General features: G+C 32.0%; 1 protein-coding gene across 2 annotated transcripts; it reads left to right on the forward strand.

Annotated features, from left to right (window-relative positions):
- Positions 1 to 8,564: 8,564 nt before the first annotated feature.
- On the forward strand, positions 8,565 to 60,081 carry LOC108914439 (growth arrest-specific protein 1). 2 transcript variants are annotated; one of them, XM_018720271.1, is made up of 3 exons: positions 8,565 to 8,804; positions 46,981 to 47,219; positions 58,681 to 60,081. In XM_018720271.1, exons 2-3 carry the CDS (start codon positions 46,986 to 46,988, stop codon positions 59,155 to 59,157), a joined length of 711 nt encoding a protein of 236 aa, XP_018575787.1. In that variant the 5' UTR covers positions 8,565 to 8,804; positions 46,981 to 46,985; the 3' UTR covers positions 59,158 to 60,081. The 2 variants fall into 2 exon arrangements, with proteins under 2 accessions (XP_018575787.1, XP_018575779.1); XM_018720263.2 differs by lacking the exon at positions 8,565 to 8,804 and adding an exon at positions 41,047 to 41,152.
- The last annotated feature ends 12,008 nt before the right edge of the window (positions 60,082 to 72,089 follow it).

Raw genomic sequence — 72,089 nt, forward strand, 5'->3', positions numbered from 1 at the left:
GCATCGTGATTGCGGGCCAATGAAACAGTTGAAGTATGAGAATTTTCAACAAGTTCTAATGCAATATCTAATTTCTTTTCCAAGTCAAGGTTTTAGTGGGATAAATATCAATAAATAAAAGAACACTATATTTTAAATCATTTCCAACGTTTCGGTGTTATTTTTCACCATCCTCAGGGCTCGAAATTTGAAGTGCCTTTTGTCCAACTTAACAGTTCTAAATATTAGGAAGATCGTATCTAGATACCTATATGTGTACTTATAATTCATGGAACAATTGCAATGTGGTTTTCTTTCACAGTAAAAATTGTTGTAATGTCTTAGGTACTGTTCAGCAGAATGACAGTAGAAAAATGTTTCTACTGTCATTCTAAAGTTATATTAATAAAGCGATTATTTTTCTGGAAATTAAATAATATGATACCAAAACTAGAGACTTAATATTTCGTCTAGTCTAACAAAACATTTTTTCTCCTATAATCACATACTACCCACCATCAAAGTTTTCAAAACAACGCTCTTCCCAGTAATTACCTTATTAAAACAAATTATTTCCATCACTTTATATCAAAGCATAAGGTTTTTGGAACGAAAAATACTTAATTACTAACACTAGTTCCCGTATCACACGTCAAGTCTTAATACGTACACATCAAGATTAAGTTTTAGAAGCAGCAGGTAATTCTTAGCCCGCCTCTCCGAATCTTAAATAAGTTATTAAGTTTTTGACAGGTCATTATCTAAAAAACAGATGGAAGGTATGTATAGATACGAAAGGCCAAGCTGTAATACTATTGGAATTAAAATAATAACTTGGAATGTGACTAGGATGTAGTGTATTATTTCTTTTTTTTCTTTATTTAAAAAATTAATGAAAGGATCAGTCAAGGGTTATTTTTTATCAAAAAGGTTTTGCCTATCCAAAAATTTCACCCTGATAGTCACTTTTTAACATATTATGATGAAAAATAAATAAGTAAATTCATTAATGGCTGAATATAGCCTAAATAAAATAGGTTTAATAAAATGCTTAAGAAATATTCATGAAAAATTCGCGTACATTTTTTATTATAAATAATAAAGTTTTAAATTGCACAGTTGCTTTAGTCCCACCAGCAATAATTAATTTTCTTTTTAGAAGAACTTAATTATATCCTACATTTATCCGTAGAGGGTATTTACAAACTTGATCAGTATTTCTTTAATGTCAGGTAGAATACTTTAAAGAAAAACATTTTCTGTAATTAAAATTGTTCATATCCAAAACGGTGTTTTAAATGAATGATTGTTAAAACTTATTGAAAACCTCTGGAATCGTACCTGGTTTACATGCTACATAAAAAGAGGTCAATAGTTGTGACTATGCACTTTTCGTCCAGTTTTTTCGTTGTAAACAAAAAGATTGCTAGTTCAATTTTAAATAATTATTGAGACTGCAAAACTTCAACTGCAAAAATCAAAACTTGTTGTGAACCTCTGATATCGTCCCCGATTTACATAATATATAAAAAGTTCAGAGCTCAATATTATACAATCATCAGTTCTATTTTAATTTTCAATAAGAAAACGTATGTCTTTTATTGTGAAAATTGGTAGAGAAAGTGTTTAGTAATTTATTTTGCTTCTTTTAACTGTGTTTTCTTTTTGTGAAAGGGCTGTGTGTTTTTGGTGTATGCATAAATAAGTGCGAACAAATATATCTAGTAAAATGTCTCATCAGTACAGTAACAATAAATTAATGGGCATGTTGGTAAAGTACCGAAAGGTTGATGAAAGCTTATCTAATATACAGAGACTATACATGTATATTCTATATAAATTCGCCAATAAACAACAACTACTACTACTAATAGTAAAAAAATCTTCCAGTCGAGTTTTCACACTTATTTGTTCTTCAAATATTCTCTGCAATAATGTAATCACCCTGTATTTTGCGGTAGTATAATAAAACTTACAAGTTTATGTTAAATCTGTAAAGTAAAAGGTCAAAAAGTCCCTATTGGGTAATGAAGGTGTGCAAGTCTTTCTCAAGAATATATTTTGTTTCAGGATAGATGTGAGATATAAGATTTCCTAGAAGTGACAAAGGTTTTATAAAGCGACGTCAGAAGTTATAAGAACTCACGTTTGTTTCAAGCAATTTACTTCTAACGGGAAATTGTATAAATCGTGACACGTTCTCTACACGCAAACATATATCTGATTATCATGGGAACCTTTAAAATAGACCCATGAGGTTCTATTCTATTTTGTTTTAAACATCAGCAAAAAATAACATAGATATTTGAGAACAACTTGCTCTCATGAAGTCTTCTTTAAGAAAAGCAGTAACTTTGCAACGAAAAGATTAAATTTTGTCCAACTTTTACCACTTTCAAGTTTCATGAGTTTCTTATCAATGTGAATAGTAGATCAAAAAATAACTGCAATAAAATGTAAAAGTAAATAACGTATATATTGATGAGATAAGAACTCGCAAATATTGCAAATATTTTCGAAAGCTGCTTAAGAAAAAACCGTATCATTATGCAAACACTTGTTGCATTTTCAAATGCACTGTAAACATGTATGTGCAACTTATTTTATTGCGTTGTAAATGTCAAGGTTATATAAAAAACTGGACAAAGAATTGAACCAGAACTAATTTGACTTCAGTGTTTACAAATTATGTTACATTTATTCAAAATGTACTCGGCAATATGTATTTATAAAATTATAATTCATGCAAATATATGAATGTACATGTAGCTGAAAATTATATTAAATGAACAGGTATTCATTACATTTTTTAACCACACTTTCAAGATGAAAAAGAGTAAATATTTTAGTTAGTCGGAGATTTACTTAAGCGAAAATGGTTGTGTACGTTTTCTATACGCATAGTTAAAATCTTTTCCATTTATTTTTAAATTGTCTTTGTTAAGTTTTTAAAAAAATAGCTTTTATCTATTTTCTATGTTCTAAAGAAATTAAAAAAATTCAAATTTTTTTTTCAAAAAAATCTTATGAAATGAAATGAATGTTTTTCGATACCTTCGAAATATAGGTACCTAAGCAAAAGTTATCTAACCCCACATACAAGATTCTTAACTGATGGTATTGCGAGATACAAATACTCTATGGGCTGCATGCCCCAACTAGCATTAAATTACACCAACAATATCTAGTAAATAGCTGGAAATATACCATTATTCAAAATAAAAGATAAAAACGATATTTCTAAATCATGATTAATACATAAACACATACTTGATGTAATGAAATTCTTAAATCTTTCTGTTGTAGCTATTTTTTACGTGTTCGTCTTTGTCAAGGGGGTGACGCTAGGCAGGTGGCCCATAGAATATGATTGTCGAGGATTATGCTCTAAAAATTCAGAAGAGTCGACGTTTCTAAGCATTACATCATATAAAAACTGTCATGAAATACATCTTCCCCTTAAAACTAAAATGTCAATATTGAATTTGATTATTAAATAATTATAATATATACAGGGTGTTCTGAAAAACACTAGCACAAATTCTGGGCCTGATGGAATTTCAAAAAATATTACAATTTGTTCCTATGAACCATCTTTTTCCGTTTCTAGTTTCGGTCCTATAATTATACAATAGTGCAAGAGTTATTACCAAGACAAAATGAAAATCCGAATTTTGTACGATCTATCCTTTTTACGGACTAAGCGACTTTCACTCGAACATAAGTGTTTAATAGTCATAATGACCATCTGTGGGCTAACGAAAATCCTAGGGCCAAAATGGAGTCCCATTTTCAACATTCACTTAAGGTAATTGTTCGGGCTGCCACGATGGGGAATCAGTTAATAGGATACCACATTCTAGATGGTAATTTAAAAGGCACCAAGTGTTTAGATTTTTTAAGAAATAGTCTGTTCGAAATTATTGAAGATGACTATTAGCAAGAAATAATTATTTCATGCATAATGGCGCTCCACCACATTTTACTCGAGTATGCAGAGAATGGCTTATTGAAAATTTTCCTGAGCGATGGATTGGTCAAGGTGCAGATGCTCCAATTCACTGACCTCCAAGGTCACCAGACCTTTATCTCCTTGATTATGTAATTTGGAGCCATGACAAACAAAAAGTATATATGAAATAGAAATAAATTCAGCAGAACATCTGAGACAAAAGATTGTTGATGTTTTCAACCATCTAAAAGACGATTTAGAACCTTTGAAAAATACATTGTTTTCATTACAAAAAATAATTCGTTTTTATATTCGTGACAATGGAGGAAATTCCGAACATTTATTCTGTTTTTATTTTCCTTAAATTTTAATTTTCTGTTAGTAATAATTAGTTATTCTTGTTATTTTTCTTTTTTTCAATAATTGTATTCAGTATGTGTTAAACTTTTCCAGAAATAAACTAATTATTACTTTTTATCATTACCATTAAAAGAATAACTTTGATTTTGAGTTTCATTAATGAAACTAATAGTAATAGTAACTAGGTACCAAAGCCTACTTGAAATAAAAACAATTTTTTGTTAGTAATAATTAGTTATTCTTGTTATTTTTCTTTTTTTCAATAATTCTATTCAGTATGTGTTAAACTTTTCCAGAAATAAACTAATTATTACTTTTTATGATTACCATTAAAAGAATAACTTTGATTTTGTGTTTTATTAATGAAACTAATAGTAATAGTAACAAGAACACCTTTTTTGTTTAGAATAAAACTTGCCACAACAGTAAGTGACAAAACGGGCAAAAAGATTAACCTCAAAAAAATTAGGACCTAAAATGTTCCCGCGGAGTATTGCACTGAACGCCCTGTATGATATAGCCAAATATTAATAACTCCAGAGCATTTAGCATCCCCTGAAACCCCACATAACAAAATTTCGGTCCATTCGGTAGAATTTTGTGGAAGATAGGACCGAAACTAGGTTCTAAAAAATTATTTTCAACGCACTGTATCTTGAAAACAGAAAAAGATACGCTCATGGTTCAAAGGTATAAATTGTAATAATTTTTGAAATTCTATCAGGCCCTGAATTTATGCTAGTGTTTTTCAGAACACCCTGTATATTGCTCTTACGACATGAAACAAGAGAACCTCTTTGAAATACTTCTTAACAATCTTTAATATCTACTAAGACGTTAAATTTTTGTTAAAAACTATGCATAAAAATGTTATGATCAATCATCATTAAAGACTATTCAAGAATTTTATTAGTAATAAGTTTACCAAATTAAAAAAAAATCGCTAAATTTAGAAAAGTTATGGCAAAGCATTAATTACAGCTTTGAGGATATGCAATTCTGTTAATCCCTAAAAAGTACAAAAAGAACACAAATCATCAGCGAAAAAAAGGATGTGTGACCATATACCTACTGTAATTTACATCATCAATAAACAAAATAAAAAGCCAAGGATCTAGTTTATAACCTTGAGTAATTCAATATGTGGTTAGGTATTTAAAAGATTGGCATCCATTATAATATAGGTACATACTGGAGTCTTCCAAGTAAGAAAATTTATTAATTCTGAAACCGATGCAAGTTTTTCAAACGAAATAAAATCACCAATACGATCAAATACTATAATCACCTGACCTCGATTGTCTAATGTGAAACGTCCAGAAAAAGTAAATCGAGGAAATAAGGACTCGTCAAACCTACTAATATTCAAACGTTCCTAAAATTAAACTTTATTTTTGTTTCAATTTACATTGATAACATTGATGATATATTTCTATTTCACTCACTCCAGATCGCCCTGTACAAAGATCGTTTCCTCGATTTCTAATTTCGTTACATCAGTGTTCCTCCTCTCATGCGTTTAGAAATAAGCTCTCTGCTCTGGTCCATTATGCCGCATGCTGCGCGCTGCAGGCACCCTCCATATGGCGAACACTTAACAATCAGAGAGAAGAAGATGGCAGGGCAGAAGAGAGACAACGAAGAATTACATTGTACTGTTTGTTGTTGGGGACATGGGCGTAGACAGGAAAGGGACAGGGAAGATGAGGAAATTGGAATGTCGTCTTCCTCAAATTTAATTGTCTGAATTTGACTCGATCAATAATGACTTATGAAAAAGAAGGAACGAAATTGTTAACGATTAGAATTTGTTTTAGAAAACTATGCAATAAAATGAGAAAATCCAGGATATCTTGTTACCTGATTAGAATAATTTTTTTGTTGGATTTTGGGAAACTAGCCTATTAGTGAAAATACATTGTAAACATTTTTTGCTATTTATTAAAATCGAACTGGAAAAATACAATGATCGAAAATTAACTTTAAATATTTATATGTGCATACATATACGTAAATTTCCATGTTTCAATTATTTTAACAGAAAAAATTATATGTATATGATTTATTTCTCTTCCAAAATTTGAATTTGTGTTATCACCGAAAATTTATCATTATTAATACATTATTGTTTTTCTATGTGGATCATTTATTAAAAAAAGCATATATAGCCTATTTTATTATTTAGAATTAGCAATTTACTTTTACCTTACTTTTCTTGATTTACTTAATGTATTTTTTGTTAAAATCGTTACTGTAATATTTTGAAGAAGAATATACACTTTTGATTTTAATTTAACTCAAAATTAGGGTTCCAAAGTTGCATGTCTGTTATATAGATGTCAAAAATGTGATAACTTTGATCGAAAATTCTTGAAACAGCTGATAATTATCAACAAGAATTTATAAATTAGTAGTACCCAAATAACACTATTTTACCAGTACTTATAGATTTGAAAGAAAACTGTTTCATTTTTATCCATGTTAATTTCAGTTTTGATAACGAAAACGGAGAGTTTTTCGAAACGTTTATTGTGTGTTATAGTGATTAATATGTAGTTGTTGGGTTTCTCAGTGTGAAATATTTCTGGTTAAGCAAAATTAAAATTATAAAATCAACCCATTAACTGATCTTTTTCGCACAAGGAGTTATCTGTTTAATTTTTTGTTCTTTCAGTGTAGAAGAACTAAATAAAAGGAGTGACTGAAAATGACACAAATAAACAATAAACAGAAAGGTTGAGCCATTTAATTTTGTTTCCTTTATTGAATTTCAATGTATTGTACGCAAAGAAAATTATCACCAAAGTAATGCATTATGATTTAGCTTCTTAATGGACTGGGGTAAAACTCAGGCATATCACAATAATGTAAGTAACATATATAACTGACGCAGAGAGTCAGTTATGTGTATAACAAAAATATAATTGTCTCAAAATCATAAAATAAAAAAGGCCTAAAAAGGTAATAGTGTTAAAAGAATAGCAAAAACGGAATTAATACAATTTCAAAATCAAAAATTGTAAACTCAAAATTAGGGTCATACTGCATACTATTTAATCTATAAATGATGAACCAAATATATTAATTCTGATAACAAAAACTTAAAATTTTTTGGAAAATTGATCATTTTTATCAATATAGATATCGTATACAGGTTCGGAAAGTCCCCATGGTATATCGGCCGTTACGTGAGAGCGATAAAGTAAGTCATAGAAAGCCGTGCGATAGATAAGGATGGTTACATTGAAGACGTTTCATAATCTGAATAGTCACTCCCACTTCTAACCCGAAACGGGCGGTGACTATTCAGATTATGAAACGTCTTCACTATAGCCATCCTTGTCTATCGCACGGATTTCTTTACTTTACTTTGTCGTTCTCTTGTAAAGGCAGATGGACCATGTGGATTTTCCAGCCCTGTGTATTTTATAAGTACTTACACAGAGTGTTTATAAACTTGGGGAGGATTCTTTAAAGTTATAATGCATTAATAATAAGTATTTTCAGTATTCAATATCATTGAAACTGCAAAATTAATAATAACTAAAATTGTTAAAATTTATTGAGAACTTCTGAAATCGCTCCCGAGTTACATACTTCATAAAAACTAGGTGAAAATTTGCGGTCGTATATCGCATGTCGTTCAGTTCTTCTTTAGTTTTCATTACCAAGTAAAACTATTTATTGTCTTCATCTTATTTTTACTGTGTTTGTGGTATAAGTGCGAATAAACATGCTAACACTGATGACAACTGCAAATTTTTATGTACAACGATGTCGCAAGACTTGTAAACAGTCGGTGAAGTCAGCGGTTCTAAAAAAGTTTTTATTGCATCAGTGTGGCAACTCAGTAGATATTTAAAAACAAATATTCTATTTGCAAAAATGTTTCTGTCAATCGAGTTTTCACTCTCCGAAATATTTTCCCCACACTCTGTATGATAACTTATTTTACTTATTTTTTTCATGTAACCAATTATTATGCAATACTATTGCTAATAAAATTGTAGGTAATATCTTCTTCGCAACAAATACACCAAGTGGTAAATATATTTCCGCCAGACAAAATAATTGTTCAATTACGCGGATGAACGATTCATTCACCTAGAAGCGATTGCGCGTTGTGTTCCGTTACGTAATATTAATTTCAGTGTACGCTACCCTCGTGCATTTTTTTGTCCACGCCCCTGTGTATATTTCAGGTACTCACCGGCTGTCAGTCCTTTCCTACACAACTTAATTCTGAGCTTGGGTTCAGATCGCATTAGCCGTGCTGGTGAGTGGACGTGCTTCGTTTGTTTCGTTGTTTACTTGTTCACTTTCGTTGTCGAGCTTTTCGGCGAGAGCTTGTGCGCCAACTTGATAAGTTGTGATAAAACTTCGCTTTGACGATTTTGTGGCAGTGGCTTTATTTAAATCCTGTGGGTTTTGGTGGTTTTCTCTAGAGGACGTTCATTTCCTCCGGCTCTCAAAGAACATGTGACAAGGGCCTTACTTCTTTTACTAACCAAGAGTGAGTTGTTTTAAATCAAGCCCTATTAGAAAAGTAGCTCTTCAGTTGGAGTCGCAAAATGTGTGAATAATTGTTTATAAGATAAAAGGAATAAAGAGGGATTGTTTTGTTTCTTATATTAATGGAATTAATAAAATTTTGGAAAATTTTTGAAGTTTTATACAATGTTCCAATTTATCGAAACCGGATCTGAAATTTCAGTAGAGGTTTTTATTTTTGATTAACGGATAAAAAAATTTGCACATTCTTTTTTAAAATCACTGTATTTACTATCAACATGTCTAAATAAAGAAAGAGATACATTTGTTTGTAGTTTTCCTAATACATTATTTTCAGAATGGTAACTTAATCTGAAAATAGGTTGAACTAAACTATTGTTGCGAGATAGTTTCTTTTGTTAAAATTAACATAAAAAATTGTATAAAAAACTACAAAATTCTAACCCCAAAAAAGTTTTGATTAAAATATTCCTGGTTTGTAATCAAACCACGCTTCTCAAACTTTCTTTATAGATACAGGGCGTTAAAGATAACAGAAAACGGTAAATCCTTAGTTTATGGGTAAAATCTCTTTTAATATTCTATATTCTATCAAGTATTACTCCCACAAAGCTTAGCCTGAGAGCAACAAGGTCAGGTCAAAGATTCCTAGCTAAGGCTAAGGGAGTCTGTAACTTACGGTACATATGCCACGACATAACATCCCGAAAAACCGTCGTATGTTAAATTTAAAAAGTTTTATTAATGTGTAAAATTTTATTAATTATTCCCTAGAGGAAAATGTTTTTACGCGAAGCATAAATTAAGCAATTTCTTAATAAAATCTTCCTTATTTAAATAACAAAATGGTGAAGTTCTTCAATGTTTATATTTAAAAATGAATTTCTAAGTTTGTTTTCATACACTCGAAAACAGTATGAAGCTTGAATTAACCTTTAGTCTCTTTAACTGAGAGGAATAATTAAGTAAACAATACAATATATGTATACAGGGTGTCCCAAAAGTGACGCCCGTCCTTATGGGTTTTTATTAGGGGGACAAAAACAAATCGAAAATCAAGAGTGAAAAATTTTCCGATTGTTTTTCTTTGCTGAGTTATTCAAAAAATTATTCAAAAAACTAAAAATAAACATTTGGGCAGGGTTAATAACTATTTATGTAGTTCAAAGCTGTATTTGCTGCAACTGTATGTTTTTAAATGAAAACTTACCATTGCCATTGCTGCATGACATTCCGTTAGCAGTTAGACGAATTATTGGTTTCAATATGATGGAGCTCTATCACATTATGGTTTACGAATATAAAATTATCTGAATCAAAACTTCCGGGACAGATGGATTGGAAGAGGTGGACCATGGCCTCCTGGATCACCAGATCTAAATCCCTTAGATTTTTCTTTTGGGGTTATTTAAAAGATTTATAGTCCGTATAAACGCTACTGTCGCGTTAATAGACCAAGAGATGCTACAAAGACTCCATGTTTCAATGTTGAATCGTGATAATCTTTTGTCTTGAAGTAGAAGGCAACTTATTTGAACACCTTTTGTAAAAACAATTTCTATTATTTAAGCACATTATGGTTTTAGTTTGTTTTATTATTAAAATGTTTTTCTCTATCCTTTTCAGGTTAAAATAATTCCTTATACTTACCCAGGTACAAACGACAATGGAAAACTATACTTGTCTAATATAGGTTATAAATTATATGTCTTGGGTCCCATAAGCACAGACCTCAGTTTTGAGACAAACAAAATGGATTTTCACTTTTTTAATTTTTTTATAATTTTTTTGAATAACTCGGCAACGGAAAACAATCTTCCACTCTTGATTTTCAATTCGTTTTTGACTTCTTAATCAAATCCCAGAAGGCGGGCGTCACTTTTGGGACACCCTGTATACGAGAATATATATTGTTCTATAAAATTTGTTTCTAATTTAAAATAATTTAGCTATTGGCGAAAACATTCTTTATTTATTTCCATCGACTTTTGAATTGCTCTAGAAACAAAGCTGTTACATTAAGTAGCTAAAACACTATGCTGCATTACTACGACACAAGTGAACCTAAACGTGTGGTCTGCTAGACTGCTAGCAGACTTCTCTACACACACAGCAGGTGATCACGTGACTAATTTGATTGGTTCAGCCAAGTCAGTTATTGTAAATGCACACCTTTAATCGTATATACTTCAAATATGTATACTAAAAACATAAAAGATTGAGAGTAATACGTTTTAAAACGCAAGAATACAAAAAAATAGCAATAAATCGTAAAAAGAAAATATGAAACCAAATATGTAATTGTAAATGTTCAATTCATTTTCTTATATAAAAGTTATTGCAAATATGTATAAAGTTTATGTAAATTTACACAATTTTTATCAGTGTAGATCCTGGGCATTTGCTCTCAAAAGGAAGCTCCGTAACCACATGTTTGCTTTAACGTGTACATACTTACCGCTCTTACTTATATTACATGAAAACAAACAGGTAATCCATTCAACAAGTAGCCTATACTAAAATACACAAGCATATGCTTTTCCTCGTGGTTGCGATTACCCATTGATATCCTTCCGCAATTGCGCTACATTTTCAAATATGGTTGCCGTGCGTAATTTATATTCCGCAGGGGCGTTGTAACACGATTATCTATTTAGAATGCGACTTAATGATTACAATTACTCACATATAATTTGCATCGTATCAAGGCCTTCATCATCGTAATCTTGAGGTAATTGTTGGGGGTACGGGATCGAAATTTGCAAGTTGTGTGTTTGTTTTCTTAATATTTATTGACAGTTGGAGAGCATTATTACAAAATGCAACAAATATGCATTTACTGGAAACTGTAAAACGAAAAATTCCATTTCCCTAATTTGTGAAAAATATAGGTTTGCGGTTTTACTTTAAAATTGCGGATTTGTTTAGTTTTGCAAACAACATTCATGGGATTTTAATGAACTGAAATACTGTAAAAGAGTGAGAAATATTATAGAAAAAAATGGTTATATAATAATTATAATATGAATAGCGAGTTCTTCCTAATTTAAAACAGACGCACATATCATTTTCTTCTGAATCTAAATATTTACGAGCATATTCCTCAAGGTTTCAACGCAGGTATCAACATAAAATAAAAAACAGGAGTTGTTGCAATTCGAATAATGTCAGAGTGTGTTTAGTTTTGTTCCATAAAAGTCTATGAAGGATTTGCTGCAAAATGTGGATTCAGACCATTAAAAAATATTAATTTATTGACTATTACTGAAAATTGCGTCTTGTGGTATTCAGTTTTTAATTTCTGAACTGAAAAATGATCAGTGTGGATTTGTTGCATTCTGAAATAATGCTATTCACAATCAATTAATTTTTATTGTATTCATAGCTCGAGCAATCAGAGCGACTTAACCTTTCAACGTAGGTACCTCTTATGTTTTCAACAGGTCGCAAATGGTAACTATTAATGGTTACAAATCTCCCCCCTACGTTGCAATGGCAGGTGTTCCTCAGGGATCACATTTGGGACCTTTACTATTTTTAATCTATATCAAAGATATCCGTCATTGTTTCAAATTTTGTAAAATTTTACTCTACGCAGACGATTTGAAAATTTACTCTCAAATAAATAATTCCGATAATTATACTGCCTACCAGGAAGATTTAAACTCTTTCTTTGGATACTGTAAATTGAACACACTTCAATTAAATTTAAGTAAATGTTTCTATATTTGTTTTACCCGTAACCAAAATATATACTCTAATAATTATAACTTTAATAAGAATATTTTAAATCAAGTTGAAGAAATAAAAGATCTTGGGGTTGTCTTTGACAGGAAAATGAGTTTTTCTTCACATATTGATTATATAACTTTAAAAAGCAACAAAATGCTTGGTTTCATTGTCAGATTTTGCAAAAATTTTAGGTCGATTTTTGCTATTAAATCTGTATATTTTGCATACGTGCACAGCATAATCATTTTGTATCTATTATATGTAGTCCTCAACATACATATAAGTCTCGACTTGAGGCCATACAGAACAGATTTATGCGATATTTACACTACGAGGAGAGTGGTGTGTATTCTTTTCATTGTAGCACGATGTTACGAAATCATTATCATATTATTTTATTGGAGAATCGAATAATTATTGCCGAAGCAGTATTTTTGTATAAGCTTCTTAATGATTTTATCGATTCCCCAGATTTATTAGCCTTGATCTGTTTACATGTACCACAACATGATTTTAGAGTAAACTGTTTCATGAGACTTTTTATCGAACTAATTCTGGTCAAAACTCTCCTATAAACAGAATATGCAGACATTTTAACTTATACTGTAGTACTCTAGATATTTTTCATTCCTCGCTCATTAGTTTTAAAAGATTTTTAAAGGGAACTATTATTGCAAATTAACATTTTCTATTATAATAATCTTTTATGTACTTTTATATTCAATTAGCTTTAAGTAATTTGGGGACATTGTTTTGGGCTATAAAGCCTGTGTTTGTTCCTTGTCCATAAATAAATAAATAAATAAACGTATCAAACTGAGAGAGGCGTCTTTATTTATTTACAATGTAAGTTGTAAAATAAACAATTTTTGCATAGAATTTGCAACTAAAATAAGTTCAGAAATTTTTCTTCTTTGTTTTTTATTTTAGATTTTTTTTCGGTTTTATTTTAAAAAAACATATTTATGAAGGCAACTCATCTGACTCATGTGTTTTGGTTTTTGCTTCTGGCATAAGGCTGACGTGGCAAAGTCGGTTACGGTTCAGTGGAGATAGGGAATTGGATGAATATATTCTGTGTCTCGGTTGAGAGTAGTCACACACATATCTGTTCATAATTAAATTGTTTACATTGTTGTTAATATATGTTATTAGTGGTATTTTCGATTATTATTAATTCTCCTGAGGACTTTTACCTAACAGTGCAGCGGCGGGATCGTGTTCACTGCTTTTCGAGGAGGCTGTACAAGGTAATACACGAAGTGTATACTTGATTGTTCTGTATGACTATAATGTGTATATATTTGGACGTATGTACGTATGTATGTATGTAGATTAAGGTTTAATACACAGGTTGTGTAGCATTTAATGTACAGGGTGTACATAAGGAAATATTTAACGTACAGGTTAAGGTTTAATACACAGGTTGTGTAGCATTTAATGTACAGGGTGTACATAAGTAAATATTTAACGTACAGGTTAAGGTTTAATACACAGGTTGTGTAGCATTTAATGTACAGGGTGTACATAAGTAAATATTTAACGTACAGGGTGTATGTAGATTAAGGTTTAATACACAGGTTGTGAACAAGTAATGTGCAGGATGTACATAAGTAAATAGTTAACGTGCACGGTGTATGTAGATTAAGATTTAATACACAGGTTGTGTAACATTTAATGTACAGGATGTACATAAGTAAATATTTAGCGTACAGGGTCTATGTAGGTTAAGGTTTAATGTACAGGTTGTATAACATTTGAAGGACAGGGTGTACATAATATGCATGATATAACAACTGATGTAACACAAGTCGTACATAGTGTCATGTAATGCGCATAGTGCACGACGAATATAGTGGATAAAATACTCTTCCGACTAATATTACTCTATTCACTGATACTGTAGTTGTTAATAATTATTCATGATATTTTTGACTGCATTGTGTACAGGGTGTATGCAAGAACTCTTTTTTGGAGATGTTAATTTGCCTAATTATTTCAAATGTGTGAGTCAAAACGACTTGCTTGGTACTGTCGTATGTGGTAGGTATTTATCTGGGATATTTTATCCTTTAAAGGTTGAACCATGGGCAGGCACCGGAGTCGTAGGAGTCAGTCATCTGAACGAAATAGCCGGAAGCGGTCTAAACGTGAGAATAGAACTTCAAAGGACAGAAGTTCTCGGCCAGAGCGGAGTGAAAAATCTAGAAGTCCGCACCGTTCTCGTATACACGGTTCACCTAAACCATGTAGCACCTCAACGGACACTAGACTGGAGCTCTTGGAACAACTAGTAACCAGATTATCAAGAGGTGACAGCTATGGTACTGACCATCGTGAACAACCTTTACGAAATAACGTTAAATCCGATTGCATCCCCATATTTGAACCTGGAAATTCCAACAATCAGTCTGAAAAATGGATCATGAAAATAGAGCAGTTAGCCAATATCAACGGATGGGACGAAAAAACTACTATCTATCACATGCAAAGTCGACTAGGGGGACTCGCAAAAAGTTGGTATAACGGTCTCCATTCGTATAACTTAAACTGGCAAGAGTGGAAATCCTTGATTACAACAACGTTTCCATCTCATCATGATTACGCAACTCAGCTGAAAGATATGCTTCAACGGACCAAGATGCCAAATGAGTCATGGGACAAATTTTATTTTAAAAAAATGGAATTGATACAGGCTTGTGAATTTACTGGAAGAACGGCAGTATCATGTGTGATTGATGGAATAATAGACCAAAACGTGAAAACTGGTGCTAAGGCAGGGAGGTATTTGACACCAGAAGAGCTATACTCTGAATACCTTACAACCCTCCCTTCTGGTTCAGGTACCCTCAATACTTCGAGTCGATCTACATTCAATGGTGCAAACAGAAAACATTTTACACACAGTAAAACAGACCAAAAGAACAAACCGAACCCTAGTCTGAAATGTTATAATTGCCAAGAAACAGGACATCCGTATTTTAAGTGTCCTAGACGAAAAATAAAATGCTTTAGTTGTAATCAGTTTGGTCACACTAAAGAAAACTGCGATAAGAAGCCCAAGTCAGTATTAACATGCACAAATAATAATTCCAATGAATGTTACTTCATCAATTGCAAAGTAAACGGGAAAACCATGAAGGCATTTGTGGACACGGGATGTTCGGCTGTGATAATTAGAAAAGAAAATGCTGAACATGCTGGGTTATCCTGGACCCCTACCACCTTGATACTCCATGGATATAACAATGGGACAGCCACTATACTAGGACTGACTAATATACATCTCTCCATAGATCTAGTTTCAGATGAAGTTGAAACTCTTGTTGTGGATAACCATGTTCAAGCTATACCCATAATAATTGGTCAATCATTCATCAACAAGAAGAATAAACTCCTTTTGGTGCAAAATAACACCGTTAGAATAATGGACGAAGATTCTCTACTACTGCCTGACCTGGATGAAAACTCATCTTCGACTAAATTGAAACTATTGGCTAAAAATATTACTGTTATTCCGGAAAATAGTATGTCCAATGTAGAGGTATCCTGTGGGGATTACATAGGCGACATCTTTGTGGAATGCAAGCTTAGACCTAACCTAGGCAAGGAACATTGCATTGGACGTTGCATAACATCGTCACAAAACCCCATAATTTCGATACTGAATACTTCGAATTCTCCAATAGTCTTCCAAGAAGGGACTGTATTGGCACGTGGTGAACCATGTGTCATGGAGCAATTGCAGGAACAAAGTGAAAATACAATTAATCTAGTTCAACACAGAACAGATCATGTCATAGAGATTGAAAGTGTTCAGGTTGATGACTCCATCGGTACGAAACATAGACAGTCTCTGCTAGATCTCTTAAATGAATTCAGTGACTGTTTCGCCAGATCAACATCCGAACTGGGCAAATGCAACACACAGATGAACATTGTGTTAACCGATGACAAACCTGTGACTTATCGCCCGTATAAGCTATCTCTGATGGAAAGATCTGAAGTGAGGGAAATTATTGACGACCTTCTTCAGGGTGAAGTAATTAGAGAATCTGATTCCCCTTATGCGAGCCCAATTCTTTTAGTAAAGAAAAAGACAGGGGAATACAGAATGTGTGTAGACTATCGTGCCTTGAATGCAAAGACTGTAAAAGACAGATATCCCTTGCCTAGAGTTGATGAACATTTGGAAAGGTTGAAAGGTTGTAGATACTTTACGTCACTGGACCTGTGCTCAGGTTATCACCAAATTCCTGTGGCAGACGATTCCATAAGTAAAACGGCATTTATAACACCTGATGGTCACTACGAATACCTAAGGATGCCATTTGGTTTGGCCAATGCGCCAGCCTGTTTTCAACGAATGATCAATAAGGTTCTCGGATCACTCAGATTTTCAACTGCCATGGTTTACATGGACGATATACTAATTCCAACTAGTACCGTGGAAATTGGTTTGGAAAACCTACAAATTGTGCTGAAAGTTCTTAGAGAGGCGAAACTTACGTTACGCCTGAGCAAATGCAATTTTTTTCAGACACGGATTGAATACTTGGGCCATGAGATAAGCTCAGATGGAATCAAGCCAGGTAAACGAAAAACGAATGCCATTGATAACTTTCCAACTCCCAGGAACGTGCACGAAGTACGACAGTTCTTAGGCCTGGCTAGCTATTTTCGAAAATATATCGAAGGATTTTCCCTCATTGCACGCCCCTTAACGCAGCTAACGAGAAAGGATGCGACATTTGAGTGGGAAGATGCGCAACAGCAGGCGTTCGATCGACTGAAGCTGGCTTTAAAAAGTCGACCATTATTAGCAATATACGATCCTAGTGCAGAGACTGAACTTCATACTGATGCTTGCAAATATGGAATAGGAGGAGTATTGATGCAAAAACAAGAAGACGATTCCATTAGACCAATTCTTTATTTCAGTAGGCAAACAACTAAGGAGGAACAAAGATACCACTCTTATGAGTTGGAGACGTTAGCGGTTGTTAATTGTATGAAACAATTCAGAGTATACTTAATCGGTATACCGTTTAAAGTCGTCACAGATTGTAATGCTGTTTGTACCACACTCACCAAACGCGACTTGATTCCTAGGATTGGAAGATGGTGGCTTACAACGCAGGAGTTCAATTTTACAATCGCATATAGACCAGGTACTAGAATGGCTCATGCTGATGCCCTCAGCAGGAATGCTGTTGAAATGCCGCAAGAGGTTGACCAAGCAGGAGTTTTTATTGTAAACATCAATAAAGATGACTGGATTTTGGCAACTCAGCTCCAAGATGAAAGATGCCAGCATTTATATAAAGTCCTCTCCGTCCTACCCTCTGGCCAAGAGGAAAAGCAAATTCATACCGACTATGTACTGAAAAATGGACGAATTTATCGCAAGATAGGCGATACCTTAAAGTGGCTGGTACCTAAGTTAGTCAGAAGACAGCTGGTGACGATCTATCATGACGGGGCTGGACATTTTTCTGTAGAGAAGACTTTGAAGTCTGTTAGTGAAAACTATTGGTTTCCAGGCATGGCCAGATATATAAAGAGATATGTCAAAGGTTGTTTGGGCTGCTTATATAATAAAGAATCTACCCGTAAACCAGGTTATCTAAACCCTATTACTAAAATTAACTGCCCTATGGACACAATCCATATGGATCATCTGGGACCGTTCGTAAAAAGTCATTATCGGAATACACATTTGATCATAGCCGTGGACAGTTTCACCAAGTTTGTATTCATGAAAGCAGTGCAAAGCACTAAAACTGATCCTGTACTGAAGTTTTTAAGTGAAATAATAGACACATTTGGAGTACCATGGCGGATAATTTGCGACAGAGGTACATGTTACACCAGTAAGAAATTTTTGGAATATTGTCGCTCACTTGGTATTAAAGTAGTACATAATGCAACTGCCACTCCTCGTGCCAATGGGCAAGTGGAGAGATATAATCGTACCGTTCTGTCTTCTTTATCTGCTATTACTGATGATGAAGATAAATGGGACCAGTCTATACCAAAGGTTAGGTGGGGTTTGAATACTACCGTAAATAAAGCTACGGGAAGTAGCCCATACAAACTTTTGTTCGGATATACTCCACGAGGTGTAAACGATGGGTTCCTCCTCAACGAATTGTCAGAGGACGTCGGGTTAGTTAGGGAGGATGTAGATGAAATACGAGAGCAAGCAACCCAACATATCCTCCAAGAACAAAAACAACAAAAGAAGAGGTTCGACCACAAGCGAATTGCAGCCCCAGCTTACGCGGTCGGACAACAAATTCTGTTACGAAAGGACTACAATACAAACGATGGAAAAAGCAAGAAGTTAATGCCCAAATACGAGGGTCCATTCCTTATTGTCAAGGTATTGGACTTCGACCGGTATGTGGTCGAGGACATGAAGGGAAGTACCCGGTCGCGGAAGCGGTATACAGGTATTTGTTCGGTGGATCGCATGAAGCCCTTCACAGTCCCTGGAGACGATAGCACCGAAGAGGAACTGGAATGAAGTCAACGTGGACGTTGACAAAGTGTAGTGTGGCCGACTGAAGGCAACTCATCTGACTCATGTGTTTTGGTTTTTGCTTCTGGCATAAGGCTGACGTGGCAAAGTCGGTTACGGTTCAGTGGAGATAGGGAATTGGATGAATATATTCTGTGTCTCGGTTGAGAGTAGTCACACACACATCTGTTCATAATTAAATTGTTTACATTGTTGTTAATATATGTTATTAGTGGTATTTTCGATTATTATTAATTCTCCTGAAAACTTTTACCTAACATTTATATTAATTTTAATGGGTAAGTATCCTGAAATTATGGACAAAAATCATAAAAGTTGTTTTTGGAAATTCAATATCGGTGTATGTAGTTATGTAGTGAAAAACTATTTTTTAAATAATGTTTGGAGATAATTTTTTAGTTATCTACAGTTTTTTGTAACGAAACGTTACTTTCAAAATCATTGAAAAATTAAAGAACCGATATTTGAATATAAAAGGAAATTATTTTCACATTTCATATAATTTCTCATTTCATATCTCATTTTCATTCACTTCACATCTCATTTTCATTTCACATCACATTTCACGTCATTTTCACATTGATTAATTTTTAAAACTGAAATAAGTAAAAACTATTTACTTGGATTTGAACTGAAAATTCTCAATTTTAAGTTATAATTGGGAAACGTTACCAGGTACCTAATAAAATACATGATTTTAAACAAAATCTTTCACATAATTGTGGGACGTAGAACTATTTGTTTTCGAAACAAAGTGTATTGAAAATATCACATTTTTCCAAATATCTTTGAATATATTTCACGCAGACTAATACCATGATTTCTGCAATTAAAGGTAAATATTAGCTGAGTTAGTTTACAAATATGTGAACCAGTGGCGGAGATATGGGGAGTTGGTACCGCTTGAAACCTCCGAATTTCGACAACGCTGCGTTCTAATGGAATTTCTAACAAGAAGAAAAATCTCTTCGATTTTATTCTTTTAGGCAAGCCGTTTTAGAGTTATAATTTTGCTTATTATAGTTAAATAAATCAAAAATAACTTTAAAATCGGTTGTGTTACAAGTTTAATGTATTCGTTATTTTTGTTACAATAGGATGGCAACTATCATGATTTGAATAATGCAGTGCAAGACGATTTTTTTTTACATTTAATTAAAATAACTTTAGAGGCAAATAACGCATAGATATTCGGGATTATCACATTTGTTGTAGACTTTGCTAGTAATTAAATCTAATAGCAAAACAAATGTATATCATTTAAATTGACTAAATGTAAATGTAATTTTCAGTGAATTCCTCAAAACGAATTGTATTACAAAAATTGTAATAATTTCATTGCTGTCTCAACATTGGCGTTTCATAGGAAAATAAAATGGGTAACATAATTCTTTGCACGAATGCTATTGGAAATAGTAGTTTTTTTATTTCATTAAAGGGTTTGCCTTTAAGTAAAAAGCACTGCAGCTAATTTCAAATAAAATCCCACAATTCTAAATAAAATAAAGTAAATTAACTACATATTAAAAAAAACTCTAAAATTATACCACTTGAAAAAAAATATGTAAATACAATTTTAGATAAATTTAATGTAAAAGTCAAAATTTCAAAAAGCATTGGCGTAGTTTAGAATTTTCTAAGGGGTACATCTTCTAAAAAAATCAAAATTCCTACGCCAATATATGTTTGGAATTTCGATGATTACATTTGTAAATTTGAAATCCTATGTGTAACAAGAAAATTCAATAAATTATGTTGTAACACAAGTTATATTCAATTCATTCAACTATAATGATGAGGTTAATTTACACAAATCATAGCTTTAAAACGGATCGTGACGAATAGAGTCTGAGAAATTAGTAATTAAAAGATGTTAAAAAATTTCCAAAATATTCAGCTAATATCTCCGTCACCGTAAAACCATGTGTTCTATAACATTAATTAAAACCTTGAACACCCTGTACAAGCCCTAAATATCAACGAAATAAAAAGTAGAATTACCTTTTAATAATTTAAGAGAAAATCCAGTATTTTTTAAATTAACTGAAATGAAAAATAAATTGTAAATAAATAACATCTTGTTCCAAATGCGTCAAATGAATTACACACAATATAGAAAAATCCATTATTTCAAAACTGTGTTTTCAGATCTTCATAACTACATCAGGTACTTGAAAATTAAACATATGAAGTAATATACTGACTTGAATGAAATTAACAGTTATCGATAAGGTGATATTTAGGTACAAAATAAATTCATTTAACCTTTAAACAGTAACGTAATATTGACTAATATTATTTTCATTGAACACTTAATTGTTCTACTGCATTTGCATTGACTAGAGAATGTAGGAGCACTTATCCTAGGACTAGGAATGTAGGATCCGGTTTGTATTAAAGAAAAAACATGAACTACTATTACCGACCTAGATTAAGTTATTTATAGCAAAACGAATAAATCATAATTATTATATAGGTATGTGCATATATTTTAAATCTATTATAAACTGATTGACAGTGAGCTTGGTATATACATAATTTTCTACTTTGGTGTAAATTAATTCTAGTACATTTTTATGACTTATTATTTGCAGTTAGGAAAATATGAAACGTACAAGACCTTGATTTGACAATTTACCTTTTACTTACGTCCATATGTCCTTCCACCAAATAAAAATAAATAACAATTTACCGCTTCCAAATGATTATGCAAGTATCTTGGCTGATTTACTGAAATTTCAGTTCATTAATTGAAGTTATGGTTGACCTCCTCTACGTATAAACATGAAGAGATCTAAATAGAAATTAACCTATTTAGTTACTAATAGCTGCCTTCCGCATGTAAATTTCGAATGCAAACGAGCAAAAAAACGAATTTACATATTAAATGAATATTGATAAATATTTTAACAACCAACCCGAAGCTATTAACGAAGTTTATGTGGTGTTTCGTTCTAAATTACCTTCCAGTCAATTAATTTTAAAATATTACCGTCCTTTCTAGTCACACATGCCCCAGAGGTTTTTTGTTGGTATGTTGACAATTTATTTTCTCTGATCTTTCGAACGCGTTCTATAGAAACACTGTTCCAAAGCTTGCTAACAGTTGAGCGCAGCTACAAATGATCTACACTCTCGTTTGTTGGAAACAATCTAAAAGTAATTTATGAATTGTGCATGATTTAGTCCGAGGGATTTCTAATGGATGTTCCTATAAATAACCCTTTCACGCGAGTGTAGTAAATGAATTGTATGACACTTCTTGTCTTGAACTATTCATCTTTGCGGAGAAACACTATGGTGATGTAAGTTTTATTTCTGTCCAATTTAATTAAATTCTTATTAAAATTCCTGCACATACAACCAAATTTATCTCGTAAGCTATTCTTAACAGGTGCAAGAAAAGTTAAATATGGAAAGTAAACCAGGATTATTATTTTAAATTACCTTACTACTTGTTGAATTTATTTTTATCCTTTTAAATTGGCAAGATGTAAAAAATTTAGACATCTGTATGGATGTAATACTGTTACACACTTCTTCGTATTCCTTACAGTCCAAAAATTGATGATGTGCTGAGTTATTTACTACATCCAAATGAGCCAGATGTTTTAAATTTTGAATTGAACCGAAGATCTTTTATGATTCTTTTTGTAATAAGTAGTATTCTACATTGAATAAACCTAATGAACTGAACCTTTGAAGGTTAATTTTCTTTTCAAGTACGCAATTCTAAGAAAATGAAATTGAACAGTCTTCTTGAACAATAAATTATTGAGCAGTTCTAAAAAGTTTTTAGCAATTTTGATGACACAAAATGATTCGATAAGAAACTATTTGGGTAAATATACCAAAAATATTTATTACTGTCAACCACAGAATGTACTGCAAAGCCTTTTTCATGTTTTCCTACTTTTAAGTAAACAGATGTGCCAAATAGATAGCAGATTAATAGATGTAGGTGTGAAAGTATTAATAGCCCTCCTGTTACTACCTCTGAATATTGAGGAAGAGTGTAGAAATCATTAGCAACATGAAAAATACATTAAGTCGGACAATATAGTTTTTCCTGAAAAATAAATGCGTCGCACCTAAGTTAATACGGTTCTTTGATGTGACTCTGGCTCGACCTTTTTTTATTCTAATTTTATGAGCGGAAATACAAATACTCGAGACATGTGCAAGCGTGCATACTGAGATTCTGTTTCTAGCGGCTGTAACGGTGGCGATAGGAATTTAAGGAGGCATTCGTTTGAATAACGGTGGCCACATTTTTACAGGAAGAAAACTATTGTATTTTCTAACGTCGATACCACCTGAAATAACTGAAATATACTTATTTCGCAAACTGATTCATTATTTACTAAGTGCGTAACATCCTTATGCACACTCTACTAGTACTAGTAGAAGCAGTGTTTAATGTAAGAATCAGAGACCAAAACCGAGAGCGATATCCCAAAGAATCCGCAGCTCTAGTACGACGATGTCAACTTTTTAACTTTCTTTCCAAAATTTCCGTCATTGCGCTCAAAACCGCTCCAAACAGCTTAGTCCGCTCCACACATAGCGACCGACACCGCCCCAGATAAAAAAAATAACTTTTCACCTATCTTTCCAAAGTTTCTGTCGTCGCGCCCAAAAACCTCTCCATGCAGCCAAAACCACCTCGAGTAACAACCTACATCTTCGACAGCGCGAAGCCGATTTAGTTCCGAATTTCAGAGACTAAAAATTCTCAGAATTACACGAAATTCGGACCTAAGGGAAATGCCAGAAAACTAGAAATTAATATTCCTGAAATGAAGGATGCGAAATCTGACAAGGTCCAGGGAGCCGTTCTAAACCGGAACCCACAGAAGAGACGCAAACTGAAAAAGTCGTGGGTGCGATCGAACGTCAATACTGGGAATAAGTTTTTTAAGCAGGAACGGAATCCTGCTCAGTGCTTGTAGCAAGATTAACTATACTGTATGCAAATGTCTATAAGCAACATCTATTGTCACACATATTGTAACATGCTCAAAAGTCAACAATAAAGCAAAACATTAAAAAATTACATGCTTGAGTTATATTTTCTTAGAAAAATTAGCCACACGAGCTTTATGCCCACACACCTCACCAAAAATAAACAAATGCCGTATCGTGTGAATGGTGCATGACGATACATTCGAAAGCATGTCTTTATTTACCAGATATTGGCCAAAGCTATACGTTACAAGTGGCACTCCGTTTGGACTGTTCAGCAAGAATTCGGTATGTGATGGTATGTTTGGAAGATGGTAAATATAAACCCATTAAATCTCATATGCTTAAATGTACAAATACCACACGTTTGAAGCAAATTTGACAGTATATTGCTCTCTACATTCAAAAAAAATATGATAAATGCACACCAACAGTTGACATGAAGACACACATCGTGTATGAACCGTGTGAGAATATTTTGAGATCTTTTGCAATTTGGCGATTTTAGACCAATGGGAAATATTATACATATTTATGTTTGGCGAAAGACTGTATCATTTAACAACTTATCGACCTCGTTGATCAGAATTGGTGGCTTCGTTAAAAAATTACATTGACCCTGTCGTGCTTCTTTACATAAGCAATGTTGCCTATAGTTCTTCAACACTACAGAGGTATGCCTCTCACTAATCTTATTATTCTCTCTTTGGACTCCCAACTCTAATATAACTATCGCACTTTTTTCTCCAGCTAGTTTCTCCATTTCCTTTTAAGTCCAAAATTGTTTTTCGTATAATTTTGCTAGTTATATTCCTGCAGTATATCTTTTTATTAGTTAGATTACTGATTTCGTTCCTATGCTCAGATACTCGTCCATGTTTCTCGCTAATGTGGCTTAATTTTGGTTGGATTGCTGATTTTTTACTTACGATTTAGTTTTCATCGGTAAATGTTCACATCACATCTAATTCGAAGCCGATGGGATTTTTAGATAGTACAGTACAATCTCACTAATCCGGCACCATTAAAAAACTAAGAGTGCCGGAGTACTGGAAAATTCGGATTAATGGAAAATGCATATATAAACAGTATTAAATTAAAAAATGTTACTTTTAATTGTTTATTAACAAAGAGATTGGTACATAGATACATACATATTACAGTTGTGTATGCATATATATGTATATTGTAATGTTTTTATGTTTCTGTAAAATAATCTTTCAACTAAACTATAACTGTATAAACTGTATTCTTCAAGAATAGTAAACAAACGCGGAAAAAATAACGCCGGATTACTGGACGTGCCGGTGTAGTGACGTGCCGGATTATAGAGATTATACTGTACTACTAACCTGTTTTTTTGTACAGATTTCTCGTTTGATTTTTTTGCAGATATAGCAGCAAATTAATTTTAATTATCAGTACAATAACATATTAATACACTTTCTTGTTTTCCTACCTTTGTTACCATTTTATCTATATCAGATAAAAATATATAAGCTGTATTAGATGTAACCAATTCTACTTTTACTGCTCATCTTAATGCTTTTGAATTTGAATGAGGGGGACGTATCCGCAACATCTGCCAAATAACACAATTATTATCCTTAATGGTGGGTTTTACTGCAAAAAGGGCAGGTAGATGGAATTCGTTGAAAACCGCTCACTCACTGTCTGGTGCACATGTTCTTAGAAAAGCTTACAACTTAATTTAAGTCCAGAATATTAGTTCCGTTTTTTTTATTATCAACATGATTTTCTGATGGTCTTACTGAGCATGGTTAATAACTAATTAGTATTATTAAAGGTTGCTTCTGTGAATATGAAAATGTACATTTGATAAGTACATAGCAGGCTGTAATGAATGACATTCAGAAACAGGTGGCCAAAATATTAAAGAATATTCACAACCTAGAGACGTCATTCTTGGAGATATCATCAAGGACCTAACATTAATAACGGTAATAAATAATAATAGGAAATCTCTAGTAAAATTAGAGTTTGAACTTGAAAAAATTATTAGTAAACATTTTATTACACTTTATGATGGGGAAGGGTATGCAGAATGATAGTATAAAAAATGTAACTCGAAAGAACTAACGCTAAGTTAGCAAATTGCAAATAAATGGCAAATTTTTACACTTTTTTTGCTGTCCACGAAAATCTAGACGATCTATTGGAATATTAGTCATTTTATGTTGTAGGCAATTAAATTACTTACAATTTAAGGTATATATCACCAATTTGTTAACTGTAAAGTAAAGGTTGAACGAGGAAAAATCAGTTTTCGAAAATTTCGGATTATTATTGCAAAAAGTGATGGACGTTGATGAAATTTATAGAAACGACGGTCAATCCGAAGACCAACATGTATACTACAGGCCGATTCGATTGACCATAAAATTGTTGCTCCAGGTATTTCAAACCGAATTTTAAACGTTCAAGTCAAAAATCTCGCGCGTGACGAGAGCGACGTTTACACGCATACGCGGGCCTGGCGCTCCTCCTCTGTGCAGGTCGTTCATTACTGTTAACTTTTTTTACTGCTAGCGCGTTCATTACATGAACTATTCATGTAAAATTTTCTGAAAATAAAAGTTTCTTTAATTGTCTCTAAAATCCCGGTCCGATATATGGTCAATTAACAATTAACGCTATAAAAAAATAGCTATCTTGGGAACAAAGAAGCGTAGGTGATTTCTCTTTTCTTTTAAATTACTATAAAAATAAGCTCTATTTAATACAAAAAGAGCGCATTCCCGAGCGGCTTTAATTCGAATATAGGGGTTCCAGCATTATAGACGTGACGTATTAATGATTGAATTTTACTTAGAAGACACATTCTAGTGGCTGAGCTGTAGATGCATTTAATTATGCCCTTGGAAGGAAAGTACCAACAAAGAAACGCTGGTAACCACCATTTAGACTCATTTTCGTTATAATCGATAAATCGTATTTTGCTTAAATATCAAAGCAGTAAAGTAAACTTTCAATGATATGTTAAAAAATGCGGTTGACCCAATTTGGTGTTCGTTGAATAAATGTTTGTGAAGCTCACACTTAATATTTAAGCACAACGAAATACAAAAATAACAGGAATATTTGAGGAGACAGCATATGTTGGGTTGGGCCGTAAGATACAATTTTAATGCCTTCCTTTTTTGCCGTTGAAAATTTAGACTACGGATTTTATTACTCCAATTTTATGAGGGCAGCGCGTTTTCAACAAAACCATAAAATGTCGAACTGGAACGGTTTTTATTTTTACTTCTAGACCAACTTGACTTTTATGTAGGGATCAAGTTTACTCGCATATGATATCATTTTTGAATGAACGTTCGGAAGCTAGTAGAGGAAAAATGCTCATCAGGTCAAATAGAAAGTAACCATGACAGAAACATAAAGTCATCTGACAACCATTCATTCTAATGGTTGCGACTACCACAAATACTCCTCTATTGACAATGCTGTAACATGATAAGAAACACTTTCATTGGTGTTTGGACTTACAACCATGAAAATTATGTACAAACACTGAAGAGACACAAAACTTTTTATTTGAAACAGTCTATCCAAATCTTTAGAAGATGATTCCTAATGTCAAATATTTGTATTGTTGAAAAATTCCGACGCCACTGGATAGCACAGCCTCACAAAAAAAGTTCTGTACCAGAGGATATAAAAAATTTAAATTAAATTTGGGAGACGTGGGGTAAAAAGGGATGAGGTAAGCTCCATTTTCAATCGAAAGTATTATCTTTGGGATTTGACTGAAACGACTAACGACGTCATAAATTATGTTTCTTCCAGAAACATTCCCAATTCTTTTTCTGTTAAAAAGTAGTCGTTGGAAAATAATTGAATGTTCGTTATTTAAAGTGCATAAATGTCAATAAATAAATAAAAGGATTAAACTCCATAATTCTTTAATACAGTTAAAGCAAAAGGTGATGATAACAATAACTAAACTTTCATACTACAAACATATTACAATATATTTTCTATATGACCTCTCATTTCAAGACACATATCCAATCTTCGATTGCTTCTTTGTGGGCTGCGTTTATTGATATTTCGCCGTTTAACTCATTACAAGCATTTGTGATTTTTTCTTTCGAATGATTAATATCTCGCGAAGGTGTTTTGTAAACCTTATTTTTTTAAAACCCCTAATAAAAAAATCGAGGGGTGTTAGATCTGGTGACCTTTCGGTCCACTGAATAGGTCCATTAAGCCCAATCCATTTTTCTGGGAAAGTGTTATCTAAATATTGCTGCACAATTCTGGCTTTGTGGGGTGGAGCCCCGTCGTGCTGAAACCATAGGTTTCTCCTTAGCTGCAAAGGCATATTCTCCAGAAGTGCAGGGAGTTCTTCTTGTAGGAAATTTAGGTAACTCACGCTGATCAATGTATGTTCATAAAAATAAGGCGCAATTAAATGAGCACCGATGAAACCGCACCATACATTTAGGTACTTCAAAATGGCCTTAGTTTTGGACTGGATTTACAATGTGGGGATTTTCAGTGGCAAACCATTACTGACAAACCGACTTTCGTCTGTCTAAAGAACGTGCCGAAACAGGTTCTGATTAACAGTTTCTACATTTACTACAATTTGAGTTATAAAAGTCTGTGTTCAATGTGACGTTCTGGCAAATACTCCAAATTGTGAATTTTGTAGTCATGATACCCATTGGTCTTTAAAATTCGTTGAACGGTTCATTTATTCAAATTCATGTCCCGGCTAGCCTGCCGTATATAATTTCGTGGATTTTGTTCGAAATACTGTAACAGTCTAGCTGTATTAACATTGTTTCTTACCCTTCGATCAACTATTTGATTTTTCCGAACAGAAAATGCATCTTCATTTCGTCGCAAGGTCGCCTGTATATAGATTTTCTGTATTGCTTATGCTAAATCCGCAGTCTAAAAACCGACCATAGCATCAAATTCCCATGAATGTGTACTATGAAGAAATTACGTCTTTAAGATTTAAGAAAAGCTGTGTGGATATTAGAAATGTTTGCAAAATGCCATTACAAACCATTTTAGGAAAAAATGTGCTGCTATTTCGTTTATTACATAATTTTCTAATGTTAATGGAGAAATTAAAATATATCCAGACATAGTCCTATAATATTTTGTTGATTTACGTTAACGATATGCAATTATTGTAATTACCTACTTACATATTTGTATTCCGATACGAAAAAATGATAAACTTTACTGAAAAGAACTCAATACCTATGAAACAACGCACCATAATTTTTAATGATGTTTAAGTACTTGGAAATATCCTACAGGATATGGCCGAAGAAAAAAACAGTACTTTATGAACACTACAATTCCTTTGTAGTGGTAATAACAACATTCAAATAATTCCTGAACCATTGTTCAAAAACAATAGAAGACTATTCATCATTGATATTGTGGAAATGACAAAGAAAAGTAAAATATGAAACATTTATTTAATACACAGCATACAAATAAAACGAAGAACATTTAAAGGATATACCTATGTTTTTCTCATTTAGAAACGTTGTATTGTACCTACAACTAATTTTTAATTTACATCAATATACCTGAGCCTCCTTTAAGTATTACTGACTTACAGAATAATAATACACTGTCCTGCTCAAAAATCATATACTGCTGGGTTAATTTTTGATTTAGTAAAATAGATATAAATACATGATTACCTAATAGACAGCAATGATGGTTGATGTAGATATTGTACAAAGAAAATAAGAAATACTGTAATTTATCGTATTTATATTAACTGGGGTCATTGAGATAACTTTGTAGCAATATATCTTTTTCTGGAGCGGAGCTGTAAATCTGTCCCGTTACCCTTATACATGCCACATGTACAACGTCTAAATTTATCCCATCTGTCAAATTTATGAATAGTTCTTTTCAGAAGTTTCATAATGACTATTCAGAGTACGGTTACAGGGCTTAAGTTTCGATTTTCACATTTCCTCCCAGCGACACCATATGCTGCAAGTTGTTAAAAACCAGAACCCTCGGCCAGCAAATATACTAGTTAAAAAATAAGTGCACAGTGGGGATGTTACAGATAAGATATAAATACCACCATTTGAAATTTTAATACTTATTATTTGATATTTTTTAAATTTTGTCTATGTGATTATAATAGGATACATTTTGATTATATATTTTTTTGTTTATATTTTTGTACTTTTTATCTTAATCATTTGTTTCAAAATTTGGTATCTATAGTTCTTTTATTTGACAATAATTTTTGTTTCATTAAATTTAAAATGTTGTAAATATACAGAGTGGTCCAGTTTCCAAAGCAGAAACTTCAGAGACCGATAGAGATTCAAAAAATAATATGAGTTTGCTGCATAAACTATATTCGAGAAATGCTTCGTTAAGGAAATCAAGGTGTTCATGATTCAAGTTGAAAAAAATCTAATTTATTAATTGTTGCCAAACGGCTAAAGATATTTCAATTAAATTTTGTAGGCGTTAGCTACCATCGAGGGAGCACGTTTTGCGATGAGAAATATTATTTTTAGTTTTGCCAGTGGCGTCCGTACTAGCAAATTATATTTCTGAAGAAAAAATTGATGCGCCACTGCTTTTTCTTAAAATAAAAATCAGTTTTGGATTCTTCATTCAGTGTGGAAGAAAAAAGCTCTCTTTCAATTTTTCTGTACGAATCAGCGTTTTCAAAGTGATCTCTGAAAAACAATTGAGCAAGTCCGACAAAATAATAAATTTATCCGTCAAATTAATTAATAACTGTCACATTTAGTTAGTTCTCTAGTAATTTTTTGCCCACACCAAGAGACAACAAGTTTGTTTATAAAAATGATTATTAAATTAAATAAATAAATGACTGTTAACAAGAATGACCTGAGATAATTCTAAAAATGCATGTAATTTGAATTTACAAAGCTCCCTCATTACTCATTTACTAAAATAAACACTAAATCCATACGAATATTTGTAAATAAGATAATAGATAATCTTAGAAATCAGTATATAATCTATTAGAATTTCTATTATATATGATATGTGTACTAGCACAAATTAATTTTTTTACAATATATTAATTTTTTGAACCAAGAATGGATTTCAAAAGGGTTTTATGAATTTTGGGAACTAAGTGCATTTTAGGGAAAATAGCATTGTCACATTTTAACTATTTTATTTCAGGGTCATTTAAAGTGCGTGGATTCATAAAATCTCTTAAAAATTGTATTATCTTTATTCTATACTGTAAAACTTTGTGTAGATTTCACTGTCTAATAGTAAATAATAAGCAAATGCAGACTGTTTTGAAAAAAATCTTACTATCTTCTAATTTTTAATTTAAGGTCGACAAGAAAAAACCATAATTAGTTATAGTATGTACCTGAAGTGTCCCATTCACCAACTAAAAATGTTATTGCTGCGTGATTAAGGTTTCATAGTGTATGATTTTTTTTACTAAAAGTCAATATGTCCTTTGGTTAATTTATTTTAATTAGTGTGTTGAAAATCTTGAAAAATAATGAAACGCCGATATTATCCTAAATTTGTTTTATTTCCAGGACTGACTTATTGTTAGAATCCAGAGAAACTAACAATGTAGCAACATTTTCTAACAATGGTTTGCGAAAACTTTAAGACAATATTATGTTTTAATTTCTAAATGTCGTTACTAAAACAAAAGTCGAAACGTTATTTAAGTTAATAAATAAAGAAAAGCACAATAAAAGGAAAACAAAGATAATAATTCATGGAACATTCGAATACAGTACTTATATATTTCTTTACTTCATAATCATCTCGTTAGTTATTTTAATGAGTACAAGGTATTCGACAAAAATGTGAGCACTTCAGAATATTTTTTAGACTAAAGTTAATTTTGTTGAACAATATTTGTGGTTCAAATTCATCTTGTATAATTCCCTAGCAGAATCTACAAATTTTTTCTGTTCCATTATAAACAAGTTGGCTTAAAGAATCGTCAAATCGACTCTTCCGAGTGTCATCTGGTAAACCATCTAATTTTTTTAACGTTTTAGATATAATTTCTTCATTTAGTTTTTAGAAAATATGGCAAAATCAATACGCACAAGGTTTTGTAATAGACGAAACAAAACGATTTTTACAAGCATTTCCTTAATTATGAGCCCTCTTAAGATTAAATTAGTAAAAAACCATTGACATTATGTTTATCAGTAATAAAGTAATAAATGTATCCTATCAAAATTACAAATTTAATGTAAAAAAATGAAGAAACACCTCTATTAATAGTTCCTACGTTCCTTTATGTGAACACCCCCATCTTCATGTAAGATGGCTTCTGATTTTTTCAAAAACATCAGATTGGCGTTCATTAGACGAAGATTTGTTTAAAATGGAAAGTTAATATGGATATTAGAAAAAATAATTGCTTTTCATGGCTATCAAACATATATGACTGGTGTTAACGATAACATTAAACTCTACGAGAGTCTCTAAGATTTTTTTTTAGTGTAAGAATGTAGGTATACATATAAAAAAAATTTATTAACAATTAAAAAATAGCAATGATTTCTGCGGTAACAAATAGCGGGATTTTTGTCAGTGTAAGTATTTAGGCGGAAGAACCTTTTTGATAAAGTGCTAAAATCTTAATATAATCTTTTCACCCGATATATGAACAGCACTCAACGAAGGAGTGAGATATTTTAAATTTGAAATTAAATGAAATACAAAAATACAGAAGCAAAACATATTTAATCAACTGATTATCTACAGACTAGCAGACTTGTAACTGTGTTGCTATTAGGAATCGATTAAAATTCAATAAACATGCGATAAATGTTGTAACGAAGTTGTTTGTAAATAATACATTGTTTACTATAGATTTATTTGTTAATACGTGCTTTTCTTTACATATTTTTATACCGAATTATTAATGTATATGTGTGTCAAAGACAGTTGTTATCAAATAAATTATTAAAGCATATTATCTAGTGTTTCTTCCGATACAGGCCACATCAGTTTCAAGTAATGTGATCTATGGACTACATAATCTGATACTGACGTATACATTGCTATCTTTAGAAGATATAATTGCTATTTGAGATAATAAGGTGATTCCTGTATGTTTACTGAATCATAGATCACAGTCTCGATTTTTAATTATATAATTATTGTTTGTAAATTTATTGTAAAAATATATACTTAAATTTAACTGAACTGGTATATAACATATTTAGTGTTTGAAAGAGTTGACAGTATAATAAATAAATCTGTTGCTTTATCCGCTAATATAGGTATCATAAAACCGTTATAATCCTAGGAAATAGATTAAGTTAATCCTGATTTATTCAATATAATCCTTTAACAACCTTAGTATGAGGTAGATGTTATTCATTTTGAAATTTAATTTGTCTGAGGCTACGGAACTGTGTCAGTGTAAACTATTTTTAACAATAATATCTACACGTGGGTATTTTTTTATCATTTGCACTGTAGTATATATTGTTTACATATAGCCTATAGTACACTTTGTCTTTGTCCATATTAAATATAATTTATCCTGACATTGAGATTTTACTTTGTTTAGAAATGGAATTATGTTCTTGGCTGGTTAAATAAGTTAAATATTACCAGTGCGATTAAAAAACTAAAATGTTATTTTACAAGGTGTTCCAATATTTCATGTGCATTAAACTACTAGGTACAGATGCATTTATAAGTAGGTACTATACAGGCTGTCCCACCGGGAACTGCGCCGATCGATATCTAGGAAAGTGCCGCTCTGAAAAATTTGAAAAGTTGGCAACATGGCTATGTTGGGCGAACATAACTAAAATATCTTGAACTCTCCAGAGCTTCCGGTTATACCGGAAGTCGACACCAACTTCGTTATATTAAATGGAACACCCTATATATTATTGCATTTTCGGATTCTACGTGAAATTTGAGGGTCCCTTTATTAAATATTCCCTATACCTAGGAGTTATAGATTTTGAGATATTAATATTTAAAGAAAAAAATTGACAGATGCAAGGGTCCGCGGAGATGCTAGTAACTCTTTTCAGGACCATGATGTCAAGTGGATTTTTGATACCTGTAAAGGGCATAGGTACCACTACGTTATGGTATACCAACAAGTTAAAACATTTAATACTAGGTGTTTCTTTTTTGCTGTTTGATAACTTCAAAAAAAACTATACTTTGTTAACTTAAATGGAACACCCTGTATTTTTTTTACTCTATCGTATGCAAATGGAAATTTCCTTTCAAGCCATATAATCATTGTTAGGGTTGCCGTTACTACTTTTAGAGATATTTACAATTTTCTATTTTTTGGACAGTTTTTCTCGTATCATACCTGTTGCCAAATTGGTCATGACCAGAAACACTCCAAAACAATTGTTGTCAAATTATTGTTATGTCTGTAATAGTTTTTCCTGAAAATTTAAATAAAAATGACTGGGGATCGTTTAAATTATACTTATGAGGATTATTTTAATTTGTTTGTTATTTATGGAGAAAAGCAGCAGATTCTCTACATGTTCTTGAAATTACTTTGTCACATTTTGCATAAATAATAAACAAATTAAAATAATCCTCATTAGTATAATTTAAACGATCCTCAGGCATTTTTATTTAAATTTTCGGCAAAAACTATTCAATCTCAACAATAATTTGACGACTAACTTGACAAATGTCATCTTATTTCAATTGTTTTTGGAGTGTTTCTGATGGCCATGGTCAATTTGATAGCAGGTGTGAATAGAAAAAATTGCAAATATCTCTAAAAGTAGTAACGGCAACCATAACAATGATTATATGGATTGAAAGGAAATTTCAATGTGCATATGATAGAGTAAAAAAATACAGGGCGTTCCATTTAAGTTAACAAAGTTGAAGCTGTTTAAAGTTATCAAAATGTAACGGCTAATATTAAATGTTTTAATTTGTTGGTATACCATAATGTAGTGTTACCTATGCCCTTTACAAGTACCAAAAATCCGCTGGATGTCACGCTCCTGAAAAGAGTTACTAGCATATCCGCGAACCCTTGTATCTGTCAAATTTTTTCTTTAAAAATTAATATAACAAAATCTATAACTCCTAGATATAGGAAATATTTAATAAAGTGACCCTCAAATTTTACGTAGAATCCAAAAATGCAATAATATAAAGAGTGTCCCATTTAAAATAACGAAGTTGGTGTCGACTTCCGGTATAATCGGAAGTGCTGGAGAATTCTAGATATTTTAGTTGTGTTCGCTTCAGGGACATTGCCACGTTGCCAAATTTTAAAATTTTTTGTAGCAGTACTTTCCCAGATATCGATCGACGCAGTTCCCAGTGGGATACCCTGTATTTATAATTGAAAAGTCAGTCAAGGTCAATGTTTACTTCAAAATTTTTTCAGCTTTCGATTGTTCAGCTATTACTGAAATATTAATCGACTGTTTAAAGTTTTAAATGTTTTGAAGATGAAAGTATGTACGTCTATTAACGAAACTAACAATAAGTTAATTTTGATAAATGACAGTATGCATTCAAGTAATCGTCTTTTGAAAAACTTCTGCTATTAAGTTATAATCCCCAAGAACACCGGAAATCCCCGATTTAAATTTTGCACTCCTGTCGAAAAAGTTTTAGATAAATGTTGCAGAAAATCAAGAAACAAATTTGAAGGTGATCTTGACCTTCATTTTCAAGGTCAAGCTAAGGTCAACATGGAAATATTAAATGAAACACCCCATTGTTTACTTTAGCAATCGATAGAGCGTCAAATGTTACGTTCAAATATGGTGTCGCAAAACTTTTCCGGCATGTAATATGCCAACCCCTGTTTTCTCTACATTACCCGACACAAAAAATTCAAACTAAATTTGTAGGCATTTGAATGACACATCAAATGGTGACCTTGGATTTGACTTAAGAATTGATTAGATATCAGCCTGCAGAATTTAATTATTTTATTTTAGAAACTGTGTTACATTTTAAAATGTTATCAAGATCATACTAATAGTTTAAGTCAAAAACGTCTATTAAATTCTAATACTTTTATATCCATTATATTTTGCAAAAATGAGTTTCACCTTGAAATCACCTGCAAGAATTCTTTGAGTCCAGATTGAAAATATCGATTGCTGGCATAAAAATAGAGTGTTCCATTTAATATTTTCAAGGTGACCTTTGTTTGACCTTGAAACTAGCGTCAAATCCAAGCATACCATTGGTTTTTTGATATTCTAGAAATTTTAACTGAAACTCTTCTCAGTAGGACTAAATGCTGAAAAGTTATTAGGGAGTTCGGCTTTTTTTTCGGACACCTTGTATAAATATACTTTGCATTATAATATTTTACCCACACTCAAAACATATCGATAGACAGACATTCAACTGGTTAAATCGTTCCTCGGTTGTCTCGCCTATGGGATACTGATGCGAACTAATAAGATCGAATGCGGTCTGTATCCAGCTCAGTTTTTTACTAGATATTGCGGGTGTAATTCATTGCTGGATGGGACAAGTAGCCCACAGAGTAGTTGTTCTCCACAATATTATTAGTTATGAAATACATACAGGGTGTTTTCCAAAGAAGTAGCGCAAATGGTACCGGTGAATCTACAGCTGAAAAGAACACGTTTTGTATAAAAATGACCTTAGTAAAATGTTCGCCCCGTAGGAGATACAGCCACGCAAAGTTTGGAACAGCGGCTGTTTTTTTGAAAACCAAAAAAGGTATAATATAGACCCATCAAAATAACTCATTTAGAGGGAAAAAAAAAGAAAATTGTTACCTGGACTTTTATAAGTGGAAATGGTAAAGGGGCTTATAATAAACGAAAAAAAAAATAAATGCGTGAGCAGGGGCGGCGGAGGGTTGATTTAGGGGATTGAAAAGTTATGAAAAATTGTATCATTGGGATTTCTGGCGAAAGTTGACTTCAGACAAAAAGTATCTAATACAAAAATTATAGATCATGCAAAAATCTACAACTTTTGTACAGGTCATTTTTTAACATAACCTCAAAATTTCCGAGAAAAATGCGAAAACCAGGTTTTTTTCTGATTTTTCGTTTTTTATTTCTCATTTCCGCAAAAATAATTTAATTTTGACGAAACTTAATGAAAGTATGATACCTTTCTCTGTCTTAAATAATCTCAAATTTTTTTAGATAAAAAAATCAAGAAGTTACCGAGATATTCATTTTTTCGGCCTGAAACACTTTTTTTTCAAAGAAAAATTCTACTTAAAAAAATCATCGTACAGAATTCTGCCGGCAATCATTTTTTTCGTTTTGACATATACTTTTTGGTGAAATAAAAAAATTTGCAACACAGTTCAAAAACATGCTCAAAAATGCAAAAAAGTAAAAAATGACTTGCAACAATGAATTTTTCAGTTATTGTTGATAATTTGTTTAAATTAAAAAACATTCAAAAACTGATTACACCATTCAATTCTACGGAAAAAATTAAAAAAAACTGTCTCATTGTTTGACCCAAAACTTTATTTTTTTACAGTATTGCTATAAACATCTAAGTCGAATTACAGATGCACAAATGATAAATTATCTCTGAATGATTTCAGATTTCAGCAATAGAAAGTATTCACTACAAAGTCTACTGTTGACGCGAAATCCGAAAACCCGAAATTTTCCAAAATCGTTTTATTTTTTTTCTGGCTTTATTTGAAAACAAATTTTAAATAAATTGCATATTTACATTGCCACTTTTTTCGCTCTATCCAATGGCGACAACATTTTTGCAATCCGACGTTTCGTCTTCAAGGGGCCATCATCGGATTAATTTTTTTAAATATATCGCTACTATTTTTATGACAAAAATCTAGTCATTTTTAATTCTGTATTAGATGATTAATGTAAAAAAGTTTTTAGCTATCATTAACAATTTTTCCTGAGTACGGCTCTGAACTCTTTCAAAATACCAGTATCTATTGGAGGAGAGAGAGAGAGGGGAGAGAATAAAAGTCAATACAGCACAAAATATTCAACAATTATTTTTAATCCATAATTTAAAAAGTTGTACCTAATAAAAAAAATAATACGAATTTATGAAATATTTTATTATTTCTAATTAGTATTGCTAATAGTAGTAAAAAATCGTTGGATATTTTGTGCGGTATTAACTTTTATACTGTTATGATCTGTATTATTATCCGTACTCGGGAAAAATTTTAAATAGCTTAAACAAGCTAAAAACTTTTTAACCGATTACAATAGTAATATCCTCTGATTCAGAATTAAAAATGACTTTAGATTTTGTCATAAAAGTAGCAGCGACGTATTTAAAAAAATTAACCTGATCATCGTCCCTCGAAGACGAAACGTCGGATTGCTAAAATGTTACGCCATTGTATAGAGCGAAAAAAGTGGCATTGTAAATATGTAATTTATTTTAAAATTCGTTTTCAAATAAAGTCAGAAAAAATTAAACAATTTTGCAAAATTTCCAGTTTTTCCAGTTATCTCCGGAATTTTAAAACTTTTTAAACAGCATATTCTTAGGTATAAAAAAACACAACTTTTTTCTAATCTGATCCACCCTGTATCTCTTACCGTTTCCTAGATCCTAATGCTATCTCATCCTTATCTTGGACACACAGTATATCTATGAATTCATCAAACTTAAAAAAAAATAAGTACACCAATCGTTCATACGGAAAAAAAATTATTATTTATTTTATTTGTTCACTATTCGACTAATGTTTCTAGCAATACTGTACAAAAATAGTTTTGGGTCAAACAATGAGACAGTTTTTTTTGTATTTTTTCCGTACAATTGAATGGTGTAATCAGTTTTTGATTTTTTTTTAAATTTAAACAAATTATCAACAATTACTGAAAAATTCATTGCTGCGTTCAAAGCCGTACTCAGGAAAAATTGTTAATGATAGCTAAAAACCTTTTTTACAATAGTAAAATACTTTTTTGTTTGACGTCAACTTTCGCCAGAAATCTCAATGATACAATTTTTCATAACTGTTCAACCCCCCAAAAAAACCCTCCGCCGCAAAGTGGGAAATATTGGAAAAAATTCTCGCCACTCGCCAATTTTTATCGTCTCGTCGTGATTTTTTTTTAATCTCATGGTAATCTAAATTTTCATATTCCGGTGAGGTTTTTTCGAAAAACCCTTTTTTTTAATGACTAGGGAGCGCCCCAACCTCAATGTCGAGGAAAAAATTTTTAAATACTCGATGTTCAGTTGTAGAAAAAAATGTTTAAAAAGTATTAATAAAATTGATTATTATGACCCTTGATGATATATTTGGAGTTAGGTTTTTGAAGAAAAAACATCAGATATATCATCAAGGGTCATAAGGAGCGCTCCCTAAGCATTAAAAAAAGGGTTTTTCGAAAAAACCTCACCGGAATATGAAAATTCAGATTACGAGATTATTAAAAAAAAAAATCACGACGGGACGATGAAAATTGGCGAGTGGCGAGTATTTTTTCCAATATTTCCCACTGTGCGCCGCCCCTGCTGACGCATTAATTTTTTTTAGGTTTATTATAAGCCCTTTTACCATTTCCACTTATAAAAGTCTGGGTAACATTTTTTTTCCTCCAAGTGTAATTTGGTTGGACTAAATAGTCAAATTTTACACAAATTTTCTATTAATGCATAATATGCAATTTCTCAACAATTTTTCGAAAATTTCTGCTACTTTGAAGGGGTTAAAATAAGCATCCCCTAAGTTATTTTCTTTAACAAAAATTTATTATTATTTAATAAATTTTACAGTTTTAACGAAAATAACTTGAACTCTCGGAATGGTGGGTTTTTGATGGTGGGAAATCCGAATCTGAACTCAGTTACCAGGTTACTAATAGAGGGCGCTAGTTATTCATTTCTAAATTTTTCAATTTCTCATTGTATCTATTGCAATTTTCAATAAAAAAATGCAAGCGAACTTTCTGACTTTACAAAAAATGTCTGATCTTTTAAAGGAGATATTAAATAGGGAAATAACAAAATGTATTGAAGTGGATGGTGGACATTTTGCGCACTTATTAAAATAGTTGTTATTATTGATAATACTGTTTTATTGTTGTAAATGTGTTGTTGATTGTATAAAATAAATGTCTGTTAAATAATCATAATAGGCAAAACCTACTTGGGTTAGGAAAGAAATCATGTCAGCTGTGGTCAGAATCTCGAAACTGGTAAAGTTTACCGATATCAAACCAGTATACCTTTTTCCTTTAAAAAGAATCAGTTAATCAGATGTTTTATTCAAAATTGCGATAGAGGGTCGCATAAAAAATTACGATGAACAATTTTTATTCATAAATGCATAACTAGCGCCCTCTATTGGTAACGTGATACCTGAGTTCAGATTCGGATTTCCCACCATCAAAATCCCACCATTCCGAGTTTTCAAGTTATTTTCTCTAAAACTGTAACATTTATGAAATAAATAATAAATCTAAAATCAATTTTTAACACCCTGTATCTCTTAAGCGGGCAATATTTTGTTAAGGCATATTTGGCTAAATCTCATTATTTTTATGCGTAGAATCTATAGTTACGTTATAGCCTAATCATAACGGAGCACCCTGTATAATTTTTAACAATTTTGGTGGCTTTAAATATTGACACCTTATTTATCAAACGAACAAATTGTTTTTTACTTATCATATATTTTTATTTCAAAATTATCTAAATTAGAGGCTTGCGTTAAGAAGCTTTGGCCTGCAAATATAAAATAACCTTGGATAAAACCATTATGTTTCACATTAACTATTTTTTCCTTCAGAGTATCCAATAACTATGAAACTACCCAGAATTGCTTACCGCATAACAGGTCAGTGTAGTTTGCTGAGGTATAATTTTTCACTGCATCCATAATAGATAAAATAATGCAAGTAACATCCAATATATTTCATTCTAAGTACTAACACAGTACATGAAATATGTCACGTATACCTACATGGCTAAAAAACATCTAATCGAAATTTTAGCGATACTGGCAGAAATGGAATATTTCTAACGAGCTCGAGTTTGTAGCAAGCAAATTAGTGACTTTAACTTTATCTTCACGCGCGGGCGAAAACTTTGTTTGATTTTAGTTGCGATTAGCAGATCAGGTGTTGATTCAGGTCTGTATAAATAATTACTGTTTCTTGTTACATTTATATTTATGTAATTTAAAATATGGCTAAATTGCAAACATCCAAAGAAATGTTTCTCCGATATGGTTTTTTTATTGGCGACCTTTGGAAATAAGTAGGTCAAGTTCAAAGTTCAAGTATCCTCTGACGAAAATGATAAAGTATTAATTGACCGACATTTGAAAAAAACTGGCTTAAGAGTTAAAATCAAAAGTAAAATTCAAGAAAAGTATTTTTTAATATGTAACTAATATGCTTGATTGATATTTTATTACATTTAGCATTTTTAAAAAGCATACTTCGATTTTAATTTTAAAACTTATTTTTAGGAATATTTATTTTTGCCCAAAATATTGTTTTAAACTGATGACGTCTAAAGCATTTTACCTTATGTTAGGTGAGTCTAACACTCACATTTTCTTTTATCGCAATCATTACAGTTTTACTCAAGTTAATTTGAACTTATTGTTAATTGATAATAATTAAAAGTAGAATTCGTATAATTTTAAAAGGTAAAATTGAATGATTAGTTACTCAATCAGTTAATTAATTAATTAACAATTATAATCATAGGAAGTGTTATGAACTTTTGAACATTGATTTAATTGAATGTCAACTCAGAAGTAACTATACAGGGTGAGTCGGAAGGATCGCACCAAACTCCAGGAATTGATTATACACGACAAAATAATAAGAAAAAACTCAAAACATTTTTATTTGATTTCAAGTTATAGTGTAATTACAAATTTTAAAAAGTTGAAATAAGAGTATGTCATGTTCCAAGTTCTAAAATAGGATATTTATCTGTCTTATTTTACGTTGCGATAGTTTAACATTTGATTACACGTTTGTACGATCAGTGTTACAAAATTCCAATAACTTATTCAAATTTAGAGTATGCAAATATGGTGTTTGTTTATGGTTTTTGTAATGAGAATGCTAATGCTGCTGCTGAAGAATATCGTCAACGGTTTCTATATCACATATATCCTGATCCATATTTTTACAGATGAAGCAACTCTTACCCATGATGGCATAACTAATACTCGGAACTCTCATGTATTGTGACGAAAATCCTCAGGCAACAGTCGAAAGTAATTTTCAGCATAGGTTTTCGGTAAACGTGTGGTGTGGCATGATCGATAGCTTTTTGTTTGGCCCTTGCATTTTGCAGAATCGACACACAAGAGACCATTACTTATTTTTTTACAAAGTGAATTACAAGTACTATTAGATGATATTCCTATAAACACGAAGGCTTCCAGGACGTTGGATTGGCCTCGGTGATTCTATTAGTTGGCCTCGGTGGTCCTATTAGTTGGCCTCCAAGATCTCCAGACCTCACACCACTAGATTACTGTGCACGGGGCTGGATCTATTCCTGGAGTTTGGTACTATTTCCTCGACTCATCCTGTATATTCATAATACAGATTTATTTTAGAATATATATCGACTATCTTAGATCCACCCTTACATAATTATAATCTCAAAATATTTAATAATTCTCGATAATAAAGTCTAGATATCAATCACGACTATAGTAGACTAAATTCCAGTTCAAATATTCAATGAAATATTAATATGTAATAACAAATTCATACAGTGATCTCTATTTTTATTTCTATCTATCTGGGTATTTTGTAATCTGTAAAAAAATCAATTTTAAGTTGTAAGATACATCCCAATAATAGAAAAAAAAGTATACCTTACCTATACAGAACTTATCCAAAAAAAAATTCTGGATGTACAGGGGACCCTTACAAATACAATTTTGTAAAGAAAAATCAAAAAGGGCAGTTCGAAAATGATTTAAAAATACACTTCTGCACGGCACTGGAAACTGGTCCACTACCTGACCTCGCACAATGCGACCGGCATGGCGGTGTGATAAAAACGGACAAAAACTTTCGCAAGAAAAGAAATAAATAAAATTGTGTAGCACCTATTTTATATCGGCAAATTCACCTGGTTTTGTCTTTATTAATTAATAAAATTAATTTGTGTTTTTAAATAATAAAATCATTTGGACATACCCGATGTCACAACAATTGTTCAAAATTTTATCCACCAACGTGTAAACACATTTGGATCCGTCTTAATCAGTTTCTACGAACTAACACAAATGTTGTCTTGCTTCACCATAACACAAATGCTTCACCATAATACAAATGTCTTGCTTTACCATAAATTAAAACGATATCCATCAACTCCGAGTTGCTATATACGCAAACCATTTTTCACACTAACTACTAAAAAACTATTGTAAACACCACAGATAACAGGTAAACACTAGCGCAACGACGATTGCAAAACCGGATTTCAGTATTCGGAGTCGCTGAGGTCACGTGGCTCTCCACACGTATTGCGAATGACGCTAGAGACTACTATGTAGTGGTTAAATGTACTAGAACTTCAATAATTTTTTTCTCAGAAACTATAAGGATTTTACCAAAACTTTTTTTACGATATTGACTCCATTTCTCATGCTGCATCTATTCCCAAATTTTTTTGGATAAGTTGTGAATCACCCTATATAATTTCAGAGTATTACTTAACTTTGTTTTTGTTAGATATATCTCGTAGAACCTCTGATTCACTTTATAATTCAAAACCATGGTTAACTATGGCGATTTCGCAGGTTCAAAAACTAGAGAAGTTATTAGGAATATTTTTAGGAAAATATGTTAATGGTTCTACCTCAAAGTTACTTATAGTCCAAAACAGTATGTTATATATAATATACTATATGTAATATATAATTACGAATATTTTTAGGTGCTCTCATAACATACTTCCAAAGAAGGAAGACTTTTTTAAATATTTTTGCCATAATTTTTTTTTAAGTTCCTGGATGTTTTTGAGCAATGTATTATATTGAAAATAAAAAGATTTTTTTTAACTCAAGTGGATAAAAGTGTAAAGTGGTAGTAAAAACCTTTGACAAGATTTGCAAATATTTATCAATATTTATCGAAAAAGTTGGATCGCTGTAACAGATAAGATAAATAAAAAATGGAAATGGTAAGAATTTGTTGAATGTTACACATTTCTCAATTTTTACACAAAAGAAAAATCACACAGGATATAAATACTTGGTCACGTTTCCACTATACTTATTTAATAAAATAATTAGAAAAAGAATAGAAATCCATCAGTAAATAAAAAGGCTAGGAGGTGGCTAGTCCGTAAGTCCTAAAAATCTACTATTATTTATTGATATTAAATGTTTTCTATAATTAATCTATTTCACATAAACATTACAAAACTGGTCGGTTGAGACAAACACATTCTTGTATGTCTATTTTAGTGCATTTGTTTACTATTCTCTTGTTTTGCCAATAGCTAGATAAAGAACACTTTCTTGTAAAGTAATAATTGTATTTGTTGACCCCACGACTAAGCAACCAATAAGTGTGTAAAAATCATAAATCAAATAGATGCTAGCTAAAATGTGTGCATTAATTTTTATATGCTAATTTAAACAACATATTCCATTATCACAAAATCTTTAAAATATATAAAATATTAATATTGGACTGATTGTGAATGATTTTGTTAATGCAATCATAAGCAAATTTAGATAATACAATTTTTAAAACTGCAACACCAAAATGATGAAAAACCTCTTGAAGAAGTCATGTTTTGGTACTACTTCCAACTTCGTTCATCTACAGAAATTATAATAGTAAAATGTCACTAAACGGAAATCTTAGCTGTTGAGAGTCGTATTGATAATCCAGCAGAAACTGATTATTACGAAAAACCGATTACAAATCGTTAACAATAAATAGTAATAATTGTTAACTGATGACTTTTCTGTAGTTCCTTTAAAATAAAAAATGGCAAAATGTTGATATGCAGATTGTAGGTCAGAAAAAGCATAGAATTGCTAATAAAACATTGGTACGGTGACTTCAAAAGATACGCAGCACTGATAATAGAGCAGTTTAGAGGTATGAAAAGGACATACACTGAAAAGAAGAAAAAGAAGAAACAATTATTATTTAATAACTAGGCGTGGCGTTACGGCACTTGAAGACAAATTAAAAGCTATTAAAATTATTCACTTGCACGTGCCTTTGTGTCTCAATCTGTTACTACTTGCAAAAATACTAGTCTTAAAGAAATGTTTGTGCAAATAGAGGATTTGAAAGGAAGTTTTAGTTTTAGTTTAATTTCAATTATTTTGAACCTCTACAATATACAGGGTGATTTCACTTTAAATACAGAAACGGTGGGACTAGCTTCATTACCAAAAAATAAGTTTGCTCTATAAACTTTTTTCCTGCAGGACTCTGTATTCGAGATACAGGGTGTTAAAGTTTACAAAAAAATATTTTTTTTTCTGCCATATCTTCGTAATGCGAATACGGAATTTAATGAAATTTACTACAGCGTATTCACTTAATTAGACCTTTTATTGAATTTAATATTAACCTTGTGGTTTTAACCAGTGGCGTGCTACTGGAGGTGCCGCCCGATTTTACCAAGAAAAAAATCGCCACTGGCGGTATTTTGTTACATTCAAGTCCTCTTACGTTAAATGAATGAAAAATGTTTCTTGGTGTTTTTTTAATAGTAGCAGCCGTTTAGAAGATATTTGGGCTTGTTTATTACGTTTTATTGAATTTTCCTAATAAATTAATCTGTTTATTTGATGAAAACCTATGAAATATACAAAGATGAATTTTAAACAAATATGAGTATTAGACTAAATTTGCGCATTATGGACGGCAAATAAATAAATTATTTTCTATTAAAAAACACCAAGAAAGACTTTACATGCAATGGGCTTATTCAGCATTTTTTTATTTGTTTAACGGGAAGGTATTGCAATTTTAAGGTTCTCTGCAAAAAATTTAAATTTTATATCGCCTACAAGTCATCCTAAAAAAATCAAACTGACGCGCTGTATCTGATGAAGGGGTGTGACATCACCGCATGGGAAACCGCTGCCGCGTGTGTTGTCAGTCAGTCCTCAGTCGAGTAGTCGGGTAGTGGTTTTAGTTTTTGTTAGTAATATAGAAGACACAGAATAGAAAAAAATTGTATTGTTCCCCAGTGTGAGAGCATTAGTGTGAAGACACCTAAGAAAATTTATTATTTTATTAGCCTTCCGCGAAACGTGGAAAGAAATAAGCAGTATAACACTGAATTGACAAGAAAGCAAAACCATTTAGGTGCTAAAGCCACAAACAAAGGATACAACAAAACGTTTGTATCTTCTATAAACACTACAAACACTTGTATTACACAGAAACAACATTATTTCTATAGAAAAACAGGAGGTTTTCATCAAATAAACAGATTAATTTATTAGAAAAATTCAATAAAATGTAAAAAGAAGCCCAAATATCTTCTAAACAGCTGCTATTATTAAAAAACATTTTTCATTCCTTTAACGTAACCTGAATTTCACATTATTTTGACAAAAAACCGCCAGTGGCGTATTTTTTTCTTGAGAAAACGGAACTGCACATTCAGTAGCAAGCCACTGGTTAACACCACGAAGTTAATATTACGTTCAATAAAAGATCTACTTAAGTGAATACGCTGTAAATTGAGTAAATTTCATTCAAATCGTTCAACGAAAATATGACAGAAAATATAATTTTTTTGAAAACTGTACCTCGCATACCCCGTTTCCTAGGAAAAAAGTTTATAGAGCAAACTCTACTTATTTTTTGAAAACTAATCTATTTCTGCAGTTTCTGTATTTAAACTGAAATCAATCTATATATAAATATAGTGAAAGCTTTTTAATTATATAAAAATCCTATCCAATGAAATTCATTAAACATCTTTCTTGTTGCAGTCGGCATGTGGCACATCATGTTAGCAGTGGCGTCGTTAACCGGTGTAGCATCGGCCATACCATGTGAGGAGGCGCGAATGAAATGTGCCTACAGGATGGGCTGTGGAATGGCCCTACAGAACTACATTGTAGGATGTTCCGCGGTACTCCAAGGTCCCTATCCAACGCATTGCCCCGAAAACTGCCAGCATTCATTGATTGGTCTCACTTCCACAGAAGAAGGAAAAGCTTTAATGAATGTGAGTATCAAAATAACCTATTTTTTCTCCGGGAGTAGTGTTAGTTTAACCGTTAGTTATGATTTTGAATCAAAACATTAATACATGGTTTGCACACAATGCTGTTTGCCATTCATATGTACTACGTTTAAGAAGAATTACAGATATTGTTGAGACACCACCACATATAAGGACTACATATTTTTAACTTTATTAAATTTAAAGTGATAACTTTGGAGTCAGATGATTTTGATTTCCTATCGAAAACATTACATTAAAGTGATCTACATTTTAAGATTTTAAGAACGTCTTTTTATGGATAATTTATGTCCATAATGATTACCAAACCAAATAAAATCTTGGCTTTAGAATAAGTGAAAATAAATACAGTATGGAATTGCAACTTTCAAAAAATGGGTAACCAAAAAGATCAGTCATGACTTTGTTTCTAAAAAATATTATAGATGTTCATCAGTTCTTGAGTAAGTAAATAATTTGTAGCAGATTCTTATTTGTTACAATAAATTGGCAATTCTTTGAACAGACTTAAGGTTACTAACTTTTAGAATTAATGAAATCGATACTATTCAATATCATATTGTATATTAGAGTCACTAAAGTATTACCAAAATTGTCTAACAAAATGGAACCAGTTCTATTGTCTATTTCCAATTTTCCTGAAAGCAGCATATGAAAATAGGACATTTATTACTGCATTCGATACTACTACTACCTTTTTGATTATTGGAATTGTATCAGAAGGTAATAGCAAATTTAATATTTAGAAATACATTTCAATTAGAGATAGAAACAATATAGGTATGCGACACAATCGAACTGTTCTGCAGGTACCCAAAAACACGTAAATTATAAATTATAACAAAGTGGGAGTGCTTGGTATCAATTCTTACAACTTTTTCTGATAATGTCCCAAAGCAGATCCATCTACATCCCTGCAAAGGAAGAAAAGAGGAGATTTACACTTATTTGTGGATAAACCAACTTTTTCTCTGCTACCGTCCTTTTGTCTATTATGAACCTCCATGATCATAAGAGTTCCTCATATAACTTTAATCTTCTCGGTAAGCTCCACAACTTCGATAGTGCACCCTTAACAAGCTTTCTCCCTGTCATAATGTTGTCACGTATTTGTGTGATCTGTTGTTGTTGGAGAACAACTGGAGCTTTGCCTATTATGTTGTTATCAGAAAAATAAGACTAATAACTTACAAACACTGTGTGGTATAAATAACGAAAATTATCGTAAGTAAAAAATATTAGTTATTAAATATATACCATCCAATGTTTTATCCAAATAATAATACAACTAACTTATGTTTATAACTGGGTAATATAATTTTAGAAAATAATAATTTAATTCATACATTTTTGTGATAGATTATATTATTTTGACAATATATGAGCTCTTCTTCCTCTTGACAGAATGTAAACAAACTGCCTTCTACTATAGACTATTATTACCTACATGTATCCTAAGCCTGCAATGTTTAGTTAGCAGACTTCTTATTTTTAACATTAATGGCAATCTACAATAAAACAAACAAAATGTTCTTGACTTTCAGCGTACCTTCAACTTAAACTAACAGGTCAAATAACCAAATTAAAGAAATTTGGCCACTAATTAAAGTTCCGCTTCAATGAAAGATGATCGCCATGAAAATGGAATCTCGTTGCTTACAGATCAAGTCAACAGGACTGATATGTCAGATTTGGTGGATTTATATCTATCTATTTGTAAGTACCTATCGATCCTGCTACGGCATATCAGTATCGATCATAGGCTTTCGTTCAGTAGGTTCGTCGTCTATTTCTTCGATTATTCTCTTAAGAACTTTAAGCAATTTCGCAGCGTTGTTAGACCCTCTGTAAATGAATCTACTCTGGCGAACTCATCAGCCCTCTCTTTGCCCTATGACTTTCACGTCTCAGAACCCAAACTAGGGTCTCCTAGCTTTTCCAGTATACATATATTCATACAACTCAAATTTGATGTAATGTGAGTCGATTGCTTTTAGCCATTGACTAACTGTCGGAGTAAAAACAATTCTTTGTTTTTTATGTTCCTCATCATCTCTGTTGTATTAAATAGCTTGGTACCCTTTGCAAAATTCCAAATATCCTCCCGTTGTCTTTGAGGTACGTGATTTGAAGATAGTTTTTAAAATATCCTCATATTTGATTTACAAGAAAGTTCTTGTGAACATACCGAGTTCTATGAGACCAAGAAAGTGAAAGGTAGCATACATGATAAATAAACATCCAATTTAAGGCTATCTTGGAATCCAGGTTAACTAATTAAGATCTGGATAGACTCGAGTAAAAATTAACGGCTATTTTGAAACTTCAAATTCCTACATATTATAAGAGCTACTTGTTCCATGTAAGTCATCAATCTCCACGTTAAATATAGTCGTCGGGGGTACTCACTCAAGAACGCGCTCTCACGGGCGACTGGATGGGTGCCAGTTTGGAGTGACAATTTATGCAGCAAAATAAAGATAGATAAAGGACAGGTGCCAGATATAGCTTGCCTGCCAGGTACAGAATTGACCTGTTTATTATTTTGAGCTTAATAAAATTAATGTTAATTGAATTTATGGGCAGTTTTTATTTCAAACAAGTTATAAAAGTATTGAAAAATTAACTCTCTAATACAGTATATCACAGAGTAATTAAATCACTATATTTTAAACAATACTGTTCGCTAGGCGCCTTATATATTTTTATGTTGTTATTTGAATATTAAAGATGGTTTAAATAGTTTCATTTGAATGGGTACAAATTAAAATATAATTTCAAAGGAAATGTACCGGTAACCCTATATTTAAATTATTTTGTAAACGTTATAGATAGAAGAAGGAATAATTTATGTTTTATAAACGTTTTCAGAATTGCGTTAGAGATTTGTATAGGACATGAGACAGGAAAATAGTAAAATATGGATAGTTTTACACCACTAACTTAATAGTGCTCGCTCGAGAAAAAAAACTTATATTTTTTACTTTTATGAAATCAGGAAAAACTTTATTAGATCAATTTTTTGCAAATAATTTCAGTGTGAATTTTTAATTCGGTTTTGCCGTTGCGAGAAATAATTATTTTCTTTGTGTTTTTTTTTCTGTCTCCAAGACTTTCTCCATATAACAATAATTTTTCTATCTCTTATAGTTTCTATGATTCCAAAATATGCGCCACCAAAATAGTCCATCCGGTATAACCAAAAATTTTGCCAGTAATATGGAACTTACAAAAATATAATTGGAAAAAAACCATATCTTCAACTAAGATGTATTCCAAATAAAAATAAAAATATCGACAATAATCACATATAAATATAAATATTTCTGCATACCCAAAAGAATCAAAATTTCGATAATTGACATAAGACACAGTAAATCCACAGTTTCTCCTCCTTTTGGATTTGATTGAAAGTTAGTTATTTTTTCGACATTTCGGTGTTAAGTAACACAAATGTATTAAACATTTTGAAGAATACAGGGTGATTCAGAACTTATCAAAAAAAAAAAAATTTGATGTACAGGGGACCCTTATAAATTCAGTTTTATACAGAAAAAATCAAAAAGGGCAGTTCGAAAATGATTTAAAAATACACTTCTGCACGGCACTGGAAACTGGTCCACTGTAAAACCTGACCTCGCACAATGCGACCGGCATGACGGTGTGATAAAAACGAACAAAAACTTTCGCAAGGAAAGAAATATGTAAATAGAATTTTATCGCACCTATTTTATATCGGCAAATTTAACTGCTTTGCTTTTATTATTAATAAAATTAATTTGTGCTTTTAAATAATAAAATCATTTGTCATACCCGATGTTACAACAACCATTGTTCAAAATTTTATCCACCAACGTGTAAACACATTTAGGTCCGTCTTACTCAGTTTCTACGAACTAACACAAATGTCTTGCTTCGCCATAACACAAATCCATCAAAACCAATTTTGACACTAACTACCCATTTTTGACACTAACTACTAAAAAACTATTGTAAACACCACAGATAACAGGTAAATACTATCGCAACGACGATTGCAAAATCCGATTTCAATATTCGGAGTAGCTGAAGCCAACCTGGCTCTCCACGCGTATTGCGAATGACGCTAGAGACTACAGTTGTCCAGCTATGTAGTGATTGAATGTACTATAACTTCAATATTTTTTTCTCGGAAACTATAAGGATTTTACAAAAATTTTTTTTACGATATTGACTCCATTTCTCATGCCGCATCTATTCCCAAATTTTTTTGGATAATTTGTGAGTATAATATTCTGTATTTATTGACAAATATCTGTATGTATCCAATACGGAATCTGGTTGTCTATTACTATTAACTATGTCATGTGCTGTATCCGCGACATCTCATTTTAAAAGTTAATCCACCGAACTTCCATATTAGAATTTCATAAAAACCACTTAATTTGTTAATATACCAAAACAATTTAATTTAAATAAACTTTTATTTCCTTCTATTTGGATAACTTTTCACTATAAGAATTACAAAGCCTATATGCTGTAGTCGATTGACTACTAATTATATATTTTCAACTGTTTAATACTAATACTAATCTTTGCAGAAATATTTCACTCTATACCTTCGACGATAAAATATATGTAATTCAATTGTTAATGCAAGAGATTATGTATTTCTATTTTAACGGCTGACACGAAATGGGTTTAGATTAGTTGGAGCTGAGGCTGGATTAAGCATCTTAAATTACATAATCTTATTAAATCTATAATAACTGGTAAATAACATTAAATCATTCAAAATACATGTAACTGAAAATAATAGGTGACCAGATTCGTGTTAGGTGTGCAAAACATACAGGTTTTTTACATTTTAATGAATTATCTTGTTTATAAATCAAATCCTATCACTTGATAATAATTTTTACAGTAGAATTAAAAAAATAAAACCGACTTTTACTGACAGATTTATTACCAGGATTTTACTGGAATACGTAAAATGCGATAAAAGTATTCAAATTTATTTATTTTTACTTTTTTGTTTGTTATGCTTATTCCATTATGGTGACGTTGGTTGTTGGCAAGTTCCTCTTCTTTCACATCTTCAATTAGTTCTAATGAATTATACATGCCTTCAACGTCAACATCACTTACGTATGTTAATAGTTTTATTAAAAGAAAGGGATATTTTAACAATACTATACGGGTGTCATAAAGTTATTAAGTGGAGCAGTAAAAATATGCTTTATACAGGGTGTAAGAAGTTTAACTGCCATTATTTCAGCATGAGATAGAGTAATCATAAATGAACAAAAAAGTTGTAGGTATATTACAGATGCGTAAGATTAACAGTTTTCAAAATACAGCGAGTATTAATGTTGGGGAGTTTCATCACAACGTGACAACATCGCTTAACCTGCTGATACGCACAACGTGTACACGTGGCAGACTTGTCCTACGGAAAAAATGTAAACAACTATTATTGTGAAACATTTAGAAAATATCAAAACAATTGTTTTCCTGTTTTTAAATAAATAAAATAAAATGTATCGATTTTGTAGTACGAAGATAGTGTTGTGCTTAAACTTTAACTCAAATTTTAGTAATTATGAATGTCTTAAAACAGGAACTTAACTTTTAATCAAATTATGTATTTGAAAAATATGTAATTAAAGTACTCAAAGATTCACGTCGTCCAAGTAATCTTACGTATTAAAAATAATTTAGGTACCTACTTGCCAAAAAGCAAAATTCAGAAATTTTTAAACGCACAAGTACAAAACAAACTACAACATACGCTCAAAATGTCCACCGCCATTTTCGATGCACGCACGACACCTACGAAACCAATTTTCGCGCACTCGCTAGAAAACACTTCAAGAAAAGAAAGTAGTGACACGAGAAAACACTCCGACACAGTCGAATCCAGATACCAACTGAATTGCGTATTGCTGGACACCTTAGTACCTCGTGTTAATAAACCGCCGCGCCGTTGGCAAATTGCTCGATATGGATTTTGTCGAATTTTAAATTTATTACAACGCTAATTATTTTTTAGAATTAAGCATAAAGAAGTTCAAAAAAGTGATAAAAATTGTATTTTATGGTATTCTATGCACGCAGTTATAGCAATATTCCTTAATTAATCGAATTTTTGCACATCAAGTTGGAGAATTTGATTTTTTTTTCTCGGAAATGGTTGAGTTTACAACCCATGTCATATATGTTTTTTTGTTTATTTTAATGTATTCTATCGTCTGTTAAAATTAAGGCTGTCAAACTTCTAACATCCTGTATTGCTATTTAGTTTTAAAAGTCGAATATCACATAATTATAGTTATATTCATACTTAAACAGATGTTTAATAAAATTTAAATTAGAAAAATGTTATGCTCTCAATTAAAAAAGTAATGTTTACTGACATTTTCTTTAAATAAATACAAATTTAGGCATGTATTCCATAAAATGCAATCAAATTTAATATGATTCGTGTTAATTTATTAAGTGCTCCTTTAAGTGACACCTTTCGGAAATAGATTATTTAAAACATAAAAATTTTTACGTCAATGACGTCAATATAAACACGTTTTATATTTTAATTATATGAGGATTTTGACCTTTTATTATAAATAACGTTTATATCTGAGTTTACAAATTATATAGATCGTGATATTAAAAGAAAAGTTGTATAATGGAAACGATTTAAGTAATATAATGAGTAATGAGAGAATCTAATAAAACAAAATGGTAAAAGTACGTGGGCAATTTGAAAAATTCGCGACTTATTGTGATGTAAAAATGTATTATTTAAATTGACAAATTCAAAATTCAAAAATGATTTATTGGGTCTGGTTAAAAATGAAGTGTACAAAATTAGAGTGAACTCTCGAGAGGCACTAATTCGACGTATCATGATCATATCAAGAAAGACATGCAGCAATCAGGAGAGTTTACAGACGCCCTTCGTGACGAAACACAAAGTGTTTAGTGGTCAATGGTGGTGTTTGTGAACATTTAATCAAAGAACGCTATGATTAATATAATATCAGTACATTTTTATTTGTATTGAAACGTACGTCTTAGGAAACAAATGAAAATCGCATAAAAACATTTGAGTTTTTTCTTATAATTTCGACGTATAGAAGCCATTCATGGAATTTGGTGTGTTTCTCACGACTCACCCTGTATAATATGCACGTCTTTAAATATTTGAGGAAAGTAGTAATGGTGATACATAGTTTTCAAAACAAAATAAGATAAACTAAGTTTTCATCCATGTTTTTAAAGTAAATTACACAGATCAACATTTAGTTTGAAAAAAAACACCAGACTCTACCTAGGTACCTGGCGGTTTTTGGAGTCGCTGATTCCGATGCCGAGGTCGGCTAAGTTCTATCACGTCAGGTTCAAGGTCATTTGAAAGTCAAAACTAAGAAAAGGTGGTTGAAAAAAATCTGAAAAATTCATACATAGGCCTTTTGGGTCGCTGAGTCTGAATCCGATGTCGGTTGACCTCTGTCGCCTCATGCTCAAGGTCGTTTGAAGGTTAAAGTAGCAATAGTAGATGACAAAAATTGGAAAGAAATTTTACGAATGCCCACCTGCCTACTTTTGTATCTTTATCCGTCTGCCTTTTTATCTGCACACCTGTTTGTTTGCTTGTTAGTCTGTATGTATCTTGCGCTTGTATTTTCTCTCTATCTATTTACCTGATATCCGGCCTTTCTACCTGCCTTTCTGTCGGTAATTTTGTCTATCTTCCTGTTTGCCTAACTGACTAAATGTTTTTATCTGTCTGTTTTTCTGTCACCCTCTGTTTAAATGTCATATGGAACTTAAACTTCATTTTCTTCATTTTCATCTTGATTGGTTCCCAGAAAATCTGGGAGCTTTTAGTGAAGAACAAAGAGGAACAATGCACCAGGATCTGAATGAGTTTGAACAAAGATATCAAGCTGTTTGGGGGAAGAATATGTTAGCAGACTTTTGTTGAAACCTAAAGAGAGACACAAATAAAGCACAAGAAAAGTTATCGAAGATAATTCAAGCGTTTTCGCCAGAATTTCGATTAATACACTTATGCTGAGAGAAGCGAATTGATTTGTTGAAGGCTTTCAAAAGTTCTTTTTAACCTAGTGTTTGTACAATCACGCAAAACCGAGAGAGGATGGTAGGCAGAAAGGTAAGAAGACAAACTGACAAGGAGGCAGACAGACGGTCAGTGGACATTTAGACAGAGGGTGGCAGAAAAACATTTAGTCATTTAGTCAGACAGGAAGATAGACAAAATTACCGACAGAAAAGCAGGATGTCAGATAGATGGATAGGGAGAAATTATAGGCGGATGATAAATACAGTCTAATAAGCAAACAAACAGGTGTGTATGCAGGTAAAAAGGCAGTCAGAGAAACAGACAAAAGTAGACAGGTTTGTAACAATTTTTTCCAATTTTTTTACCACCTATTCTTACTTCAAACGACCTTGAACATGGGGAGATAGAAGTCAACCTACACGGATTCAGATTTTTTCAATAAACTTTTGTTAGTTTGACCTTTAAATGGCCTTGAACCTGACATGATGGAGATTAACCAACCTAGGTATCGGAATCAGCGACCCCAAAAACTCCTGGGGCCCTTGGTAGTGTCCGGTGTTTATTTCCAAACTAAATGTTGCCTGCGTTATTAAAGCGTACCTACGAGGGTGGTCTGAAAAGTTCCCGACCTCAACATGAAGATAGCAGCACTCTTAAATAAAAGCTAGTGAATTTCGTTGTTCATCTGTTGACAGTTACTCACCAAAGTTTCAGCCATTTTGGACGCGCAGTTGTTATGTAACAGTCGTTTGAGTGAGTTGATGTGAGTGTTTTTATGAAAATGGACAAAATCGAGTATCGAGCTTTCATTAAATATTTGAATAATTATTTTGCAGAGAAAAACGCCGAGTACTACTTGGACGGGTTACGGAGATGGGAGCATCGCTGGGAGAAGTGTGTAGAGTTACTAGGAGACTATGTTGAAAAATAAAAAAAAAAATTCAGAAAAAATGTCTTGTATCTTTGTTAGGTCGGAAACTTTTCAGACCACCCTCGTACAGTTATTCAAACGTTTTATGATTTTGCAGTTAATCCGAAACGATAATAAATTTTCTTAAAGTACTTATGAATTCAGATAACGAAGTTGGTTTCAATTAAAAGTTGAAACACTATGAAAAAAATCCTCAAACACATGCGCTTGTTTATAATGCAACAAGGTGCATATAAATTGACAGCAAATTGAAGTGATTCATGTTATTTGCCAGGCAAATAACTCAATTATGCTAATGCCACGATGTGGACGTAATTAATGGATTAATTCTGATCTGGTTACAGTAGACTTGCTTTTCATAATGAGCCTTATTAGAAACGTAATCATCAGTACTTACGTAATATAATTTAATTATGTCATTCGTAAATATGTGGTCGTATGTAGTATTATTTTTACGAAAAGTTAGGAACATAGATGAAAATCATAAGTTTTATAAAAATTGGAATTTTTTAAAAGGTGTGTTCAGATGGATAGATTTAACATTTCCTTAAGTACCTTTAATTGTTGAGAAATTAGAGCAAAATAATGAGAATTAGATACCAATTTCCAGAAAATCGTGCGATAAAAATATGGATATCTCTTTTCTTAGAATTCAAATGGTTGATGGTAGCTCAGGTAAGACTATATGGAATCATTCTTTAATTATACAACTCTGCGCATATTAATTGTAGGTATCCTGTTGAGTCATACAACTTTACAAATCAAAATTGTCACTTATTTTTTTTATGTGTAATAATTAATTTTGCAATTTTCCGGAAAAATAAAAATACCACATATGTTATATACCTACTTGGTAATGTAATAATTTACAGGGTGTTCAATTAAAATAATAATAAGTTGTATGCGCCACATCGATATTTAAATTTGGATAGTTTTTTGTTGGTACAAACAGAAACTTCATAAAAACACTACAACTTTTACTTCAACAATATTTTTAGATCTGCAGAACCGAAATAAGTGGGGTGGAAAAGTGGGACACCCTGTGCTTACAATCATTGTATTAACAAATAAATTAACCCATCCCTACTGACCGTTATCATTATATTTTGAGTATATTGTTTTAATGAAAAATGCACATTAATTACACAGGTCAACATTTGATCTAGGGACAATCGCCAGAAGTGACTATGGTATATAGGAGTTTTTTGGGTCACTCATCACGAATCAGAGGTCGTTTAAGCTCCATCAAATCAGGTTCAAGGTGATTTGAAGGTCAAATCAAGAAATGACCACAAAAAAATCTGAAAAAATTCATGCTTATGTTTTAGAGGTCACTGAACCCGAATCCGAGATTTGTTTACCCCTACGATACACCCTAGAGGTCATTCCAAGGTCATTCATTAAGTATTTTGGATAGAAAAGTTAAAATCAGTCTGAAAAATCTGATAAAATTCGTCTGAATGTTTTTGGGGTCACTGAACGCGAATTCAAGGTTATTTAAGTTCCATCACGTCAGGTTGAAGGTGATTTGAAGGTTAAATTTAGAAAAAGTTGTGTAAAAAAATTTAAAAAGTGTATTGAAATGTTTTCGGAGTCACTGAGTTGATCTGGAGATTATTAAAGGTCTTCAAAGAGTTTCCATCTGTCTACGTATAACCATCTACACGTTTGCATGGAGATATAGTCTCTTTTTCTGTCGGTTTACTTTCCTTCTACTATTCTGATTAAGAAAGTTGGCATATGAACTATTTCTATGTGTTATGGTTTTTTCAAATTTTCTAAACTCATTTTCAATTTGACCATCAAATGACCTTGTCCCTAAAACTATAACACAAGACAACCGACCCCAAATTTGAAATTAGCAAACCACAAAACCTCCGTAAGCGTTTTTTAAAATTTTTTAATCGCCATTTTCCAGTATCACCTTGAACGTCCTCTGAATGACCTCGGTACAATAGGTAAGTCCTTGTAGACGAAACTAACAGCGAATTCGAACTTAGTCAATCCAACATCACTTTACTGTATCTTTTCTGTTTTTTTACAAAACTTTTTCTCGATTTAACCATCAAATCACCTTGAACCCGACGTGATGGAGCTTAAATAATCTTGGATTCTCGTTCAGTGACCTCAAAAACATTCAGACGAATTTTTTCAGATTTTTCAGACTGATTTTAATTTTTCTATCCAAAATACTTCATGAATAACCTTGAAATGACCTTGAATGACCTCTAGGGTGTATCGCAGGGATCGGATTCAGGTTCAGTGATCTCTATCAGCGACTCAAAACATGTACCTATGTACCATAGTCACTTCTGACGATTGTCCCTAAATCAAATGTTGATCTGTGTTATATTATATTCAATTATTAAAAGTATTATTTAAAATCATACTCATTATTTTTTCTGTATACTTTTAAGCATAATACTCAACACTTTTTCATATTTCAGTGCGATTGCAGCGACCAGTACTGTGAGGACCAGAAGCGGCGGTCCGAGATCTGCCGCCCCCAAGTGATGAAGACCATGAACGCTCCCGTTGTGTCCTGTAGGATCGCCCAGTGGATCTGCGGCGCCGACGCCCTGTGCTCGACGGCGCTTGACTACTACAACCGCTTCTGTAAGGCTATGTTCCACGGGAAGAAGTGCACCATGCGCTGCAACAACTCCATCAGCATCCTCAGAAGGCAGGAGAAGGCGGCCAAGTTGCAGACGTGCAAGTGCGACGGCCTGGAGGACTACGACTGCTACGCCATACAGAGGAATATGGACAAACTGTGTTTCCATAAACATTCCAGGCACCACAATAAAACTCATCACGTACCTGAGGATGTGGTACCTACGGTAGTTCTTGCCAGTAGTGGAGTGAAATTAAGTTTCAGTTCGGTAACGGTACTCTTCTTCTTGACAGTCGCAGCAGTGGTATGAGCTTCGGTTAGTCAAGGTGTACTTTTCATCTACCTCGTTCCAAATATGTATTATTTATTTATTTTGTAAATTCGATGTGATGTTAGTACTATTACGACCAAACGGGAAGGGATGACAAAACGGTAATACTAACCCCTGTTTCACAGCTGACAGCACGCCAAGCATCAGCGTGCGGATGATTGACATTGTTTAAATTGCAGCTTTCACGTAACTGTTAAATCAGCAGCGCTGGAGTTTTCCGGGTACTGTCATTTGCAAGTCGACAAGTTCTTTTTGCTACTGCTCCTCATCTCATACTCATAATACGAATATAAACGAAGACCATTAGCTTGCCGATCATTAGCACGCTGACGGGTTAGCTCACATTGATAAGTTATTGAATAAGCATTTAGATATGACTACAGCTATTGATATTTTTTCTCGGAAATCATTTTTCTACTGCTCGTCAGCGGTTTTATATGAAATGAAGTACAATTCATTGACCATCAGCGAGCTGGCCATCTGAAACGGGGTTAGACATTTTTGTCTAAGCGGTTGGAGCGTTAACAATTTACTTTTGTGTTGAGATCCGTGGGTTCCTATTATTACAAGTAAAAAAAGATTATTAACTAATTAGCAATTCTCTAAAATTGCTTCTTACAAATTAAAAATGAAGTTACCCAAACTGGAAAAATAGAAGAGAAATAATTATATTTTAATTTTTGATAAAGTTTTCGCCTTCATTAGGACCAAAGAACATTGTACCTTGTAATTAAATCCCATTTTAATATATTTCAGCAATTTATCGCATCAAATGTTTTATGTTTTATTCTTACAAAAAATATAATGGATAATTCGTAAAACACAGCTACGAAAATATATTTACCTACGACCACTACTGTAAGTACTTAAAAACACACTGTCTGCGATCAATATAAGATTCCTATTACGTACGGTAAAAAAAACGCACAGTTTTCCTAGCAACTGCCTAGCAACGGCCAATACAATATTGTTTGTATTGACCGTTGCTAGGCGGTTACTAGGAAAACTGTACGATTTTTTTACCAAGCTGTGCGATTTTTTTACCGTACGACGTAATAGGAATCTTGCATTGATCGCAGACGGTATGTTTTTAAGTATTTAAAGTAGTGGTCGTAGGTAAAGTATAGTACGTAATACGTGATGTAATGCAATTACACACTCAGAATTACGCACTCGCCGCTACGCGGCGTCGTGCGTAACTTTTCCATTCGTGCGTAAAATGCTTTTTACAACACTTATTACGTAATATACTATTTTATGGGGTGAATAAATCATCGACAGTTTCTATCATCTCGTAAATCTTGTGAAGAGTAAAAATATTTCACACCTCTGTAAAAATTATTTATAGTTACCAAATAAAAATCAGATTGAATGTATGATTTCAACCATAAAATAGATAATCTAAAAGCTATAGTTTTAGTATTTCCTTTTACTAAAACATCACCCTTGGTCACCAAAGGAAAATAATGACTTTATAATGCAGTTCTATAGTTCCTAATATATTTTACAGTTCAAATAAATTAAGCCATCCTAAACGCTTTGTTCAAACCTGTTCTTTGACAGTTTTAGGCAGTACCTAAGTTTGGTCCTTGATCAAAGCTGAAATAAAAGGTTTTTAGTTTGAAATTTGTATACGATAATTTTGTAAAATATATGTATATTTGAGGTAAAATTTATTACTGAAATTTCTATATTACAAAATTTATTTTGAAATTTATAAATTAATATTACCTTTACTCTTAATTATGTTTATTAGAATTGTGTTATTTTCATTTTCTCTTAAATTTCCAGTTCTTGACATCGGATATATTGTAAATAATTAGAAACAATTTAAAAATTGACATACCTTTTCGACCAAAGAAGGCTTGCAGCTGTATATAGCTTTAAGTTATTAAAAAGTTTTGCTTTATACAGGCCAGCCATTCTTATATTTTTTATTGTAAAAATGTAAATATATTTTGTACCATTAGTGATAAGAAAATATTGCCCTTTAGAGATAGACTTATACTTAGGCGTTTTTGAGTACCTAAATAAACTTGATAAAGCCAACAATTACACCACTAAATATTTTTTAAATATTTACTTGTTTTTGTTATGAAATTTTACATGAAATTGTGTATAAATTCGAAAAGAACAATTTTGAATTCGGCTTAAAATTTGATGTACAGTTCAACCACCCTGAGCTTGAGTCCAGCAATATAGATCATATTGAACATTAAAGTACAAGTTTTAAAATGTAAAAAAATTGTATGCATTTCCCAGGAATCAAGAGGGCTAGGTTGGGCTTTATAGTATTGATTGTATCAGTTTTGTAACAAACTGATCGAATCCTTTACCGAATGTATAAGGCTTTTAAATTTCATTTCCAAATAAAATATATTATTTGTTACTGAAATGTGATTGTTTTGATCAACTCCCTTATTACCTTTTATAATTACTGATATTAATATGTCAAACAAATCGTCTGCTTTTGTGTCCAACGGAAAATGATAAAATAAAAAAATAAATAGGGGTCAAAAATTACAGGAACACTTGCCTGTTATCTCACCACAAACAGTAGCGTATTAGCGTATCATTTTTCTTTGAAAACAGCATGGTCAAGTGTCAGATTAGTAACTTATCAATACATACAAAAACCGTTAATGCATTAATGACCTTATTATTGTAGTAAACATGGCTTCTATTTATATAACAGAATGAACCGCATTTTTGACCTGTTGCTCTTGAAATTGTGTACTTACTCGATCATTGCTATTTTTGTTTGTTACGATGTAGCATGTGTACAGGGTGTCAGGAATTTGACGGCAATTGTTTTATCATGTACGGGGCTACAGCCGCTCAAGTTATTCGGAAAATTTGAGACGTATATGGTGATGATGCGAAAGGCCCATCGATGGTTTTTGCGTTTTAAAGAAGGTGATTTTAACCTTAAAGGCATGAATAGTTCCGGACACCCTGATGAAGAGCAATTGAATCGACTCCTTCACGAAATTCCAAAACAATCAACAAGAGAATTGATTCAGAAGATGGGATGTGATCACAAAACAGTATTAAACCACCCGCATTCGATTGGAAAAGTTCAAAGATTCGGCGCTTGTGTCCCACATGTTTTGAACGAAAACAATAAGAATCATCGCAATTGCGGCTGGTGTCCTCTGTCGTCATCGATCAACATCGATCTGCATCGTATTGTCACTGGTGATGAAAAATGGTGTCTATACGTGAACTTGAAACAGAGGAAAGAATGTTTGAGCCCCAAAAAACAAGCAACTAGTCGACCAAGGCCAGAACTTTATCCTCGAAAGATATTATGCCCCTGGTGGAATTGGAAAGGGGTTTTTTATTACGAACTTGTACAAACAATCAAACCATCAACGCAGAACTCTATGTCCAACAACTACGACGAGTCCACGCGGCTTATCAACAAAAAAGGCCTGATCGTTCTTTTGCAACTTGACAATGTGCGACCAGATATCGCCAGTGTGACCAAAACAGCCATTCGGGAGTTGAATTGGGAAGTTCTGCCTCATCCGCTTTTCTGTCAAACTCCTTACATGGTAACTCTTTTAATAGCGACAATGAGTTAAAAGAGCTTGTTGAACGTTGGAAGGTGGTCATAAATAACGATGGAGAATACATTGCTATTGATAATTGTAGAGTTAAAAATAAAATATATTAAATTTGAAAAAAAAAAACGGACATTACTTATTCCCCAACCCGACAGAAAAAAGTACTGATGCAAACTCGTGATATATTCATATTTCTGGAATCAGAAACACTTACAAATTTAATAAATTTAGTTTTTCATTTAAAAACAAAGTAATTTATACCTAGAATATACAAAAACCGTTCCTTTTTTCTGAAATACACTTAGAAAGTCATAAAAAAGCATATAATTTTTATATAAAAAAATGAGATAAAAGATAAAAAAGTTAAATATTGAAACCCCGTACTAGCTATAATAATTAACTTAATTTGTCTTTATTTTTCCTAAAAATAAAAATGGTTTGTGACCCATGTTGTTTGTGTACCCAATACATTTTTACTCGTTTATTAACCACACAACATATAACATATATTTTCAACATACAATACAGATGAATCATTATGTAATAAGTAAACAGAAAACAAAAAGAAAAAACCAACACTGTTGATTCTTAGAGCCATAAACATGAAAAAGAATATACGAAATAATGGTACAATGATTTTCGTTCGAATCGAATTTTTTGGGAAATTAGTTATAACTAATTCTTATATAAAAAGGGGTGTTTAAAAAAGTTTTAGATTCCATCGCACTTATTTTAATGGAAATTAAAATGACTCGATACTACACACTAATAGAAATCATAAGGAAATAATATTAAAGAAGTATTATAATAAAAGTGTATTACCCACTGTACTTAAAATTAATGATTATATTTGTTTTAAAATTTAAATATATTAAGTGAGCTTTCGTAACATTGTTACATACCTGAATATATGTTTACATGCATATAATTAAGTGGCATTTAAAGTATTTAAATTTGTAATTATATGACATTTATAAAGCTGCTGCCAAACAACTACTAACTAAATAGTAAACAATATGGCAGAAACATTCGCAAATGTTTACAGAAACCTAAATTGGAAACTTTTATTTGAAAATTTGCTGTAATAATAGTTAAATAGAATAGTTAATTCAGTAGACTGTATTTTATAATGAAAAAAGTTACATTTTTTTCACACACAAATAGTGACCAAAAATGAAATCTCGTATTCTTTGGTGAATTTTAAGGGGAGTCTTTTAAGTTTTTTAAGTTTTTATCTAGGACGCTTCTTTAAAAACAGGCTCTTCAAGCTGTTAAACATCAAAAAATATTTTTAATTTTTTTAAATAATTTAAAAATTAGTAAGTGAAATAATTTGAAATTAGGTACATGTATTTATGTAAACATTGTCCAAAATCTGAGGGCTTTTCCTAAAATTTATATGCTCCAGTGGCGGAGATACAGGGTATCGGTGACATATTTTTCTAAATAAAATAGTACGGCAGTATTGTTTACGGTAACAACCATGATATTTTCGGATTTGTCTTTCAATTTTCTACAAATTACTACTCGTTTTTCTAAAAAAGCCGGATTTATTTGAGTAAATGCTCAAAAATACCTCAATTTCCACGAACACAGGCCCGACATTTTTTTAGTAACGAAAATGCAATTTGTTCGAAATTTATTGTTGCTTGAATCTGATGAAAAGCATTATTTATTCTTTCTTCTAACTGCTCAGAATGTCAAAGTTGCTATGGCAGCCCACTATATAATTTTAAAAAGCATTGTATTCGAATATCGAAGTGTGTTCTCAGCTCCTTTTTTAAGTTTTACTCGAAAATCAGTCTTTTTTCGAAAAACATAAGAGTAGTAATTTGTAGAAAATTGAAAGACAAATCCGAAAATATTATGGTTGATACGGTAAAGCAGTGGCGTACTATTTTATTTAGAAAAATATGCCACCGATACCCTGAATCTCAGATTTTGGATAACGTTTACATAAATACATGTGCCCAATTTCAAATTATTTTACATACTAGTTTTTAAATTATTAAAGAAATTATTGAAAATAATTTTTGAAGTTCCCCATAGGTATCCCTGTATCCTTCCTGTACCTTTTTAACGAATATAAAAACTTTATAGGAAAGATCTTAAATTTCACCAAAGAATACGAGGTTTCATTTTTGGTCACCATTTGTGAATGACCCTGTATATTGCGTACTTGAAAAAATTGTTGGCATTTCGAAAATCAATCTGTTTTCATCTTCTGAATTAACAATGATTTTTGGTTTTTCATTATTTTTGACAGTTTAAATACTTCTAAACAGTTCTTTCTTCCCAGTAGGTTAGATAGATGTTCCTATCGCCATTTTTTTTAAATTGAGCTGCCTGTTTGGTCGAGAATGTTCCGCTATTATTAAGAAATTAGGTGTGTTTGATGTGATGTGATATTTATTCCAGGATCCCCAGTTTTAAACCGCCTGTGAAAACTTTTGATTATTACCTCTAATTTTACACTGTAAGGCATAGGTTTGGTCAATGTACAAAATTTTGATCACGTATCTTTAAACGTTTCAAAGATATTAAACAAAACATTTTCAAAGTTCAACATTGTGTTCAACAGCCTGTGAATTGGAAACTAGGATTTTATTCCACATGTTTATATGAAGATTTCTTCTTCAAATCGCATTAGCAACCTTCTCTTAAGATATCTACATGTTGTTATGGCACACTCTGTATAACATTTTTTTTCTAGAATTTCAGTCCTATGCTGTTAAAACATTGACTTCATATCAATAAAAATATAGCTTTATTCAAACACGGTACATTTTAGTACCGAGATGCTAAAATCCATTGTTTTGTAAAACACTTTACAACATTTAACAAATTTTAAATTTCATTATCACATATTGAAAATTTAACCCTGTGTTTTAATTCTGTGATCATTATTGGTCATTATCTCTATTTTTTACATTGCACAGTCTAAATCTTCAAAAAATATAATAATAATAATAATGCTACAAATATCGCAAAAATATTATGTTTAATTAAATTGCCCGCAACAGCAATAGAGAATTTTAAACCATATAGAAACGATGCATAATATAATTAATCCGCGAATTGCAAGTCATTTTACTCGGACGGTAATAAAACAGTTCTAAGATATCTGACATATATAGGTAATTATTCCAGTTAATTGTAATTTATTGATAACTTTTGTTTATCCATTTTGAATTGAGACAATATAACAAAACATGTCAAATAATAAATCATTTCATTTAATAAAAAAGTAGGTAATTAGGCCAGGACATATAGAGTTGGATGCGACTTTTTGTTTCGGCAAGCTGAATTTATCACTATGCTAAATATTATGTGCGATAACATATTAGTTTCTACAGTCATAAAAATGGGGGGAAGATTGTTTACAGGCTGGTTAATTATATAATTTTTACGTAAATTCACGTTTTTCGCTTATAACTTTTTTCCGTTTATTTCCACGAGAAAACAGTAAAGTACTTTATTTTCGTCTTCAGAAGGCCTACAAAACTCGAGCGTCAAAAAATATTGATTAGATTAAAAGTTCTAAACAGAAGAAGTTTATTTATGACCTTTGAATTAAACATTTATAAACTGCGTTATTATTACCAGAACGTTTTGGCATTGCATCCTCTCATTCCTTATCACTGTCTAACTATATCACGCGCATGCGTCGTATATTTCATTTTGCAACTAAGGCTAAAAAATAAAAAAACTTTCCAGGTTGCAAATTTGAAATAAAAAAAATGATAGATTTCAATGTATTATTATGAAATATATCATGAAAAAAATCAGTGCGATTGTGGAAGATGCTCGGGATCGTCCAGACTAATAATTAGTTAATTTGTTTATAAGGCCATAACTTGTAAACTCTTCAACTTACCGATTCCAGATTTCGTGTGAGTTATTAGACAGTGATAAGGAATGAAAGGATGCGATGCCAAAACGGTTTTGCTAGTTTTGTAGATCTTTTGAAGACGAAAAAAAAGTACTTTACCGTTTTCTCGTGGAAATGAACGGAAAAAAGTTATAAGAGAAAAACGTGTATTTACGTAAAAATTATACAATGAACCACCCTGTAAACAAAAAGTCGTGAAATGGTCATTTCTCAGCTCTTTTTCCTGGCCTAAATATTACAGTTATGTTAGTGTACATATACACAAATGCAACGTTGGCATAAAGTAAACTTGAAATATACATAAGTATTTCAATTTTAATTAATTTGCAGGTTTCGTAATTGTGTTCTTAGTGCATACCAGTATCCCCCAAAATTGAAAAGTAAGTCAATTTTTATTGAAATCACTTCAAGATTGAAATTGATTTCAACGTAGTTTTTACGACATAGGTCTGATTACGTGTACTTTCTATCGTTAAAGTTCGTAACAACGCCAGCAAATCACCCTGTAGGGGCCATCTACACGGCAAGGTCTAGGCGAAGAACCGTTACAGGAGTATTACTTTCCCTTGGGCAACCATCTCCGGACAAAATAATATAAACTCTATACGCAATACGAGAGAATAAAACCCAATATTTTACGAGGCCATGATTTATCTATCGTGCGCCTTAATCCCAACATCTGTGGGCAACCACGGCAGCGTCAGACCGATGGTAAAACTTCTTCCATGGTGGTCCACGCTCAATTAAGTTGTGCATTATACACAGAAAATGAGCCTGGGACGAGCAACTCGAAAAAGAATAACCACGAAGGCCGAACAGGAAATCTCTTAATCTTGCACGTGGATGCCGCGCCGCTCGATGGACCAGCCGACGAGACACCGCGTAACACTAGAGGTAATTGCTATTTTTCATCGATTTTGAACGCGCACCGGCTCTGTAAAAACACGAGTGTGGCCAATGGGGGGCTGCGGACATAATCATCATCAAAATGTTGACCCTCCGGCGAACCTCGGGTCTCACAATCAGTCCTTCTTTGCGTCGAATCCGACAATTTCTGTCCTTGTATGGAGTAGCCCGCGATTTTCCTTTATAGACCAGGAAAGGAAACATTTTGAAATTTATTAATTACTGGGCGTGATTTTATTGTTGGAAAGTCTTGGGAATGATAATACAAAAGGTGTCTCATCAAATGGGTCATGAAAAAAGTATAGCCTCATTGTTTTTTATCAACAAATAGGGAAAAAATTCGTCATTTTTCGTTCTACGCGTTATTTTAAAAAACTATTAATCTTAGAAAAAAAAGTTCAGCAGACGATTTGATCTAGAGAAACTCATCTTTAAAATGAGACTTTATAAGTCAAAATTGCTTTATAAACAAAAAAGTTATTGAAAGATTAAACGGAAAGAGTGCTTTTTCTTTAATTTTTAAGAACTTTTTAAATAATTAATAAAATCTTACCAAACTTTCCCAAAATGTGAGTTTTTATATCCTTAAGAGATGTACAGAAGATGGGCTCGATCAGTCAAATACTTTTTGCAAAATTCCATTTATTTATCCCATTTTTGCAAAAAATTCCCATTTTCAAATTACTATTCCGGGGGCAGGGTTATGACTAAAACATTGTTTTTGTACTCATTTTCTTCGAAGGCACACCAAGTTTCCTCTAGTTAAAAAAAAAATTTTTTTTTTTCAAATTTAGTTGTATACATGGTGATTCTTTAATATTGCGAAAAAATTCAGGGACAGGTTCTTTAGATAAAAATAAGAAAAATGTTCCCATTAACATGTGTCCGGAAACGCTTCGTTTCCGAGATACAGGGCGTTCATTTTTTGTAATTTATTTACTTTACTTCTTCGCTGGTTTTCATTAATTCCACCAATTTAATTTTTTCATTCTAATAATTCTTGCCTCACTGTGCATTAATACCGGGAATAAATAAGTGCAGAGCAAAAGTTATTAAAATTATTATTTTGTAACATTTTGTATTATGTTATTTTGCATTTTGTATTTTGTATTATGTTATTAATGATACAAAAAAATGGCTCCTATTATTAAACATAAACCAGTCAATTTTCAAATAAATTACAAAAAATGAACGCCCTGTATCTCGGAAATGAAGCGTTTCCGGACACATGTTAATGGGAACATTTTTCTTATTTTTATCTAAAGAACCTGTCCCTGAAATTTTTCGCAATATTAAAGAATCACCCTGTATAATTGTTACCAAATAGGAGGCACTCTATTCCCTAATAAACAAATAAAATAACTCCGAGGTTTTTAACTTTTGAAATAAGTTATATATACCATTCGAAAGCTCGTAAAAAACCTACAAATTGACAAAAAAAAAACAAGTTTCTACGACTAATAGGTCCGGAGTTAGCAATTTAAAAAAAAATCACAGAGCAATTTGTTATAAACGTTATGACCCGACATTTTGTAAATGAAAGTTTAAACTTTATGCCCTGTTAATTTTAATTGAATTTGCCTATAATTGATCAATCCAGAGCCCGTCAAAGTAATGGTACGCGGCAGTAGCCCTTCAGGGAGTGGTGGTGGGGGGATCTTCCTCTCAACCAGGAAAAACTGACAATGTCAAATTTGTAATATCTCAGATTCTATGTAACGTAGAACCTTCTTTTTTTAATTTGGGGTAGCTCAACGAAAAAATTACTTCTGGATTATTTCTACCCTAGATTAGATATTTTTGGTATACGAAGATTTCTGGTATTGAAGAATATTGTTTGATTTCATTTATTTGACATTATAAAAAATATTGAAACTATTTGAATTAACATAATACCTGTAAAATAAAGTAAAAGTACAAAGCTATAATAATATTTATTTATTTCTTTAGAAATTATAATATCTAACAGGACAAAGTCCCAATTACAGGTTAAGGTAAAACAGAAAACCTCAAACAAATGTAATAAGAAAAAGGACAAACTATCAGTAAATATAAAAATATAAATACTACTACACAAAATAGAGCTATCAAAATTACTCTAGTCGACTTTACTTTAAATTGTAGGTAACTTAATTGCCTACAATATAAAATGACTAATTTTTCGATAGGTCGTCTAAATTCTAGTGGACAGTAAAAGTAATTGAATTGAATTTTATTGGGTACACCAAGAAATAAACAGTACAATACAAAAATATCGCAATACCTAACATCCTGTAAGCCTAAAAACATATATCTAGCAATATAACGAGCGTTCAAATAAAAACGTGGTCGAACATTGGACGTAGGGAGTAGCTTATAGCGACCAACTTAACCTCATTTCTCAACGAGCTGTATAGCAGCTGTCAGTTTCAATAACGTTAATGACTATATAACTTTATTTTAAAGAATAATCGTGATAATAATAACAAACAATTAAAGGAGCTGCGGAAAGTGTCCCCCTCCTTGTTCCAAGCACTTTTCACATCTGTTCCTCAAAGAATTAAAGACATTTTCTAAGATGCTCGGGGTATTGTTAATTTCACGAATCTTGTCTATAAGTCGAGCCTGCAGATGGTTTAATTCAGGAATAGGCAGTTCAAAAATAGTGTTTTTAAGGTAAGGACACAAAAAGAAATCACACGGCGTAATATCACATGACCTCGGTGGAAATTCATGTTCAGCATTGAGACTTATTAGTCGATTTTGGAAAACTTCCTTCAACATATTCATCGTCTCGCCTGCCGTATGTGCCCTTGCGCCATCTTGTTGAAAGTAAAAGTTTGTAATTTCGTTTTCTTCCAGCTGGTTAACAAAAGGAGCGATAATTTCTTCTCTATACCTTTGCGCAGTAAGAGTACCATTAAAAAAAATAGGTCCATAAATCCTCCTTCGATTGAGAGCACACCAAACTCCAATTTTTTGAGCGTGTAGAGGGCCCTCGACAAAAAAGTTATCTGGTTTTTCAGAAGACCACATTCTCATATTCTGTGAGTTTACGTAACCACTTAAATGAAACCAGGCTTCATCAGAAAAAAAGGTGATATTATGAAGTTCACCGTAGTTGTTTAAAAACCATTCACAAAATACAGCCCGTCGCGGAAAATCAACCTCATGAAGTTCTTGCTGACAAGTTAAACGATAGGAGAACAAACACAAATCTTTTTTTAACACTGTGTGGCAGGTACCGACTGATACTCCTACCATTTGTGATAAAACACGTACAGAAGTTCTTGGCGCATTTTCCATTATTTGTTGGCTATTTTCTTTTAATTCTTCAGTCCGCTTTTTAGGTGGGCCGCTTCCTTCTTTTCTTGTTACAGTGCCCGTTTCACGAAAAACATTAACACAACGCTGAACTGCACTTTGAAAAATTTTGTACTCAACAACGCCGGGAAATTGATTTTGAAATTCTATGAAACATTCCTCAATACAATACTTCCATATTCCATCAATCTTGCGTCCATTTCTAAAGTAGGACTCTATGATAAACACTTTTTGTTCTTGAGAAAACACCATTTTAAACGATTTTTAAAACGAAAATATTCAAATTGATAGCGGCGATATAGCGCTTTGACAGATGACGTTTAAGTTCATTTGCTATACGCTACGCCCTACGTCCAAATTTTCGGAACCAACTTGACCACGTTTTTATTTGAACGCTCGTTATATCATATATTAAGCCAAAATAATGAATAAATCCCACCTAAGTAAAACTTGTGTTGTGAGATTCATACATATATAAAAACTTTTTCTAATCGTGTTATAACTACTACGACTACAACAAAAAATGAATGTATTTTCATCAGTTTACTAGAATTTTCTGAAAGATGTTGGAGGACAGTATGCCAGAAGAGACTAGTTATAAGAAATAAAAATTCAAAATCCGAGGGCAAGTATATCAGTTACAAACTAGCTTGAGTTGACTAATGTTTTCCATAATATAAGCTTTAAGTTCTCGTTTCAAAACAGATTTTTTTGAGATAGTTTTTATTGTTTTAGGTAATAAATTAAATAATTTAGGACCAAGATATGATGAAAATCTCTGAGAATGATTTTTTTGCAGAGAGGAATGTTTGCAAAAACATTGTCCACAACACGATTATTACATATATTATGTAAGTGAAAAACACGTAAATTTGCCATTTATTTGCAATTTGAGAACTTAACGTCACTTCTTTCGAGTTACTTGTGTGATATTATCATTCTACATACCCTCCGCGTCATAAAGTGTAATAAAACGTCCATTAATATTTTTTTCACGTTCAAACTCTAATTCGACTGGAGTAAATATAAAATCCAAACAAAATAACTTAAGTGTAAACAATAATAGACAAATAAAACAAGTAAGCTAACTAACAAACAAAGATAAGATATACAAGATAAGGATCACATTTGCTATACAAATATTTTTTTATGTTATCCATAGAATGAAAAATATATCAAGTCGATCTTCCTACTTTTGATAATTGGAAATCATTTGATATAAGAGAGATGCTAGAATTAGG

This window comes from Anoplophora glabripennis, unplaced genomic scaffold, assembly GCF_000390285.2.
Source record: "Anoplophora glabripennis isolate ALB-LARVAE unplaced genomic scaffold, Agla_2.0 scaffold50, whole genome shotgun sequence".
NCBI classification, from domain to species: domain Eukaryota; kingdom Metazoa; phylum Arthropoda; class Insecta; order Coleoptera; family Cerambycidae; genus Anoplophora; species Anoplophora glabripennis.

Excerpts from the sequence above, each read along its gene's own strand:
- LOC108914439 (XM_018720271.1), top strand. The coding sequence starts at position 46,986 with ATGTGGCACATCATGTTAGCAGTGGCGTCGTTAACCGGTGTAGCATCG. Across the intron at positions 47,220-58,680 it reads AAGGAAAAGCTTTAATGAAT|TGCGATTGCAGCGACCAGTA; the intron begins GTGAGTATCAAA and ends TTCATATTTCAG.